This window comes from Oncorhynchus mykiss, chromosome 22, assembly GCF_057628025.1.
Source record: "Oncorhynchus mykiss isolate SJ-2025 chromosome 22, ASM5762802v1, whole genome shotgun sequence".
Classification (NCBI taxonomy): Eukaryota; Metazoa; Chordata; class Actinopteri; order Salmoniformes; family Salmonidae; genus Oncorhynchus; species Oncorhynchus mykiss.
Window position 1 is genome coordinate 18250593 of NC_143043.1, and position 72089 is coordinate 18322681.

Sequence of the window (72089 nt, forward strand, 5' to 3'; positions counted from 1 at the left end):
GAACTGATACGCAAACCAACGCCAGATTCAAGACCTTAAATTATTCTAAGAAAGTATTGCAACCAATAGAATGTTATATGTTATATAGGTGGGTTACAACCATCCCAGCTCTGAATATTTAGCTGTGAAGGGACAGAATTATTAGATCATTTGTTTTGGTACTGTCCATGTAGCTTGTTTTTGGTCTCATGTCCAGGAATGGGTGAAGAAGTGCAACATCTACCTGGAGCTAACTCTGCTGATAGCGCTAATGGGGGTTTGAAAAGTCATTGTCAGTCGACCAATAATAGAATAATACATCCCAGCACAGTTGAAAAATATATGGCAAATATAAATAAAACATGGATGGTGTTGGGGGATAGATAGAAGGGGTTGTGTGGAGCTGAAGGGTGGGATTAAAAACAACAAGACAACGAATGTAAAATATACTGTGTACGTAAAATGTACGTGGTTCGGAACATTTGTGAAACAGCACAGTTAAAATATTTTGCAAAGTAGAAATCAAGCTGGATGGGCTTCAGAGATGGAAGGGAGGGGATGATGGTAGCTGAAGGATGGGCTTCAGAGATGGATGGGAGGGGATGATGGTAGCTGAAGGATGGGCTTCAGAGATGGATGGGAGGGGATGATGGTAGCTGAAGGATGGGATTCAGAGATGGATGGGAGGGGATGATGGTAGCTGAAGGATGGGCTTCAGAGATGGATGGGAGGGGATGATGGTAGCTGAAGGATGGGCTTCAGAGATGGATGGGAGGGGATGATGGTAGCTGAAGGATGGGATTCAGAGATGGATGTGAGGGGATGATGGTAGCTGAAGGATGGGATTCAGAGATGGATGGGAGGGGATGATGGTAGCTGAAGGATCGGCTTCAGAGATGGATGAGAGGGGTTGATGGTAGCTGAAGGATGGGATTCAGAGATGGATGGGAGCGGATGATGGTAGCTGAAGGATGGGCTTCAGAGATGGATGGGAGGGGTTGATGGTAGCTGAAGGATGGGATTCAGAGATGGATGGGAGGGGATGATGGTAGCTGAAGGATGGGATTCAGAGATGGATGGGAGGGGATGATGGTAGCTGAAGGATGGGCTTCAGAGATGGATGGGAGGGGTTGATGGTAGCTGAAGGATGGGATTCAGAGATGGATGGGAGGGGTTGATGGTAGCTGAAGGATGGGATTCAGAGATGGATGGGAGGGGTTGATGGTAGCTGAAGGATGTGATTCAAAACAAACAGAAGATAACTGTTGTAAGGTGCATTGTGCACATTAAATGAATATAATACTTATAAGCTATAAGTAGAATCCTAAGTGTTGTTGTCCATTAGTTTACTCCAATTAGGAGAGGTTGGGTAGGGTTGTGGGAAATGAATAAAGGAACATATATAAAAAATAGAAAAAGAAATACAAATAAAAAGTATTTGATCACGTGTGTTTGTAATTTAACATTTTGTGGTGAGAAGAGACATGTTTCTGAGACACTTCCTCACTGCTACTCAGCGGTAAATATGAGTGAAAAAGTTTTTTCCCATCAAACAAAGATGACTTGCCATTAAGTGCTCATTAAAATTTGCCACATGATAAATGGACACTGTTGAGACTATTGCTAATTATTGTGGTTTGGGTGCAACAACAATAGTCAAAGTCCTAAAGAGTGACTGGAAAAGCTTTATGCCTAATGCTTTTACAATTATGTGGTTAGTCACTTGAGACAGGTCTGGTCCAATCAGTGAACCTAATCTTAGCAAGGAAAAAGTATATTGTTTAGGATGATGAACACAATATCCTGCTACATTTCCTGTTCAAACAGTAATTTAATAGAACACACAATGCAGGAATTAGAAAGCACTTACACAGAATTAAACATAATACAATTTCTCACAAATTATAGTGTGCTAAAGTCAGTCTGTCTCCATGAGGCATCCTTGAATCCTTTAGACACTCTGACAAGGATGTGGGCACACTGACAAATCACCAGTGACTTGGTCAGGATTTAGACACAGATTCAGCCTTTAAAAGGCACAGAGAGGAAGAACTGTTGTAGCAATAGATGTTTTTCAGATTGGATTTGGCAGCAACAGATTGTCCCCTTGTAGATTTAAGTCTGTTGAAATGTTATTCACCGGACAATAGCGCCTGACAATCGTAACATGTTCTGTAAAATAGTGGACAGTTAGGTATTTTTCAATAGAGTGGAAATGTTAATTGAAAAATCACTGACCGAGTCTCATCTCTGGAGTTGAGAGTGAATCTATTGCTTCATACAAATGTAATGTTAATTTGTCCACATTTCCAACCTTGCTATGATGCAGAGAATGATGGTTTCACACTGCCCTCAATCATTAGCTAGTAGCTATACTCCCAGCAGGGCCATGCAAAGCAGTGACTAAGCCTGAGCTGAGTAGCAAACATTAGCTGGCATCAGTGGAGGCTCCTCAGAGGAGGAAGGGGAGGACCAACCTCCTCAGTGAATTTCATAAAAATACAATTGTAAAACATAAAAGTTAACCTTTTTAGATAAACAATACTAAATATATTCACGTCATCAAATAATTGATTAAAACACACTGTTTTGCAAACACACTGTTTTATAGCCTCAACCACACTTTGTAGGGTAGCACCATGGTGTAGCCGGAGGACAGCTAGCTTCCATCCTCCTCTGCGTACATTGACTTCAATACAAAATCTAGGAGGGTCATGGTTCTCACCCCGTTCCATAGACTTCCACAGTAATTATGACGACTTCCGGAGGACTTACTCCAAACTATCAGAGCTCTTGCAGCATGAACTGACATGTTGCCCACCTAATCAAAGGATCAGAGAATTTATCTATTACTGAAAGCATAAGCTACATCTAGCTAGCACTGCATTGCATAAAATGTGGTGAGTAGTTGAATCAAAGAGAGAGAAAGACAATAGTTTAACAGTTTTGAACAAATTCATTTCTTATAAAATGAAGGAGAAGCAAGAGAGAGATAGAATGAGTGATTTTTTTAAACATTCAGTTTCACTTACTTAGCTAGCAAATGCAGTTAGCTAGTTTAGCCTTCTCAAACACCCTGCATAATTGTAGTGGGTTTATTAACGCGTTAGTTCTATTAACTATGTTGCTATGACGTTACTTCAGCTAATATGGTGACGATGATGTAGGCTGTGTGTAGCGGTTATGATATGGTTTGGCTTGGAAAGTTTTTTCACCTGGTCACATACAGTCGATGTGTTGTGCATTGAAGCTCACAAACAAAGGGCAAAAGGTGAAAGGAGGAGCTCATAGATGCGAGAAGGAATACAACGTGGATGCTATGAAAGTGTTTACGCATTTACTGTGTTTACGCTTGATCAGGGGTGTGTTCATTCCGCAAATTCCACAGTGCCTCTTTAACCTCAGGAGGCTGAAGAAATTTGGCTTGGCACCTAAAACCCTCACAATTTTTACAGATGCACAATTGAGAGGATCCTGTCGGGCTGTATCACCGCCTGGTACAGAAACTGCACCTCCCGCAACCACAGGGCTCTCAGGGGCAAACTACCTGCCCTCCAGGACACCTACATCACCCGATGTCACAGGATGGCCAAAAAGATCATCAAGGACAATAACCACCCATGCCTGTTCCCCCCGCTATCATCCAGAAGGCGAGATCAGTACAGGTGCATCAAAGCAGGGACCAAGAGACTGAAAAACAGCTTCTATTTCAAGGCCATCAGACTGTTAAATAGCCATCAATAGGCTGCCCCATATACAGTGCCTTGCGAAAGTATTCGGCCCCCTTGAACTTTGCGACCTTTTGCCACATTTCAGGCTTCAAACATAAAGATATAAAACTGTATTTTTTTGTGAAGAATCAACAACAAGTGGGACACAATCATGAAGTGGAACGACATTTATTGGATATTTCAAACTTTTTTTAACAAATCAAAAACTGAAAAATTGGGCGTGCAAAATTATTCAGCCCCCTTAAGTTAATACTTTGTAGCGTCACCTTTTGCTGCGATTACAGCTGTAAGTCGCTTGGGGTATGTCTCTATCAGTTTTGCACATCGAGAGACATTACATTTTTTCCCATTCCTCCTTGCAAAACAGCTCGAGCTCAGTGAGGTTGGATGGAGAGCATTTGTGAACAGCAGTTTTCAGTTCTTTCCACAGATTCTCGATTGGATTCAGGTCTGGACTTTGACTTGGCCATTCTAACACCTGCATATGTTTATTTTTGAACCATTCCATTGTAGATTTTGCTTTATGTTTTGGATCATTGTCTTGTTGGAAGACAAATCTCCGTCCCAGTCTCAGGTCTTTTGCAGACTCCATCAGGTTTTCTTCCAGAATGGTCCTGTATTTGGCTCCATCCATCTTCCCATCAATTTTAACCATCTTCCCTGTCCCTGCTGAAGAAAAGCAGGCCCAAACCATGATGCTGCCACCACCACGTTTGACAGTGGGGATGGTGTGTTCAGCTGTGTTGCTTTTACGCCAAACATAACGTTTTGCATTGTTGCCAAAAAGTTCAATTTTGGTTTCATCTGACCAGAGCACCTTCTTCCACGTTTGGTGTGTCTCCCAGGTGGCTTGTGGCAAACTTTAAATGACACTTTTTATGGATATCTTTAAGAAATGTCTTTCTTCTTGCCACTCTTCCATAAAGGCCAGATTTGTGCAATATACGACTGATTGTTGTCCTATGGACAGAGTCTCCCACCTCAGCTGTAGATCTCTGCAGTTCATCCAGAGTGATCATGGGCCTCTTGGCTGCATCTCTGATCAGTCTTCTCCTTGTATGAGCTGAAAGTTTAGAGGGACGGCCAGGTCTTGGTAGATTTGCAGTGGTCTGATACTCCTTCCATTTCAATATAATAATAAAGCTTGGGAAATCTTTTTCTATCCAAATCCGGCTTTAAACTTCTTCACAACAGTATCTCGGACCTGCCTGGTGTGTTCCTTGTTCTTCATGATGCTCTCTGCGCTTTTAACGGACCTCTGAGACTATCACAGTGCGGGTGCATTTATACGGAGACTTGATTACACACAGGTGGATTGTATTTATCATCATTAGTCATTTAGGTCAACATTGGATCATTCAGAGATCCTCACTGAACTTCTGGAGAGAGTTTGCTGCACTGAAAGTAAAGGGGCTGAATAATTTTGCACGCCCAATTTTTCAGTTTTTGATTTGTTAAAAAAGTTTGAAATATCCAATAAATGTCGTTCCACTTCATGATTGTGTCCCACTTGTTGTTGATTCTTCACAAAAAAATACAGTTTTATATCTTTATGTTTGAAGCCTGAAATGTGGCAAAAGGTCACAAAGTTCCAGGGGGCCGAATACTTTCGCAAGGCACTGTACATAGACTTGAAATCACTGGCCATTTTAATCATGGTAAACTAGTCACTTTAATAATGTTTACATCTTTTTCTTTACTCATCTCATATGTATTCTATTCTACTGTATTTAGTCTATGCCACTCCGACATTGCTCGTACTAATATTCATATATTCCTTAATTCCATTATTTTACTTTTAGGTTGTGTGTATTGTGTGTATTGTTGTGAATTGTTAGATATTACTGCACTGTTGGAGCTAGAAACACAAGCATTTCGCCACATCTGCAATAACATCTGCTAAACATCTGTATGTGCCCCCGCACCAGGCTGTCTCTCCGTTTTCTGCCTACAGGTGCTCCCGCCTGTCCAGCGCTGCCAGAACCTTCCTCCTGTCCTGAGCCGCCAGAGTCTCCCGACTGTCCTGAGCCGCTAGAGTCTCCCGTCTGTCCTGAGCCGCTAGAGTCTCCCGTCTGTCCTGAGCCGCTAGAGTCACCCGTCTGTCCTGAGCCGCTAGAGTCTCCCATCTGTCCTGAGCCGCTAGTCTCCCGTCTGTCCTGAGCCGCTAGAGCCGCCAGTCTGTCCTGAGCCGTCAGAGCCGCCAGTCTGTCCTGAGCCGTCAGAGCCGCCAGTTTGTCCTGAGCCATCAGTCAGCCAGGAGCTGCCAGAGCCGTCAGTCAGCATGGAGCTGCCAGAGCCGTCAGCCAGCCAGGAGCCGCCAGAGCCGGCAGTCAGCCACGAGCCGCCAGAGCCGGCAGTCAGCCAGGACCTGCCAGAGCCGTCAGCCAGCCAGGACCGGCCAGAGCCGCCAGCCAGCCAGGAGCGGCCAGAGCCGTCAGCCAGCCAGGAGCGGCCAGAGCCGTCAGCCAGCCAGGAGCTGCCAGAGCCGTCAGCCAGCCAGGAGCTGCCAGAGCTGTCAGCCAGCCAGGAGCTGCCAGAACCGTCAGCCAGCCAGGAGCTGCCAGAGCCGTCAGCCAGCCAGGAGCTGCCAGAGCCGTCAGCCAGCCAGGAACTGCCAGAGCCGTCAGCCAACCAGGAGCTGCCAGAGCCGGCTGTCACGCCGGCGATGCTGGAATCTCCCTCCTGTCCGGAGCTGCCAGAGCCGCTCCTCAGTCCAGTAGCGCTCTCTACGATGATCTTCAGTCCGGGGCCCGCTGTGAGGGTGGTATGTATGTTTTTGTCTCATCTAGGGTTTTGTATGTCTAGGTGTGTGTCTAGTCTAGACATTTTGTAGGTCTATGGTGGCCTGGTTTGGTTCCCAATCAGAGGCAGCTGTTTATCATTGTCTCTGATTGGGGAACCTATTTAGGTTGCCATTTTCCAGTTTGGGTTTGTGGGTTATTATCTATGTGATGTTGCATGTTTGCACTCAGTTTTGATAGTGGTCACGTTCGTCTTGTTATTTTGTTTGTTTGTTTAGTGTACTTCGTGTTTTTTCATCTTTCATTAAAAAATATGTATTCACATCACGCTGCGCTTTGGTCTCCTCACTTCGACGATCATGACCGTATGTGACAAATACAATTTGATTTGATTAGGTTGCAGCAACCTCATGATAGGTATAGGGAAAATTTGAGTATCACGTAGTAGCCTAAACCTATTAATGTTACATTGAACTGGGTGAATGGAATATGAATGACAGTCATCCAATATGCTGTAATAGTAATAAGGCCATGCTATTCTTAAACGGCACCAACCGCCACTGGCTGGCATTGACTGTCTCTAGAGACAGAGGCTCAGCTGCCATTCCTACTAGTGTACCTGGTTCCACCACTATTCATTCACCCAAAAGCCTTAAACAGGTTAAACAGGGACAGTCAGCCCTGACCTCTCAGCATAGATGTCAGCTGCTACTGTATCTCTGATGAACTCTCAGGTGTTGAAATATAGCTCTGATTTTGGTAGCAGAGTTGCTGTTGGCCTAAAGCAATTCCCCCTCTCTTGAAACCTGAGTGCATTCAAGACATTTACACCACTTAGGAAAAAAAAGACAAACAAAGATAAAATGTATAACGAAACTGAATCTTGTGAAAAATAACTTTATCATTTTCCATTCAAGAACAGTACATCATAGAGTTGAGGAAGAGTTATGCTATTCAAGGGGAAGAAAATCATACTACTTGATACCCAACAGTAACTTAGAATTTACTAATATCAATTCATATCCAGCATTTTGTTCAATAAAATCTAAGACTGCATTGAACTATGACAGGTACAAGGTATTCACACATCAGCATACAGATAGTCCAACCTGAAAATGTATTCCAGTTGAATATTGTGTTGTGTTCATATTTTGTTTGGAATATATTTGAAATGAAACAGTACGCTGTAAAGCAGTAGTATTCAAACTTTTTTGAGCGGGGACCCCATTTATTTTGCAATAATTTCTGGGGACACCATTTTACTCGCAAGAATTTCTCGCGACCAACCCCACCCCAAATCTAAAGACACAACCTTAAAATCTGTACTTTTTGCTTTTTTTTACAAGAAAAACTCATCTTTAATTCATTACATTTTAGTTTATCAAAATTAATCTTTTACTCAATTTTGTTTTTCTAATTATCTTTCTCAAAAACATTTGTATATAGTCCCATACAATAATCGGTACTCTTAATCTTTTGTTCCAATTTTTTTTATAAAACACTTTTATTTAGTGGCACAGCAGTCTAAGGCACTGCTTGAGGCGTCACTACAGACCCGAGTTCCATCCTAGTGTAACAGTTTAGCTTCCGTCACTCTCCTCGCCCCTACCTGGGCTCGAACCAGGGACCCTCTAGACACATCGACAACAGCCATTCTCGAAGCATCGCTCCACAAAAGCCGTGGCCCTTGCAGAGCAAGGGGAACAACTACTTCAAGGTCTTAGAGCGAGTGACGTCACCGATTGAAACGCTATTAGCACACACCCCACTAACTAGCTAGCCATTTCACATTGGTTACACTAGTCTGTATCACAACAGGCCGTGATTGGGAGTCCCATAGGGCGGCGCACCACTGGCCCAGCGTCGTCCGGGTTAGGGTATTGTTTGGCCCAGGGGGAGATTTTCTTGGCTCATCGCATTCTAGCGACTACTTGTAGCCTGCAGGCTGACCTCTGTCGTCAGTTGAGCAGTGTTTCCTGGGACACACTGGTGTGGCTGGCTTCCGGGTTAAGTGGGCGGGTGTTAAGAAGCGCGATTTGGTGGGTCATGTTTCGGAGGACGCATGACTCGACCTTCGCCTCCCTAGCCCGGGGAGTTGGGGAGTTGCAGCTATGAGACAAGATCGAAATTGGGGAGAAAAGGGGGTAAAAAAATAAAACAATAAAATAAATGTTAGTTATTTTTGGCTGTCCGCACTGCAGTTCTCCCAAGACCTCACTAGGGGAAGAAACCAGACTTTGAACTGTAAAGCGTATTAAGAGGCACCTAAAATTCCTGTGTAAATACAGCAATGTGGATTGTAAATAGCTAAAAAATGTTGCTGAAACGCTGCCGATGGAAGGTAACAAACGATAGACAAACACATTTCTCCTCTGAAGTACACAGGGGGGAAAAAGAGGAATAGAGTACAAAACAAAATGAAATAATGAACTAAAGATGCCCTACATACAGTGGGGCAAAAAAGTATTTAGTCAGCCACCAATTGTGCAAGTTCTCCCACTTAAAAAGATGAGAGAGGCCTGTAATTTTCATCATAGGTACACTTCAACTATGACAGACAAAATCCAGAAAATCACATTGTAGGATTTTTTTAAATGTATTTGCAAAATATGGTAGAAAATAAGTATTTGGTCACCTACAAACAAGCAAGATTTCTGGCTCTCACAGACCTGTAACTTCTTCTTTAAGAGGCTCCTCTGTCCTCCACTCGTTACCTGTATTAATGGCACCTGTTTGAACTTGGTATCAGTATAAAAGACACCTGTCCACAACCTCAAACAGTCACACTCCAAACTCCACTATGGCCAAGACCAAAGAGCTGTCAAAGGACACCAGAAACAAAATTGTAGACCTGCACCAGGCTGGGAAGACTGAATCTGCAATAGGTAAGCAGCTTGGTTTGAAGAAATCAACTGTGGGAGCAATTATTAGGAAATGGAAGACATACAAGACCACTGATAATCTCCCTCGATCTGGGGCTCCATGCAAGATCTCACCCTGTGGGGTCAAAATGATCACAAGAATGGTGAGCAAAAATCCCAGAACCACACGGGGGGACCTAGTGAATGACCTGCAGAGAGCTGGGACCAAAGTAACAAAGCCTACCATCAGTAACACACTACGCCGCCAGGGACTCAAATCCTGCAGTGCCAGATGTATCCCCCTGATAAAGCCAGTACATGTCCAGGCCCGTCTGAAGTTTGCTAGAGAGCATTTGGATGATCCAGAAGAAGATTGGGAGAATGTCATATGATCAGATGAAACCAAAATATAACTTTTTGGTAAAAACTCAACTCGTCGTGTTTGGAGGACAAAGAATGCTGAGTTGCATCCAAAGAACACCATACCTACTGTGAAGCATGGGGGTGGAAACATCATGCTTTGGGGCTGTTTTTCTGCAAAGGGACCAGGACGACTGATCCGTGTAAAGGAAACAATGAATGGTGCCATGTATCGTGAGATGTTGAGTGAAAATCTCCTTCCATCAGCAAGGTCATTGAAGATGAAACGTGGCTGGGTCTTTCAGCATGACAATGATCCCAAACATACCGCCCAGGCAACGAAGGAGTGGCTTCGTAAGAAGCATTTCAAGATCCTGGAGTGGCCTAGCTAGTCTCCAGATCTCAACCCCATAGAAAATCTTTGGAGGGAGTTGAATGTCCGTGTTGCCCAGCAACAGCCCCAAAACATCACTGCTCTAGAGGAGATCTGCATGGAGGAATGGGCCAAAATGCCAGCAACAGTGTGTGAAAACCTTGTGAAGACTTACAGAAAACGTTTGACCTCTGTCATTGCCAACAATGGTTATATAACAAAGTATTGAGATAAACTTTTGTTATTGACCAAATACTTATTTTCCACCATAATTTGCAAATAAATTAATTACAAATCCTACAATGTGATTTTCTGGATTTTTTTTCTCATTTTGTCTGTCATAGTTGAAGTGTACCTATGATGAAAATTACAGGCCTCTCTCATATTTTTAAGTGGGAGAACTTGCACAATTGGTGGCTGACTAAATACTTTTTTGCCCCACTGTATATGAATGATCGTGCTTACTCATATCGATCATTCAGAGCTTTGGGATTTAGGTTCAGCTCTCAATCCTCCTACTAAAGTGCATACAATACAGTAGTACCATTTTTTATGCATACTGTAATACTGTACATGCATTTACATTTCTTGGGTTAGTCATGTCAGGAGTAGATTCAGTAATCATGTGCCTTTGGTGACATTAATGAGGAGTGGTAACAGCACATGGTTCAGCAACATCCACAGCAATTGCCAATGCATGCAGATGGAAGGTGATTGTGAGAGATAGCTGATGGTTGTTATAGCTCTTGTTCTATATAATAGATGGCTGGATTGGCATTGTGTAATTGTCTTGGTAGTCCACGTACTGTAATTCATTCCAATGCACATGTTATGTCCAGTGAAATCAAGCCATGATTAAAGTGGCACTCCGGTCTCCTTTTCACCTCATTCTAACACCTGATTTATTTAGCAAAAGTCATTATCTCAATAACGTTAGGTGGTCCAGGTACTGTAAAGGCATGCTTTACAGCTGAAACAGTTCGGTAGAGTTTCTGTATATGTGATGTTTTTGTACGTTTTGGACTTCGTTGAAGACTGTTTTGGCTGTTCAGCCACACACAAAAAAAATCTGAAGGCAAGCCGAAGTTCAGAGCCGAAGTCTACCCCCCTTTGTCGGTGATTGGTCAACAATAGGGATTCTTCAATAAAGTTTTTGTTGTCATTCAACGAGACGACAAATTTTCATGCTATTTTTATATTGAAAAATACTGCACTAAACATCTTAGATATCAAATTGTAGGACTAAGATCTCTTCAGCAAAAAAAGTCTCAATTAATGACAGATTTCTTAAGTCATCTTAGATTAATTCTGACTATTTTGAGGAAGTGTATACTGTCTACGGCATCTCAAAATGGACAAACAGTAGTATTGCTGCTATTTTCTCATTTTTCAAACGAAGGTCTTTTAACGGTAGTATGTGAGCACCCTCGTTCAGTTCGGCTAACTGGGTTTGGCTAGGCCAGCCGAACTGAAGCATGCTAGCGCCTTAAGTCATATCATAGCACAAGTAAAGGGGAAGATTGATGACATCACATCAGACCATCAGACCAACTCCTTGAATTGTCTACAACAACAAAACATTTATTTTTATTTTTTTTACCCTTGAGTGTATGTACATTATTGTATTACTGTATTTAAACTTGGGATATTGTTTCTCAACAGGATAAGTCATTTGTTTTAAATCTTTACTATATTATGACGTACTGTATTTAGTGTTGTGAAATGCAGTGTAATGGTCAGGATATACTGAATACAAATTCTTTAAAAAAAACATGTAAGACTTCCGTTTAGCGACATGTGAGGCTTTACTTCTGGAACACCATAGGCAACTACATATTAGCATGATGTATTTATAGTGTTTACTGGTCAGGTCACATAATCAAGAGAAAAGTGTTCCCTGACACGGGAAAAACTCCAGGGCCTTGGAAGAATTCATTTAACTCACTGGCCACTGCTTTGAAAACATTTGTTTAGTGTGCAAAACCACACTGGTAACTGGGATAATAATGTATGTATAGAGTATGTTGATGTCATGTATCGATGCCGTCTGCTAGATGACTAAAATGTAAATGGATGGCAGTGTTGTAAATTAGTAGTCGTAAATACGTGCAATGGAATAAATTCATATTTTACAGATATGCATTCTTTCTTTATTCATTTAGCTTTTCAATGGGATGGGTGATAGCAATATCTTGCATGCAGTTTACTCATTCACTACAAGCATTATGCATGTAAAAGACGGGATGTATTAACTGTTATGTAATCAAAACATGAATTGTGTATAAATGTATTATATTATGAATGTTTTCTATTACATGCGAAATATACTCCTATAAATGTATACTTTATAGCATTTTAATTACAGATACTTGTGACATATTATACAGAGTGAACAGCTGGCAAAAGTAACATCCTGAAGAATTGAATAACTACACAAATGTAAACAAACGCAGGAAACAATCGAAGACGTGTGCAGTCACACTAGCCTTGAGACAATCACATTCAGAATTCCCTGAACCTGACGTTCCATCTTAGATATTTATTATGATAAAGCATGTGAGGTAAGCTGTGACCACAGTTTACAAATGACACATGATAAAAAAAAAAATGGCAAGAATCAAAACGAGAAGTCCACTTCCCCTTCACGAGATCACACAGAATGAAAAAGTGCAGTGAAGCTGAAATAACTAAAGTGGCTATGGTGCAGACAGTGTAGCCATATTGTGTAGCAAAATTATTTACAAAGGGGTTATATAGTACAAAGAAAAAGTATTATATTACAGTATTTATATAGACATTGAGTGAAATCTAAACACAATCTCCTCACAGCCTCAGCAGGATGCATCATACTCTGGTCTGTCTGCCATATAGAGCAGAGAATGCAGAATGTAATATATACATTTATATGTACTAAATAACACTAACAACTTCATATATTCCATTATACATGAAAACTACCACCTAATATATAAAATATGTTTGTATATTTCATATATTATAGAATGTGTACATACAGATACATCAATAACAATGGAAAACTATTTGGGAAGTGAGGAAGGAAAGGTGCACACAAATGAATTTGGTTTTGGTAAAAAGACAAGGACGTTTTCTAGCACTGACCAGTGATGTTGCAGTGGCAAAAACGCAGAGTCATGACGCTAGAATGTGATGAGCACATGTGTTACAGAATACAGTGTTTCTCTTGTCAGAGGCTTGGCGACTAAATGAGGTGACTTACACCCGACTGACACAACTATACTGTGCAGGGGACATTGGCTCGTTTTAGCATCCACCACTGTGAAGACAAAAGGCAAGATAGACATGTATTTGAAGCCATTGAGGTACAAGCTGGACAGAAGAGATGGATAATGAATACTATGGGTATCAACTCTGTGAACCAGCTGTAAAGATTCATGTATTCTGTATAGTACGGTAGATTCTGATGAATGAATGCCGGGAAAACTAAGTATGTGTTACTAGATAGCGTTTGGCATTATAGCCCATGTTATTGTTCTGAAACTGATGGTAGATGATCATTGGTGGTAATGGTATTTGGACTGTATGCTCTGGAGACCTATGTTCTTGTTGATTTATAATAGTGTGAGTAAACATGTAATAATGTTGCCGATTCATCAGAGTATGAAAGACATTTTAGTGCCTTCATGCAGGTCTACATTTACAAGACTACCTGAACAAGACTACCTTTAAAGCAATAAATGAAACCCCTCTTTTTGCAGGAAAAAAAAACAGTCACACAATCAACCTATGATTAAAAACAAGATTCTGTAAGAAAAATAAGTCAGTAAATCATATGGCAGCTATAATGCAAGACACTGGATGCAGTCTTGGAAGTACCGGCTGCAAGGGAAGTTACAGGGCACAACATAACTAAATGTTTCCCATCGGAACAACACCCATAACACATTTTTCTACCTGTCGGCGGGCAGCTATTTGTTTTTGTCCCCACATAAATATTTATCTGAACAATGGGTCACCTGACAGCCTAAGAATGTGAGTCACTACCTAATTAAAGACGCCAACCTTACATTTAGACTCAAGTAAGCGTTGTCAGTTTGGCATAGGTATCCACGCCAAAGAAGAAGGTCCACTTGACACATTAGTCACCTTCAAAAGGCTGTAAACAATTTGTCACAAAATGAAACGTCTACGTTGCATCTTCCCAACATCCATTCACTTCTTTTTCTTCTTCACCTCCTTCTCTCTCTTGACTTTTTCATATTTGTTTTTCTCTGGTTTTGTGACACTGTCATATGATGGGGGAGAGCCTGTGGAGTATGTCATGTCAGTTCTGTCTGAAGTAGAGATCTCGTTAAATTTGTCTATGACGAGAACCTCTTTATCAAGGAGCATCTTCTCTTTGTACATGGCAGAGGCCCGTTTAACAATACGTCTGAGCAGATATCGTCTGAAAGCTCTCTGAATTATCAGGGCAGACATGTCTTCTTGTTTACGGCGTAGCGTGGTGGTGATGGGTTCGTAGGACACCTTGGAGGGGTTGGAGGCCATAAAGCGCTCCTCCATTTGACCACGGAGGATGTCCAAGCCTTCGCCCTCACCCAGGACGCGCTTGGTGAAGGCAAACAGGATGTCCAGGCAGTGGATGCGCTCCCCACTCACCATGGGCAAATCCATGTAGATCAACTGGATCTTGTTGGGCTTAGAAATGCGTAGCGGGGGGTCCAAGGCATCAGCGAAGTCAGACAGCTTCTCATACTCCATGAACTGGGTGGCCCGTGCATCAAACTTCTCCCAGACCTCGTAGAACATCTCAAAGTCATCCTCGCTCAGGGGCTCAGCGCTCTCCTCAGTGGCCACACTGAAGTTCTCCAGGATGACAGCAATGTACATGTTGACCACAATGAGAAAACAGATTATGATGTAGCTCACAAAGAAGATAATGGCTACAGGGGGATTCCCACAGTCTCCCCCCTTGTACTTGCTGCCTGGGTGCTCTTTACGGCTGTCACAGTCTGGCTCTCTCTTGTTTAGGATGGGTGCCAGCAGGCCGTCCCAGCCAGCTGACGTGGTGATCTGGAACAGGCAAATCATGCTGTTGCCAAATGTCTCAAAGTTGAACATGTCATCAATCCCAGACTCCTTCCTGACATATGCAAAGTTCGACATGCCAAAGATGGCATAGATAAACATCACTAAGAAGAGCAGGAGACCAATATTGAACAAGGCAGGAAGTGACATCATCAAAGCAAACAAGAGTGTACGGATTCCTTTGGCACTCTTGATGAGGCGAAGGATGCGACCAATCCGGGCCAGTCGAATGACTCGGAATAAGGTTGGTGAAACAAAGTACTTCTCTATCAGTTCAGACAGAAACATACCTGTTAGGACAGAGAAGAATTACATGTAATAATCCCCAAAGCAGACTGTCAAATTGCAGTATTACAACTATGGAAATAGGTGACAAATCTTACCAATTATCGACAGGATAACAACAATAAAGTCAAATACATTCCACCCAATGGTGAAGTAGTATTGGCGGAGTGAGAACATCTTCAGAATACACTCTCCGGTAAACATGACAATAAACACCAGGTTGATCTTATAGAGAATTCCATCCATGTCGTCCGTCTGGTCGTCCGTCTCCACCATCATGGTGACCATATTAAGGCATATGAGAATCATGATGACAATGTCGAAGGCTTGCTTTGTAATGAAATCAAAGACATATCCTTGAAACTTGTTCTGGAGGAAACATAAGAAAGAAACATTCTGAAAAACCAGGAAGTAGAGGTTCACGAAACAATGAACAAGTTAAAGAGTGGTACGACCCAACCTGTTCTCAGGGCAGTTCATCGGATTTGGATTTGGTGTTCATTTGTTCCCTCCAATTGGTATGATATATTATGTTATTTTAGCTTACATAATTAATGGAAAAGTGGTCGTACAATATCATACAAATTATAGGACGCATAGTATCATACGTCTTACCCGGTCGTACAATAGCATACTAATTGAATGAACTTATTAATCACTTGGAGGACTTATAGCATTATACATCTTTCTCTGAAAACCAGGTTTACTTGTTGCATTGTAACAACAAAGGAGCATTTCGGGGAGAATTTACATTGGTGGTTGGTGTCACGCCTTGATCTGTTTCACCTGTCCTTGTCTTCACCCCCCTCCATCTTCTCCATTATCCCCTGGGTACTTATACCTGTGTTCTTTGTTTGTCTGTTGCCAATTTGTCTTGTTTATCAAGTCAACCAGCGTTTTGTCTCAGCTCCTGCTTTTCCCCAGTCTCGCTTTTCTCACTCACCTGGTTTTGACCTTTGCCTGTCCTGTCTCTGAGCCCGCCTGCCTGACCACACTGCCTGCCAATGACCCTGCTTGCCGTCCTGTGCCTTTGCCCCTACTCTGGATTACCGACCTCTGCCTGACCTGACCATGACTGCCATCCTGTGCCTTTGCCCCTACTCTGGATTACCTACCTCTGCCTGAAGCTGACCCTGAGCATGCCTGCCGTCCTGTGGCTTTGCCACTACTCTGGATTATCGACCCCTGCCTGCCTTGACCTGTCGTTTGCCTGCCCCCGTTGCTGTAATAATCATAGTTACTTCAACACAGTCTGCATTTGGGTTTTACCTGAAACGTGATAGTTGGAAGAACTAACGACAAATGTTAGGATAATTTATGTAAAAGTTTACGAGAACTAAAACAACAAAGATTAGGAGAAAAATGTAAAAGGTTAGAAAACTGTGATTAAGCTTAGGGAAAGGGTTAGGGGAATGGGAAGCTAAAATGCTACACTTGTCCCTGATGCAACTTGAACATGCAACCTTTGGCTTGCCAGATGGTATACTACCACCAACCTACCATCTTTAGTTTCTGTCTAAAGTAACTAGACCATTAGTACATACCATACGTCTTAGAGTTGCAGAAAAATACGTATTGTATATTCGTATGGCTTTGAGACCAGGCTGCATGACCTTACCGCTGGCCTTGGGATAGGCTTTTGGGGTTTCTTTGAGCCAAGCTTCTTCATAGCATTGTAGTATTTCTTCTGTTCCTCTGTCATGAAGATGTCTTGACCTCCAAAGTAAAGAGGCAAGACAAACCTAGTTAAACTCCTGCAGCTCTTATACATTTCTAGTCCAGTATTGAGGGGAGAAAATCATCAATACCTTAAATACCTTAAATAGAAAATGTATGCACGTATCATTGCCTGATTACTACAACACGAAATACTTATCTTTTTCTTTTGCTGATTGAAGTTGTCTATAATGACACCAATGAAGAGGTTGAGTGTAAAGAAGGATCCAAATATGATGAATACCACAAAGTACATATACATGTACAGATTAACTTCATAGTCGGGTTGATCTTCCAACTGTAATAGAATAGCATAGTATTACCATACATTATAGAACGGGTGGGTCTAATCCATAATGCTGATTGGTTAAAACCGTAATCCAACCGGTGTCTATTCCCCAAGTTACCACTGGTTAAATCCATGATGTTAAAATGCCTATTTACTCTGTTCCATCTGACTGCACCGTCCCATCAGCCCAGCCAGGAACTTTATAAACTTGATCTCCACTATAAAAAGCATCTAGACATTATCTCACATTTCTTTTACACTAACATTTTGTTTTCAACAGCAGAGATTTGTATAAACCTTGTTGTCTGTCTCTCCGACATTTGCAACATTGTTTCAATATTCAAATTCTATCCCCAGCTCTCCCATAGTAATGAACGTGATGGGAGCGGGGACGAGACAGACAGACAAGCAGACAGCGTTTCTCAGCCAGTCGAAATCATGAATCAGCTGGTATCATTTTTATGAATAAATACAGTGCATTCAGAAAGTATTCAGACCACTTTACCTTTTCCACATTTTGTTATGTTACAGCCTTCTTCTAAAATTGATTAAATAAAACAAATCCTCATTAATCTACACACAATAACCCATAATGACAAAGTGAAAACAGGTTTTTAGAAATCTTTGCAAGTTTATTAAAAATAAAAAACAGAAATACCTTATTTACATAAGCATTCAGAATCTTTGCTATATGATTCAAAATTAAGCTCAGCTGCATCCTGTTTCCATTGATCATCATTGAGATATTTCTACAACTTGATTGGAGTCCACCTGTGGTAAATTCAATTGATTGGACATGATTTGGAAAGGCACACACCTGTATATATAAGGTCCCGCATTGGTCTAGCAAAAACCAAGCCATGAGGTCAAAGGAATTGTCCGTAGAGCTCCAAGACAGGATTTTGTTAAGGCACAGATCAGGAGAAGGGTACCAACAACATTTCTGTAGCATTGAAGGTCCCCAAGAACCTTCAATGCATTCTTAAATTGAAGTTTGGTACCTCCTTGATGAACACCTGCTCCAGAGCGCTCAGGACCTCAGACTGGGGTGAAGGTTCACCTTCTAACAGGACAACGCCCCTAAGCACAAAGCCAAGACAACGCAGGAGTGGCTTCGGGACAAGTCTCTGAATGTCCTTGAGTGGCCCAGTCAGAGCCCAGATGAACCTGATCAAACATCTCTGGAGAGACCTGAAAATAGCTGTGCAGCAACGCTTCCCATCCAAGCTTGTAGCATCATATCCAAGAAGACTTGAGGCTTCAATCGCTGCCAAAGGTGCTTCAACAAATTACTGAGTAAAGGGCCTGAATACTTATATAAATGTTATATTCCAGATGTCATTTTTTTTTTTCAATTTGAAAGAATTTATAAAAAAACATTTTTGCTTTGTCATTATGGGGTATTGTGTGTAGATTGATGAGGGAAAAACAAAACAATTGTATACATTTTAGAACAAGGCTGTAACGTAACAAAATGTGGAAAAAGTCAAGAGGTCTGAATACTTTCCGAATGCAGTGTACAAAGACATGTCAATTGAAAAAAGGTCAAACAAAACTAATCGCAACTGGTCTTTCCAGCTTCAGTTTGAAGTGATTGTGTTAGCTGTGTTGTTGGCGAGCTCCTCTGAACAACAGTGTCCTGACGAGTGAGAATATTTTCTATGCCATGGGAAATTAGATCATTGTTATGGCTGTATCCAAATAAATGTCTCTAGAAAACAGCTTAATCAAATGCAAATGCAGCTACTTTGTTGTTATTCTGGCTGCAATTTTTGAAGTGACTGTAAGTTAGCCGTAGTTGGCTAGCTAGCAAGCAAGGGATAAGAACGTTGCCAGCCAATATGGAACATTTAGAACGAACAACTGGGTCGCGTCTCTAGCAACAGAACCGATAGAACGAACGAACGACCAGCTGGTTTGGATAGCAACCCTAGATTTGTGTTGGGACAATATTTTGTGGAAGGATTCAATTGTTTGAATAAATTTATCAAAATAACGATTTTTTTAAATGAAATTATGTCAATCATTATTTGAATATGTTGGTAACCCGTTGTATAAAAGTGATAATGCCCTCGAAGCCGGTGTTTGATATTGGCATGGTTTGCCGGTACTCGACTTCATCCCGTGCCTAACAACACCGTGCCAATATATCATTCAAACAGCAACTTCTCAGGTATTGTCACCTAATTAACAATATCATACAAACAACAACACTATGATATATAAATTGAAAATGTGCAAACACAATCAGCCATTAGCCTGAAATACCTTGTGAAAGGTATTCCTGAAAATACTTACATTGCGAGAGTCCACAGCTGCATACATGATGTCCATCCAGCCTTTGAATGTAGCCTCAGAGAAAGTAAGGAAAATGTTATTACTTAGTAGTTAAGACACTAGTTCAGAAGTACATCGCCCTCACACAACTCACCTGCCCACACGGAATTGGTACAACACCTTTGACGTAGGTCCAGTCTCTATCAATAAAATATTTCTGGTGATATGAGAGAGAGCAGCTCACCACTTGTAACAGTGCCAGATAGCCCGCTCCCACGTTATCAAAGTTGATCTTGACATTCTTCCAGTAGGCACCTTCCAAAGCCAAACATTCTGTCTTGTTAGCTACGTCTCTAACTTTGAAGCGCTCCTGTGTGGTGATGTTGACACAATGGTAGTATTTCCCTGCAAACAGGTTAACGCCCATGATGCTGAAGATGAGCCAGAAGATGAGGCAGACCAGCAGCACATTGAAGATGGAGGGGATGGCTCCGAGCAGAGCGTTGACCACCACCTGTAAGGATTCACACACGGCCTCAGTCTCAGATGTAGGAGCATAGACGATATCTCATTGGGTAAGGATGCTCATTTTCAGAACTGACAAGAAATACTGTGGGCTACTTGTTGACTTTGGTGATGGTGAAAATAGGAAAACACACGAGTAAAGTGTTTAAATGGCAGTGTACACATCAGTCAAAACTCAACACAAGAATCACTAACACCACAGCTTATTAACAACAATGACAACAGCAAGGTGAGACGCAAAGGAAAGAACAAGGAGAAGAGGGGGAATGTATCTGTAAAGGAGATACTATAGGCTATGTTTACGTTTTAGTGAATCATTTAGGCTACAGTGGGGAAAAAACGAAACAGAAAAAACCTTGTAGAGGCAGGATGAAGTCACATAATTTGTTTACTGTAAATAAAAATACAAACACACAAGTAGTGTTCACATTAAAGGCAGTCCCCCGCAGCAAGACACATCCAAACACAGTACCGTTTCAGAGAACATCAATATAGAGCCAGCGAAGCAATGAGAAGTCAGTCATACAGATGGGAGAATTCAGTGACAACCACGTGAGGAGAGACCGTCGTCACAGTACTGGTGGAAATCTAGCCAACCACTACATGAGAGAATCTGATCGATAAGAGCTACATTGATTATAGCAGTCGACACCCATCCTGCACATATGACATAAGCATCCAAACCCCTGGCTAGAGCTTGTATTGCACCGTAAAATATACATTCCAGTGAGAGTACCACACATTTTGGTTAAGTGCAGTAGCCTCCAAGACTTCAGTTTGTTCACATTTTGTTTAAGTAAAGTGAATGCGTTTTTCCGCGTCTTATTGATTCGTTTTCAATAACGCTGACATCCTCTGATGAGTGCACATGGCCTGCCAGTGGGACTGACGGAAACTCTCATCCTGAAAACCAGGGTTGGGGTCGATTCCAGTCAATCAGTAAGTACACTGAAATTCCAATTCTCTTCAATGCTTTTTAAATTAGACAAATTTGGAATTGGAGTTTGGTTAACTTTCTGAATTGACTGGAATTCAAATGGAATTGACCACAACCCTGCTGAAAACACATATAGCTGGAAAATGAGGAATAGGAGAGGAAAGGTAACTCTAAATATACATGCATGGAGTGAGTGAACTTTACATTCTCCAGCTGTTGGGTTGCAGTGGACCTTAGTTTGACTACAGAGCTCTGTGCCCATGCAGGGCGCTGATGTCACGCTGGTAAAAGGCTGTGATGATATGCACGGTGAAGCAACGGGACAGGGCTCTGGTCTGATGACTCTTACCCTCATTCCCTCGAAGCGGGACAGCGCTCTCAGGGGCCTCAGTGCTCGTAGAGTCCTCAGGGACTTGATGGCACTCAGCTCAGCGTAGCCCAGGGCGTTGGCCACAAGGCTGACAAGAGACACCTGTAAACACAATGACTCCATGAGAAGAGACGAAGGACTGGCTGGCACAGGCTTTCTCCTGGGCCTCAAGTAATAGTTTTAAACCAGGAAATAGGTCACTCCATCACCTTAGCTACACGGCAGTAGCATTTCTACATTGAAACGTCAAGGCAATGTCTCAAAACAAGCTAATTGTGAACATTGCCAGACTACATATATTTTGTGCAAGTGAAAAGGTCGTTTCAAAAGAAGACCTACGTCGACAATGAGGAAGTCCAGCCAGCACCAAGCGTTGGTGAAGTATTTGGCGAATCCATAGGCCACCCACTTCAGCAACATCTCCAGGATGAAGATGTGGGTGAAGACTTTGTCTGCAAACTCCAACACCGTCTTAATCGTCTTCCTCTTCTCGATGTAGATGTCCTCAAATGCCTTGATGTAAACACACTCAAATCAGATGATCCCGTCCTATACACCACAGTAATCTCACACTCTAGGGTAGTAGCTGCAGCCTCGTCAGATCTGTTGCCAGTTATTTCTGTGTCAAGCGATCACAGAATTGTCAATTACACAATACTGAGCCCGTTGAACAACAGAGCAGCTGCATGTGGTACTGCATTTCTACTCCTTTGTAGTTTTTCATAAGGGTCAGACAATGGAGGAGAATTTGCTGTCATTCGCTGAATTTGCTGTGAGCTGCTGTCAGAGCAGCTCACAGATCACTGCACCTGTACATAGCCCATCTGTAAATAGCCCGTCCAATCCACCTCATCCCCATACTGTATATATTTATTTGTCTTGATCCTTTGCTCCCAAGTATCTCAACTTGCACATTCATCCCTTGCACATCCTACCATTCCAGTGTTTAATTGCTATATTATAATTACTTTGCCACCATGGCCTATTTATTGCCTTTACCTCTCTTATCCTACCTCATTTGCACATGCTGTACATAGAGTTTGCTACTGTATTATTGATTGTATGTTTGTTTATTCCATGTGTAACTCTGTGTTGTTGTATGTGTCGAACTGCTTTGCTTTATCTTGGCCAGGTCGCAGTTGCAAATGAGAACTTGTTCTCAACTGGCCTACCTGGTTAAATAAAGGTGAAATCAAATGTAAAAAAAAAAATACTTTGCCAGCCCCCTCTGCAATACTCTCAGATCCTTCCCCCGAATCCTTACTTCCCCACTTACCAGCGCTCCACTGCTGAGCAGGATCATGAAGATGATAAAGCTCTCAAACCAGTTGTGCTCCACTATCCTGAAACAAGTTTTTCTCAACGTCCACCACATCTTCCACTTGGCCTCATCAACGTTCACTTGGCAGCATTGGAATCTGCGGACACATCCTGAAAGCAGACAGCATGTAGGTTCATTGGAACAGATGTTACAATTCAACTTATTTTCTCCCCCAAAGAATGTGTGTCTTGTGTTTCTAGTTTCTGATCTTATCCATTCTATTTCTGGGTTCCAGCTTGTTATGCCTGAAGTTGTTATGCAAAAGACGATACCCACATCCTGAGACCTAGATTATTGTATCTCTCACCATCAGTGAAGCAGCCTTCAGGTTCCATGGACTCCTCAGGCTCCATGCCCACCGAGCCCTCTCCCTCTCCTGGGGGCCTAATGTCCACTGTACTGCCCTCTGAGGAGCTCAGCGGATGGTCTTCAGATAGCTGCTGCAAAGGGAGCCAAGCCAGAGCAACATTAGCACAGCACACCCATGACAGGGCCTGGGACACTAGCATCTGCCCGGGAGCTGACATACTGAGCCTCATTACAATGGGTCACCCAGTGATGCAAGGGTACTGCCATATGTAAGCTCACAGGGTCTGTCTCTTTGTCTAGAGTTGTATATCATTTCATGCAGAATCAATCAAAATTACCTACAGACTTAGAAGATGAGACACGTATAGTTTGGAAAGTCAAATTGCAGGCTAACACATGCATAAGCGCTGTTGAAATATATTTTTGTATCTTAATAAAGGTCTGTAGGTAAAAATGATTTCACTTTAGTCATTATGGCATGCGTTCTCTAAAAGTGTATGCTTGAACCAAGCCTGTGATCTAAATTATAGAACATGTGTGCTCCAGTATTTTCATGTCCAGGACTTTTTTCCCCTTCACATTTTCCTCATTGACATGAAAACACATATGTCCAGTTGCTAAGCAGTAGACAAGCCGTAGTCATTTCAAGAAGAGGGCAGCCTGCATTAGCTTAACAGCAGATATAACAGTGTTGTGCACTTTAACCAAGACAGGCATTAAGGAGTCCGCATTCCAGGCTCGTGTCAGATTAGAACCACCGGATCACGCATTAAACACCCGAGACAAGGTAACTTGAGAGAGTAATGTGATCATACTGGGGAAACAATTAATAGAAAATATAATAGAAAACTGAGCGCTTAGAACATTTCCAAATACAGTGTAAGAACTAGAGGACTAACATCTGCCAACCATGTGGATGTGACCAATAAAATGTGGTTTGATTTGGAAAGCTGATTTTAGGAGATGTGTGCTGGATTAGGAATAGCAGCCTCCCCATGCAATGATGTCAAGCATCTAATACTGTTGACAATGTTCAAAGATGTTCCAGTTTTTCCAATAATTAAGCTTATTCAGCGTCTCTCCTCGAGCACTTTGTATCTTTCTACTAGGTGTGTCTTCCAACCGCCTTGAACTGAGAGCAGCCTTGCGTTAATGCCTTTCTGGGGAGTACAGTAGCACTGAGCTGTCATGGGACCCAGCTAATGCAGAATGGTGAATGATGTAAGCATGCTACGACGATATATGCGCTGGGAATATTCCGTTTGACTACGCTACCGCAATCACACAGGTGTTTGACCTTCAATTAGGGTACTATTGTAGGCACTACGATATCTTCTCATTTCCACATACAGTATACTCTACTATCTGTTGGTAGCTCAAGAAGTTGCACCTCTTTTGGACTTGAACTTATCCAGGTACCGAAGTCAAATATAATTAGTCGCTACTATATACAGTAAGTACACGCTTTGAAAAATGCTATCTAGAACCTAAAAGGGTTCTTCCGCTGTCCCCATAGGAGAACCCTTTGAAGAACCCTTTTTGGTTCCAGGTAGAACCCTTTTGGTATACCTGGAACCAAAAAGGGTTCTCCTATGGGGACAGCCAAAAAACCCTTTTGTAACTATTTTTTCCCCCTGAGTATAATATGTCCTGCATTCTTACCTGCACTATCATTAATAACGGTATGCCTACTAGCAACAACATTCATTTTGTTAGAAACCCAGCTGATTGAAATAAGGATGGTCCTCTTAAAAACAAGCATTTGTAATCACCTGCTTTCGTCATTCCATTATGGATCATATTTGCCAAATGAAAATGCCATAGTAAATGTTCGGGCTGTGAACCATTCCTCCAATACATTTTTGACCGTCAAAAACCCATTACTCTACAGCATATAAGTCAAATTTTTCACGTTCCAGGTGATCTCTGGCTGCTGAAAAATCCGCCCCCAAAAACTAAACCAAACTAAAGGGACAAAACTAATAACAATCATGGGTTGATCTGTGGATGAAAATGGTGGTTTTGCTCATTCATAAAAAATAAAGCATTGCAAAGAAGCCTTAAAATATTCAGGGTTGGCAGCATCAGAACGGCTGCTGAACGTATATAAAAATGAGGTAGGGAGTAAAGTATGATCAAGCAGAAACAAACATAGATGATCAATCTAACAAAAAGGTTGTTCTTTGTTGGTAAATGGAATAGGCAATCTCCACGGTTAGTGTTATGTACAATAAAGTGGTCTTACAAGTCTCCTCTCATTGAAAACCTTGAGAGCGTCTGTGAAACAGCTGCAATAACAAATGGGGTTAAGTGTGGTAAGTTACTGTGCCACATGCTACCTTGTCTGGGAGAAAAGCAAGTTAGTCACATATTAACATCTCATTTACAAGCGAAGGAAATACAATCTCACCAAATTTCCAACAGTCATTATTGTTCAACGAGAAATAGGAAGTACACTACCATAACAGCACAAACAGCACAGTACAACAACGTCAGCAAAATAAAACTGTAACACAGGGACATTTTATGATTGTCTGACTGCAATGTTACCATAGATACTAATTGACAGTTGGCACTCAGTTTGCACCATGTTCTAGGGGAGAGTGAGAGCCGAAATGGGCCTTTTTACAACTCCATGCAATAAAGCTCCCTAAAGAGGAGGATGTAGCTGCAGAGCACTTCGATTTAAATGGCACATCATGTCATCTGAAGACGAAGATTCCCTTGTCTCTGTGGCCTCTCCTCATTAAAGGGTTGTTGTATAAGGATCCATAATGTCACATGCATCATACTTGGCTTGCCATGTGGCGTGGGTTAAGTGCGCCAGCATGACCACGGCAATGGAACGTTCTACTCATCGGAAACAGCAAATGTATCCGCAGAGGACCACACCACAGACCAACATCTGAATCGGTCTTCATCCATCGCTCATGTTCTATTCGTCTCTGGCTCCGTTCGGCCGGAACGTGAAACCAAAAGCCGTAGAGACATCGGAGGCTCACAGGAACATGTCAAAGTAATCACTAATGGCCCAAGCCTAACATAAGATCTGCGAAATGACCTCGACTCACATGTCTGTCTTTGACATCAATACGGTAAATGATCTCGAACTGTGATAAGGGTCTTGGAGGGACTAAGTGTTTATGTCCCCAGGATTTTTAAAAAAGTGATCATTTCATGCAGTGCAAATCGAGAGATTTAAGACCAGAAAAAAACAAACAGATCTTAACGTTAATGCGGTTGGTAATGGCATGGAAACACAATCTATCTCAAAAGGCTTTTGGCTCGTGAGACTGCTTTGAAATACATCTGCGTCATCAAAGCTTTATTATTAAAAGGTCAAGTTTGGGCGCAGTAAAACAGTGAGCGGACATCACCTTTTTCTTTATCTATGTATTATTGTGTAGGCCTACAATATTTTAGCCAGCTCCAGTTTTGGGCCATATGCCCATCATGCAACGAGAGATCAGATAATGCTGGTGACCCTTGTGTTTATTGTCCGATAACAATTGCTTGTTTTCCATTTCATATGATTGAAAACCAAGCCCTCAATAGGCTACCCTTAACCCAGGCCTATACATTCTTAGAAAAGAAAGTGCTATCTAGAACCTAAAAGAGTTCTTCGGCTGTCCCCATAGAAGAACCCTTTGAAGGACCCTTTTTGGTTCCAGAAATAACCTTTTTGGTTCCAGGTCGAACCCTTTTGGGTTCCATATGCATCCCTTTCCACAGAGGGTTCTACACGGAACCCAAAAAGTGTTCTACCTGGAATCAAAACGGGTTCCCCTATGGGGACAACCTAAAAACCCTTTTGGAAACGTTTTTCCTAAGAGTGTAGGCTATAGCGAAGGCTGGTTCAACATCAATCCATTGTCTTTTTTTATCCTGTCAATTTTATGATATCACGCTTCTGACCCCAAGCTATTTACAACTATTGTTGTTGTTTGAAAAAAAAATGGACATCTTGTTTTCTGTTTAATTTTATTAAAAAACTAATCCGGCTCATGTAACAAATAACAATTTTTAATTCACCATACTGGCTTCATGGTGAACGTCCAGCTCACATGCAATGCAATTTAGGAGCTGTCTGCTATTTCTGGAGAAGTGTGAATGTTTATAAAGCATTATATTTGGGAGCAGCATAACGGTCAGTGGACATTCTCTTAATATTATATGCTGCTTTATATGCTGTTATGCTGCTTTGTCCAGAGTCTGTGGAGAGTTGGATGTGCATAAAAGCCTCCATTGTCTGAGTTGCCTTAATATTATTTGCACACGGGGAGACATTATGGTGCCTGTAACTGTATTTAGACATAACCTACTGTTTTTTAGACATAACCTACAGTATTTAGACATAACTTCCAGTATTTAGACATAACCTACAGTTTTAGACATAACCTACAGTATTTAGACAACCTACAGTATTTAGACATAACCTACAGTATTTAGACATAACCTAAAGTATTTAGACATAACCTACAGTATTTAGACATAACATACAGTATTTAGACATAACCTACAGTATTTAGACAACCTACAGTATTTAGACATAACCTACTGTATTTAGACAACCTACTGTATTTAGACATAACCTACTGTATTTAGACATAACCTACTGTATTTAGACAACCTACTGTATTTAGACATAACCTCCAGTATTTAGACATAACCTACAGTATTTAGACATAACCTACAGTATTTAGACATAACCTCCAGTATTTAGACATAACCTCCAGTATTTAGACATAACCTACTGTATTTAGACATAACCTCCAGCATTTAAAACAAGTTGTTGTTTTGTCTTGATTAGAATTTGATAGAATTGTTGACTCTTTTGAAGCCTTATCAATAGTGAATTTAATATTGTTTCTTTGGAACAGATGTTACAATTACTTTTGGTAATTCCATGGCTCAGACATGGCAGACATAATGCAACTCAACAACATATTTCCATGTTGAAGCCATGTAATTAGGCTTCTTACAACGTCGACTGCAAACATGTAGCAAAGATGGGTTATTTTGTTTCCGTAGGTTATTTAACAAATTAGGCAATAGCAGACTAACATCGGAATTGGAGTTGATGACAACGCAATACATAAAAGACCATAAAAACACATCCTGAAGTAACCACATATTTAGCCATGGAGCACGTTCTGATTGGCCAATTAGGTTTCAAGCCTTGACACACCTACAACTTTTTTTTTCTTCATCAAAACCCAACCCTTTCGCGCCACCGCTAGCTGCTACTAATTCCGGTTGTGAAAACAGCCCAAAATATTTCTGACCCCCCCCCCCCCCCAAACCTATAAAGCCAGCGCAAAGATTCACCATTGCATTAGGTTTGTTAAAATACAGCCCTGAGAGTGTTTATGTTAGCTCCCTGGTACATATGAGTCACTGCAGCTGTTCTACCTCTCTAACCTACAATTGATTAACACCCCAGTGAGTGAACAGTAGGTGGCAGGCCTCTTTATAAGCTCTAATGTGCCAAACAAGCACACTATGATTACATTTGACCATCACCTGGCTCTGGCTGTCACAATTTGCAGCAGAGGAGGCTGGTGAGAGGAGACATAAGAGGATGGGCTCATTGTAATGGCTGTAATGGAATGGAAACCACGTTTGACTTCTTTCCATTTTTTACATTCCAATGAGTCCATCCTCCTATAGTTCCCCCCCCCCACCAGCCTCCTCTGATTTTCAGATACTACATCAGTGCAATAATCTCTAATGAGTCATTCTAATGTACATTTTTTAGATCATGTGTACAAACAACAGAAAACAAGCAGATTTGCATAGCATCACTGTCCTTTTTTTAAAGCTCATAACGTCGCTGTCCATTTTTCAAATCCTTAACCTAGATCATCACTTGATTTCAAACTATGTACAAGAATCTGAGACTGTGAACTACTTCCACATTGTTCCACATAGAATCATGCTCACCTCTTTGCTTTCCTCTATGTCCGAGGAATCGCTGCTGAAGTCCTCAGTGTTGAGGTCCGACTCTCCCAAAGCGATGGGCACTGTGACGGTCAGGCTGGCGTTGTGGATGAACGGCATATAGTCAGTGTTGTCATTCATTATGTACTTCCCTGCTGCATTGCTGCACACCCCCACTCCCAACCCACTGGTGGCGCCATTGCCATCCTTTATGTAATCGGGGTCTTTCATGATCTCCACAGTGGTGTGGTTGGAGTTCCAGTTGGTCCCCATGGTTTTGTGGAGGTCATCCAGGGTCGTGTCCTCGTTCAGGCTCCTCTTCTTCTTCCTCAGACAGATGCTTTGGAAAGAGCGGCGCACCAAGGCCTTGACGAAGGCGACGCCCTGGTGGATGCGGTCTATGGCCACCGTCAGATTGTTCATTTCGCTGTCATCATCCGTGGCCGCCAGGTTATCAGCACTGAACGAGCTCAGCAGCAAGGCCAGGAACAGATTCAGGACCTGCCACACACACACACACGCTCAACTGATGGTTTAAAGTTACTGTGATTGATTTGCGGTGGATTAACAGTGTTGTACGGAGATACAGTAGAGCTGAAAACGTACCACTAGGTTCCCGATGACCATGACCATCAGGAAGACGATGAGACACATGCTCTGACCAGCCACCTCCATACAGTCCCACATGGTCTCGATCCACTCCCCACACAGCACCCGGAACACAATCAGGAAGGAGTGGAAGAAGTCATGCATGTGCCACCGGGGCAGTGTGCAGTCTGTAGAGATCTTACACACACAGTCTCTGTAGCTCTTCCCAAAAAGCTGCATGCCCACCACGGCGAAGATGAAGACAATGATGGCCAGTACGAGGGTGAGATTACCCAAGGCCCCCACTGAGTTACCAATGATCTTGATCAGCTTGTTCAGTGTGGGCCAAGACTTGGCCAGTTTGAATACTCTCAGCTGCATACAAAGAGAAGAATGGGATTAATATTCATTTCTATTCCAATATGTTGACAGTCTACTTTTATACCAGTGATTATTGACTGAAACTGCAGCATTTTGGATGCTGTGCTGGAGTGTCGATGCTCTTACCAATCGGAATGATCTGAGGACAGACATTCCAGACACGTTGGCCAAGCCAAGCTCCATCAAGCTCAAACTGACAATGATACCATCAAATATATTCCAGCCTTCCTGAAAATAAATGTATGGATCCAAAGCAATAATCTTGAAACACATCTCAGCTGTGAAGATACCCGTGAACACCTGAGTAAAACAACACACAAGAACAGTGACAACAGTAATTAACATGTCATGTGCTTAAAATGGCCGATTTTAAAGGGATTATGGCAAAAACAAATGACATGTGACTGCGTACCAGGTTTCCCACATAAAGCATGGTGTTGAACTCCCCAGACATTTGGTAATGCTCCATAGCCATGAACACTGTGTTCATAACAATACATATGGTGATAGCTAGGTCTACAAACGGGTCCATCACGATCATCTTGACTATTTTCTTGATCCTCAGCCACTTCGGACAACAGTCCCAGATGAGGAAGGTGTTGGCAAACTTGTACCAGCAAGGAGGGCACTTCTGTCTCGATTCTTCAAGTTCTGATACATACAGAGGAGAAATAACAGAAAAACATTTGTTTTATGACTGTGCTCTCATTTTGTCTGTTCATGCTATTTGTTCTAGGGGGTGTATGGGGTATGGTATAGTCGTACACACCTTCCATAGTGTTGGTTATAACACTAGCTACACTGAGCGCCCTCTGCCTGGCAACTGGGTCTTCCAGGAAGTCCATAGTGGCCTGGTACGATCCATATCGGGCCTTTCTATACTCTGTCTCCGAAGTGTTTTCCTGGAGTTACATCATTTGGAAGCATTATCAATGTATTAATAAGTCATGGCAAACCAATTGCATCGGCAATATTCTGTATCTCAGCACAATGTAACCACCAAAGATGGCCATGTTCAAGGGCCAATTAATCTCTTAACCAGGAAGTTATTATCTGTTCAACCAAAAAATACTGTATTTCTAATCACATCAATATAAATATTTTAATAGTTTCTTATCTATATGGAATAAATAAAAATCTATATGAAAATCCAAACCTGTTTAATACTGCCTTATATTTATTATTTTTAACTAAATGTAATCTTTAGTGTGTAACTGTATGTAAATATACCATAAGTAATGTTTAGGTAGTCAAGGAGAGAAAGAAGGAAGAGAGAGAAGGAAAGGAACAAGATGCACACTACAAGACCACAGCCGAGCTAGAGTAGAGGCACGGCAGGCAGAAACAGAACAGAACTGGTTTAGAGACAGCAGAACAGAACTGGTTTAGAGACAGCAGAACAGAACTGCTTTAGGCCATCCAGGCTAAACTACACTTTCTTGCATTGTCACCAGTAGAGGCCTTATCTACTGTCACCTCTGGCTGAAGGAGTCCCTCAGGTGACTTGGGGAGTGAAGCCCCGCCCACTAGGGACACCACCCCGTTGCAGTCGACGGAGCTGTGCATCTTCCCATTTGCTGGCAGCACGACGTGTGATGGCATGCTGTTCTGGCTCACGTTGCTGGAGCGCCGGTCGCTCCGCCGAGGGACAAACAGAGAGCCCCGGCGACTGTCGTTGTCCTCGAAAGTGCTGTTCTCATCGTCGGCAAAGTCGTTCTCCGAGCCTATGTCTCGCGCACGGTCCCGGAAGCTGTAGAGGCTAGCCCGGCTGTTCCGTCTGGACGAGAACAGGGGTCCGTGGATACTCAGGAAGGACTGGGAGAAAAATACATTCCTCAGTGCCTGTCACTGGCATAAGCATGGGTTGAGAAGTGGAGTAATTTAAGATGGAAGAATGGGTCCTGCAGAGGGTGATTGTGATGAAGATGATGCAATGATGTTGATTATCTAGAGCAGTGGTTCCCAAACTTTTTATAGTCCCGTACCCCTTCAAACATTCACCCTCCAGCTGCGTACCCCCTCTAGCACCAGGGTCAGCGCACTCTCAAATGTTTTTTTTCTCCATCATTGTAAGCCTGCCACACACACACACACAATACAATACATAAGAATGAGTGGCAGTTTTTGTCACAACCCGGCTCGTGGGAAGTGACAAAGAGCTCTTATAGGACAAGTGCACAAATAAAAAATATAATAATAATCAATAATGTTGCTCGTTATTTAGCCATCTTACATATATAACCTTATTTGTTCATCAAAAATGAGAAGGTTGTGCTTGAAAGGATGCGCGTAACTGCAATGTTGCAATGTTGGGTTGTAATGGAGAGAGTCTCCGTTTTAAATCATTTCCCACACACAGTCTGTGCCTGTATTTAGTTTTCATGCTAGTGAGGGCCGGGAATCTAGTCTCACATAAGTACGTGGTTGCAAAGGACATCAGTGTCATAACAGCGCGATTTGCCAAGGCAAGAAAATCTGAGCGCAGCCCTATCCAGAAATCTGTCAGTGGCTTCTGATTAAAATACATTTTCACAGAACCGCTTGTTGAAATTTCGATGAGGTTCTCTTGTTCAGTTATCGGTAAGTGGACTGGAGGCAGGGCATGAAAGGGATAACGAATCCAGCTGTTTGTGTCATCCGTTTCGGAAAAGTACCTGCGTAATTGCGCACCCAGCTCACTCAGGTGCTTCGCTATATCACATTTGACATTGTCCGTAAGCTTAAGTTCATTTGCACACAAAAAATCATACAATGATGGAAAGACCTGTGTGTTGTCCATGCTAATGCAGACAGAAAAGAGCTCCAACTTCTTAATCATAGCCTCAATTTTGTCCCGCACATTGAATACAGTTGCGGAGAGTCCCTGTAATCCCTGATTCAGATCATTCAGGCGAGAAAAAACATCATCCAGGTAGGCCAGTCGTGTGAGAAACTCGTCATCATGCAAGCGGTCAGACAAGTGAAAATTATGGTCAGTAAAGAAAACTTTAAGCTCATCTCTCAATTCCAAAAAACGTGTCAATACTTTGCCCCTTGATAACCAGCGTACTTCTGTATGTTGTAAAAGCGCTACATTGCATAAGCAGAAAATACACGAGAGTTCAGGGGCCTTGATTAAAAAGGGTCAACCATTTTCACTGTAGTGCCCAAAACATCTTTCAAGCTGTCAGGCATTCCCTTGGCAGCAAGAGCCTCTCGGTGGATGCTGCAGTGTACCCAAGTGGCGTCGGGAGCAACTGCTTGCACGTGCGTTACCACTCCACTATGTCTCCCTGTCATGGCTTTTGCGTCATCAGTACAGATACCAACACATCTTGACCACCAATGTCCATTTAATGTCACAAAGCTGTCCAGTACTTTCAAAATATCCTCTCCTGTTGTCCTGGTTTCCAGTGGTTAGCAGAAGAGGAAGTCTTCCTTAATTGACCCCCCATTAATGTATTAGACATATAGCAGGAGCATGGCCAGGCCCTGTTGACTCATCCAGCTGTAATGCATAGAATTCACTGGCTTGTATGCGAAGCAGAAATAGTTTCAAAACATCTCCTGCCATGTCACTGATACGTCGTTGAAACAGTGGTGTTTAATGGAAGCATTGTCTGTATAGTTTTTTTGGCCTTTCCCCCCAGCATTGTACCAGCCATATCCATGGCAGCAGGAAGAATTAAGTCCTCCACAATAGTATGGGGCCTGCCTGTCCTAGCCACTAAGTAGCTCACCATATAAGACGCTTCTAGCCCATTCTTCTTAATGGTATCTGTTGCTTTTATACGTCTTACTACTCTAAAGATGTTTTTATTCTTGCTTAAAAAAATTCCCGTGGCTTATTTTTCAAATTGTCATGTTTCGTTTCTAAATGTCTGCGCAAGAGTGAAGGTTTCCCGCGAGAGAGTAACGGTTAATGTGATTGGATGTTCATTATTTGACTAGGCTACCTGTATTTGACATTGTGTTGTTATTTCGCTGAACAGTAGATGGTTTAATTTTATTTTTGGCAGTGAAATGAGGGTACTCAGGCGGGAAAAAAAACTCCAAATGTATAGCCCTGTTGGAAAATATAAATGTACTGTTTGAAAATGTGAAGAAGAATTTATTTTTATTTATTTGGCATACCCCCGACGACATTGTGCATACCCCAGTTTGGGAATACCTGATCTAGAAGACGACCTCAGGGATAATATACAAGGAAATGTGCAAGAGCACGATGAAGGGGATAATGATGAAAATGACGACAAGCACAATCCTGTTGCCTCTGCTGAGGAGGATGCTGATGAGGAGGATGCTGATGAGGAGGATAATGATTACGATGATAATACAATTGAAAGATGACGGTGCTGCTGAAAATGGAGATGAGAGGGTAGCGTTGATATTGATAATGCCGAAAATAATAATGATGATGAGATGAATAGATTCACTAAGGAGTGTGTCGCATGCACAACAATTCACCAATACAGCGAACACACATGCTTTTGACAGCCAAAGGTAAAGGTAGGGTAAAGCAGTATGTTAAATTATCCTGACCTGGTATGGTGTTGAACAGCTCATGTCATAGTTGTGCAGGTTAGAGGCATCCATGGAGAAGCGGAAGTGACTCTTTTTCATACTGCTTTCGGACTCAGACCTGTGACACTTGTCATTTTCCTCTCTCTCCTCCTCCTCCCTCTGCTTCCTCTTCTTGCGCCTGTTGCGCCTCTCTTTGGCGCTCTTGGAGCTGAGTTTGGAGGCCTCTGAGGAGGACTCAGTGAGGTCCCCTCTCTCACTGAACTCCCCACTCTCAGCCGCCATCACCGTTGCCGCCGCCTGTAAACCAATCAACACACCTAAGCTATGGCCGTCAGGGGAAACACGTGAGAAATAGACACAATGGGCTATTAAATGCCTTATAAATTTAGATTAAAATACATTTACCTTTGAATACCTTTGAACATTTGTTATCTGAATTCTTTAAAAAATCTTGCCCATTTTCCGTTTAAGATAAATAAGAATATGAAGAGTATATTTCCAAAATGCTATATCCATTATTTTTTCACATTTGTGTTTTTTCACGAGAAATTATTGTTTATGGGTGCCTTCATATGTGTGTAAAACTGCTGAGCATGAAAAACTCAGCAGCGTCGCAGTTCTTGATACAAACCATACCCCGTTCAAAGGCACATACTGTAAATCTTTTGCCTTGCCCATTCACCCTCTGAATGGCACAGATACAAAATCCATGTCTCAATTGTGTCAAGGCTGAAAGATCCTTCTTTAACCGGTCTCCTCCCCTTCATCTACACTGATTGAAGTGGATTTAACAAGTGAAACAAATCAATAAGGGATCATAGCTTTCATCTGTATTTACCTATGTCATGGAAATCATGTTTTGTACACTCAGTGTATATCCATTGTTTAGCTGGAATGGAATGTTCGTATCCTCTATATTTGACTGTAATTTGTGGTTGTTTTACCAAGCTATCTTAAGAGGAATGCATGTATTGTAAGTTGCTCTGGATGTTTGCAACATTTGTTTTAAAATATTAATGTCACAGATGTGTAATTTGTACAGCTCTATTAAAAATGCCATTAGTTGTTACATTTGACTGTGTAAAACCTATCAGTGCTACTTATTTCTCTGAGAATGAGGCAGATATCTAGCATTTTTGCAACAAAAAAAACCTTGATTATTTGTCTCTCTGAAATGAAACCATCAAGCGATAGATTTTAAACAAATACATGTCTGTCACTGAACAATTAGATAGTGGAAAAAACACACCCATCTCTTTCACCATTTCTTTAAAAAACAAAAGGTTGTACCTACATTTCTGATAATGGATATATAGCGTTTAGGAATGAAACTCTTCATACATCACCAGCAATGGAAATGACTATTAAAGGAATTCCATGGTTGTTGTAATTAATGAGTGTGCTGTAATGTTTGGCATATTAGAGTTGAAATGGGGGGATATCCTGTACCTGTGCATCCTCCTGCTGTCTTCTCAGCTGCTCCAGCATGGCCTGGAACTCCTCCTCCTTCTTCTGAGCCTCCTCCATGGTGGCCTGGTTCTGCTCGTCGTACGCCATGGCAACCACCGCCAGGATCAGGTTGATCAGGTAGAAGGAGCCCAGGAAGATGACCAGCACAAAGAAGATCATATACGGCTTCCCAGCAGCCCGCAGGGTCTGGAAGAGGAACAACACCTCTTGTGACACATTTCTTACAACCTCTTCGAACATATCTCCCAAGTAAATCGCCAGTCGTTCGTATTACAGCCCGGATAACATATCTCCATTGAGAGGATGCTAGTGGAACACTAAAAGGACCATGATAAAACATGCATAAAATGTCTGCTCACGTAACAAGCCATTTGGAACATGCACATGAACCCTGTGACATTGCACACCTGATCTGGTGTATTGTTCTGTATTATTTGCTCAGAATGCTTCGCTGATCTCTCTATTCAAGGGACAACAATGCATTCGAAAAGACCTGGTGTCTTTGCTTTAGTCATGATGCGACAGATCTCTGTTTCCTCGAGCAGAAATGCACCTGCCCTCCATTAGGAGGTTGTTTGAACAGGCGACTGGCAATCTTCTTTTTGATTTCTGTTTTGTAATGGGAGAATGTACTCATTTTCATCGCACAGCAAATGATGCCTGTCTTTGTGTTTTCAAGAGAACCTGTACCCATCAAGTTAAACATGTCACAAACTAGGTCCAGGATCTATTTTAACAAACCTAACGCATTGGTAAATCTAAGCACAGATGGTAGTGTTATATGTCCAGGGGTGTGTCAGAAATATTGTTGCTGTTTTCACAGTCGTTATTTTGAGCGCAATTGCTGGCGGTGGTGTAGGTGTGACGAGGGCTTGGGCACTCACTGGCCAATCAAGGTGTTCCACGGCTTATTACTGCATGCTTTTGTCTCAAGTTCTGCAGGTCTTTGTGTTGTTATCAACTCCAATTCGGCTGGGGACACGGAATATTCCGGAATGTTTTTTAAAATAGCATAGGTTACAGTAACAAGGGATAGCAACAGTAAAAAAAAAAAAATTAAACATCCAGTGGTTGCTCAATATGGTTGGTGTTGACGGTCAACATTGTTGTAGTTGACTTCAATGAGTATAGGCCTTTCCGCTCCTGTAAATTGTGTTGTATGTGCGAGGAACGTTCTCAATAAGCAAGATGTAGCCTAGTCATTATGTAGCCTGCCATTATAACAAGGACAAGAGGTTGGTTACGTATCTGGTAACCGGACAAGAGGCTGGTTACGTATCTGGTAACCGGACAAGAGGCTGGTTACGTATCTGGTAACCGGACAAGAGGCTGGTTACGTATCTGGTAACCGGACAAGAGGCTGGTTACGTATCTGGTAACCGGACAAGAGGCTGGTTACGTATCTGGTAACCGGACAAGAGGCTCGTTACGTATCTGGTAACCGGACAAGAGGCTGGTTACGTATCTGGTAACCGAACAAGAGGCTGGTTACGTATCTGGTAACCGGACAAGAGGCTGGTTACGTATCTGGTAACCGGACAAGAGGCTGGTTACGTATCTGGTAACCGGACAAGAGGCTCGTTACGTATCTGGTAACCGGACAAGAGGCTGGTTACGTATCTGGTAACCGGACAAGAGGCTGGTTACGTATCTGGTAACCGGACAAGAGGCTGGTTACTTATCTGGTAACCGGACAAGAGGCTGGTTACGTATCTGGTAACCGGACAAGAGGCTGGTTACGTATCTGGTAACTGGACAAGAGGCTGGTTACGTATCTGGTAACCGGACAACGGGGATGGATACAAGCCGAATGGAGCACTGCAGGTATGCCGATGGGAATTGTGAATAATACAAAAGCCTCGTGACTAGAATCCTTTTATGGATAGGCTGCTCGGGAATTATAAAGACACCAGACGCTTTGCTGTTGAAGCAGCTTTCGTTATAGTATGGTACGCTTTTTTTTTTGTTAACTAAACGGAAAAAAACAACTTAAATGTTTCTAAATATTATCTAAACTTTTCTAAACTTTTGCTCCTTTTGCTCCATGGGCATACAACCTAGATGGAGAGTTTTTTTATGCACTTCCAAAATAATAACAGGAGCCGGCGAAAACAATGTATTAGCCTATATAGATAAAATGTGGATGTCCACTCACTGTTTTGCTGTGAAAGCTTTGGTGATGAAGATTCATTTCAAAGCGGTCTCACGACCCAAACCCTGTGTTTTCACATGTACATTGATTGTTTTTAAAAAATCTGATGCTACACTAAGATAAGATCAGAAACGTACATTTTTCTAAACTAATCCAATCTGTAAGTGGTTGGATTCATAGCAGCTGTTAGTGAGATAGTTGTTCCAGTTTGATGTTGGTAGTCTCCATGCACTGTATTCTCTTCCCTACTCTGACAGGTGTTCTAAATGCAAGTTAGGGGTGATGTAAAAGTGCCGGATATATTCCTCCAAATTGGACCTAACAGAGATTGAATATTATATTGCAAACTACCATAATGTGACACATTAAGAAATATTCAAATAAGGCTTTACACCCTTATTACTTAAAGGAAGTCAACCGAAAGAGAAATGTACTCTGCTGGAGTTGATTGTCAATTCATTTAGTGTTGTGTTAACTCCAGCAATATCAACACCATGATCAGAGTAGTTTTAAGACAAAATGGGGGTTGGACCATATAAACACCAAAATGTTGTTAAATTCGACTCCATATGAGTTGAATTAACTCTTGCAATTTTACTGGGTATGCTTGGTTTTTAATGAAATTAAACTAAATGGGGAAAAAACATTTGTTTTTCACATTTCTAAATACGAGGTTTACAGGCACAAAAAGCTCATCTCACTTGCGCCATGTGCACATGGATAGGCTTTGCTTCCATTGTTAAAATCCATTGTTAAAAGTCCAGTATTCGGTTGGTCTTAAATATCCCAAGCAGCGCATACTGAAATTGGCACTTTGGCCCACGTTTTTAAGGACACACCTTAGATAATGCCAACCCTCCAATCTTAGCACATGCAAGCTAATTTAAGACAAGTAAATGACCAATCCTGGCATATGGTTTGAAAATAGAAGAGTGCCTGGATTTAACAGGTTGAAATTGCAAACAAGCATGCATTTGACAATTGCCAGTTGGTTTAACACCAGACAAAATTAGAGCCCATAGTGTTCCTCACAGGTGCAGTCAGAAGCACAGGAACACAGGGATCTCCACTGAGCACAGAAGCTGGCACAAATGGGTCTGTCCAATGCAATGACAACACTAGCAGTCCTTTTGCCTGTAAAAAAGCCCCCAGTATCACGTCATAATGCAGACAGACCATAGAGTTGGGATAGAGGGCGCACTTGGCCCAAAGCCTTTTTTGGCAAGGGTAGCGCCCCTTGAGGTAGGCTTGAGGAACCAGCCTGATCGCTGGCTTCACAATTCTGTAAGGGATGGCAATCAGGCTGGTTCCACCAGGCTTCCAATGAGAGCTTTCACCATTTTGAAGTAGTCAACATGGTGGACTTGCTATGGGTTAACGATGATACACTCCAGCACAGTAAGTGGTATGCACCTATTCAATCTATGTACAAACTACCAATACACTCATAGAAGTAAACGAGGAAGACATGGACTACTTTAAAATGGAGATAGCCCTCAATGGCACTTGCCAAGCTGTCACAAAAAGCGGCCAATGCAAAGACAGGAGATGAGCTCTCTAGTACATCTCTATGAGACAGACCTGCTGGTAGAGGTTCTCCCAGTAGTCCTGAGTCATCAGTCTGAACAGAGACAGGAAGGCCCAGCTGAACGTGTCAAAGCTGGTGTAGCCGAAGTCTGGGTTCCGGCCCGCTTTGACGCACCAGAATCCCTCTGGACACAGCCTACAACAAACAACAAGCCTGGGAAACTCAAACAGAATCAGAATCACCATCACTGCATTCCCAATATCCTGTGAAGTCTATTTTGATGTTAACGCACAAAGACATGCACGACCGCACGCAGGTACGCACACGCACACACACAAACAAACGCAAGCACAATCAATAGTGCATCCTGACAATCAGACACAAAGGTAGTAATGTGGGCTCAATCTTACCCAGCACCACTGCCATTTCCACAAAGCAAAGCATCCCTTTTACCTGGGAGGAAGTAATAATTATCTACAGGAAAAAGAGACAAATCAATCTTTCGTCAACTGCAAAAAAGAGAAATGATTTTCATTCTCACCTCCATCATCACAGCATTGTAACTAGTGAACAGTTCAAAGATTTAGTCCTGAAAAGCCCTTTCCTTTTCTCTTATCTATTGTCTCCCCTTTGACCCCATGGCTGCCCAGGTTCTAGTGTCATGGCCATCCAGGTGCCATTTTCCCCATTTGGGAGGTGACTCAAAGCGCTCCGTGTTGACAAGCTAAACATGCCACTAGTATCATCCACAAACCGGCAGTGTTATGATGAACAGCCACACTACTTCCCACCAGAAGCTCTTACAAACCACTCTCAGCCATTCCTGTCATTTTACATTACGCTCTTCAGCCGGGGCTGCTTGTTTGGCTATTAGCAATGAGCTGTGACTCACTCACTGTGGTCAGGGGGTTACTAGCATGGCGTTCACCCTCCAATGACTGTCTAAAGCCAAAGAAACATGCTTACCAGGATTATTAGTGTAATTGGTCCAGTTGAACGGGACGGTCTCGTTAAAGTCCCCATCATTATACTCCTTCCCATTAAAGTCCAACGTATCATTCAAGAGGTTGGTTGAGTTAGGACGGATCCTTAAACATTTGTTTCTCAAATTGCCCATAAACAGCTGCAGCCCTACTAGGGCAAAGACACTTAGGCAGAATACAGTGAGGATCATCACGTCTGACAGTTTCTTCACTGACTGGATCAGCGCTCCCACAATGGTCTTGAGGCCTGCAGGACACGACAGAACCTCACTGTTATTCGCATAGGAGTCTTATACAGTGTATGCAAAGAAGAAGTGTCATTTGTATACAATGTGAACATCACAGCATGAAACGTCATCTCCGTTGCTCATATGTTTAAAAACAAACCGTGTGGAGGTGTCCAAAAGAGTTTATTTCCAAAACGCAAAATCCACACATTTTTCATTTTGTGTTTTTTTTCTCACTAGAAATGATTGCTTAATATGTGTGTAAAATATGACTGTTCTCAGATTTTTTTTATTCATAGATTTCTAGATGTGTGTTAAAATGTGTTTTATTTTTTCCTAAACGCTATATTTCCGTTGTTTAGCTGGAATGGAACGTTTGTATACAGTGTATTTGACTGTATGCGGTAGTGTCACCTAGCTATCTTAAGATCAATTACCTAAGTGTGAGTCTCTCTGGATAAATAGCTAAAATATTACATGTCAATGATTTACATGCAGATGTTGTATGACTGTTTTGATTTGTCTTATATTGATGTCACAAATGTATCACTTGTACAGTCCTTCATTTAAAAAACATGTTATTTGTTACTTTGGACTGTGTAAAAACCCTAGCAGTTCTACTTGTTTCTCTGAGAGGGAGGCGGACATACACTGAGTGTACAAAACATTAAGGACACCTTCTTAATATTGAGTTGCACCCCCTCTCTCCCTTTTTGCCCTCAGAACAGCCTCAATTCGTCGGGGCATGGACTCTACAAGGTGTCAAAAGCGTTCCACAGGGATGCTGGCCCTTGTTGACTCCATTGCTTCCCAAAGTTGTGTCAAGTTGGCTGGATGTCCCTTGGGCGGTGGAGCATTGTTGATATACACAGGAAACTGTTGAGCGTGAAAAACGCAGCAGCTTTGCAGTTCTTGACACAAATCGGTGCACCTGGCACCTACTACCATACTCTGTTCAAAGGCACTTAAATCTTGTGCCTTGCCCATTCACCCTCTGAATGGCACCCATACACAATCCATGTCTCAATTGTTTCAAGGCTTAAAAATCCTTCTTTAACCTGTCTCCTCCCCTTCATCTACACTGATTGAAGTGGATTTAACAAGAGACATCAATAAGGGATCATAGCTTTCACTTGGGTTCACCTGGTCAGTCTATGTCATGGAAAGAGCAGGTGTCCTTAATGTTTTTTACACTCAGTGTATAGCGTTTTGCAAAAAAACATGATTATTTGTCTCTCTAAAATGAAATCATCAAGCGATAGATTTAAAAAAAAAAAATACATGTCTGTCATCGAACAACCCCATGCCATGATTAGATAGTGAAAAAAACACACCAACCTCTGTCATACGTTCTTAATAAAAGCACATTTACCAACAAAATGGATATATAGCGTTTTTGAAAGAAGCTCCTCAATTGTCAAAGAATGGTACGCTGGCAGTGCAGTGACACATTCTACTGTCTCAATTGGTGGTCTTACACCATAAGAATGTTTAATCTGTTATATAACGTTATTTTCTCCACTAGAATTATATGAGCCATGATAAGCACATCATATTTTCTGACTAAGATCCAAATCCCGGTAATATGTTTATAGCACACAATGTTGCTTCAAATTAAGTCCCTGGTTGCTGTACGGTTGATTAAGTAAACAAATACGCTGAGGAGCATAGTTGTTCTAATGGCCAGGCAGTTCTGGCCACAAATTGACATTTGTTGTAGTAGATATTATACCTGTGTGTTATACACCCTACCAAGAGTTTGGATCAGAAAATGTGTCGTAGAGTATAATAACAAAAGCATGCATGTCTGTGAGGAAGGGGCATATGTCACAATCAGCTCTGACATATGACCCACCCTTACCAGACCAAAACACAGTCTGTCTTCACTGAACAGGAACAGTTGAATGAAGACAAACACCAGTCAGGGAGAACACTGACAAGCAACCATCCCAAACAGCGAAGGAAGGAGAGAAGAGCTGGACAGCACCACAAACACAACAAAGTCTCATGCAAACAAAATCGACTAGACACCCAAGGCTGTTCAATAAAAATGAACAAATCAATAAATAAAATAGTCTAAAAGCAAGAAATCCTTTTCCATTTTAAATGAACTGCTTCAGATTTCTGTTTTTACTGGCAGCATGAGAGGCAAACCTAAAGAAAAGAGTAAAGGTGTAGTAACCCTTTGGCCCCGAAACCTTGTCCCTTAACCTGGCTCTCACCTGGGATGACCGATATCGTTTTCAGTGCTCGGAGAACCCTGAACGTTCTCAGTGCTGACACGTTGCCCAGGTCCACAAACGATGTGACATATCTGTAATAAAAGGGAAGTCGCACACAGACGCCATGACAGGACAACAAAGAGCAGTCGGAGGAAACATCACACAAGGAAGGGGCTGGCTGACAGCTGGCAGCAGGCACTCCTTACCTGGGATAACTGAAATAGTTTTCAAAACTCTCAGTACTCTGAAAGTGCGAAGAGTTGAAACATTGCCTAGTTTTTACAAACTCTGTTACATACCTGCAGGAAAATTCACAATTACAATAGAGCTTGTGTAGTTCAGGAGAAAATACATTCATGTCACGTGGCAACGTCCCTAAACCCCTCAAACACCATTACATGGTGGGATAGACAATAGGTGTGAGGAGTCTGAGGAAGGACACTAGCCAAGCTAAGGTTAGACTGAGAAGTGCCTCGATATTCCTCATGTCTGCATGGTATTTGTACTTACAAAGACGTGCAACCATTCCAAAACAGTATTGCAAAACAACTGTTGTCTCCAACAATTAATACACTAGCAACACAAAGAATAAACTAAGGGGACTTGTTGCCCCTGAACAACAAACAGAATCAATGTACTAAACTACATGGTCAGTTACCCAATACTTGTAACTCCTCTGCCTCAAGCAGCAAAAACAAATGGTAGTGAAGTCAGGTAGCTGTTAGTAGAAATAGGCAAAATGACTTGTAGTGTAGAAGTGGGTTTGTCGTGAGAACTTTACAGACTGAACATTAGTGCATAGTGTTGCCACTAGTTACATCATACAGCTAGGCATGCAGGATACAGTCTCCTGTTTCAGCTCATAACAGGAAAGCGTGTGAATACTTACGCCATGACAATGACACAGAAATCCAACCAGTTCCATGGGTCTCGTAGAAAGGTGAACTTCCCGACACAGAAGCCCCTTGCCAATATTTTTATAAGAGACTCAAATGTATAAATTCCAGTGAATGTGTACCTGTTGGAAACAAAAGGGGACTGGTTAGTCGACATAGATCATTGTGGATGTGTATTGTGGATGCATGTCGATTTTTGGGGGTAAGAGGATGACTTACTCTATATTCTTTGCCCAGTCCGGGGGCTGACTCAGGGTCATAAACGCACAGTTGGTAAGGATGGTGAACATGATTACCATGCTGAACAATGTGGAGGCAGTTGTCAAGGAAACTGAACTGTCCAGACGGGTTAATTCAATGTTGCTTACACATGACATACGATACAACGCCTGACATCGGCCATAGAACGTATCAGGTGACCACATATCAGTACACAAATCACTATATTGCACTAATTACTAGGATAAAGACATGGGATATAGGATATAGATTTAATTTGACCTATAAAAAAAAAAAGAGAAAAAAAATGGCAATGAAAGGATATGAGTGAACCAAAACCTTAATTGATATTCTTCTAAGAGGGTTGAAGGGGCTTAAGACATACAAGGCAGGAGTGGCGTTGAAGCGGAAGATGGCCTTCCCTCGGTTCAATACTATAAAGGTCTGTGTGAGAGAGCAAGAGAGAGAGAGAGAGAGAGAGAGAGAGAGAGAGACCCCATGAGACTGTTAACACATATTCCTGGTCAGTTAGGAGTGATGGAAATGAACTATTCACTAAACAAAAATATGTGAATTATACATTTTTCTCTTTGAGAAGTGATACTCTGTGGTAGAGAGCACAGTGATACTCTGTGGTAGAGAGCACAGTGATACTCTGTGGTAGAGAGCACAGTGATACTCTGTGGTAGAGAGGACAGTGATACTCTGTGGTAGAGAGCACAGTGATACTCTGTGGTAGAGAGCACAGTGATACTCTGTGGTAGAGAGCACAGTGATACTCTGTGGTAGAGAGCACAGTGATACTCTGTGGTAGAGAGCACAGTGATACTCTGTGGTAGAGAGCACAGTGATACTCTGTGGTAGGCCTGGGCGATATGTATATATATATATATATATATATATCGATATATAAACGTCTATCGTTTCATATTATGCTCTATCATTTATTTAATTGGGTCGCAAATCACACTCTTTACGGCAATATTTTCCGTTAACTGGACGTCGCTTTGCATTCTTCCACACGTGCCACGTGGAAGGAAATTTACAACACAAACAAACATGGAGGAGAACGTGACACAGAGCACGGAGACTGTACCTAAAAGAGGGGTTATGTCGGTCGCATGGACGTGGTTTGGGTATGAAAAGTCTGACACAGACCAGAAAACCTCCCTCTGCAAAATATACCAGAAAAAAAGCCCTCTGCAAAATATGCCGCAGGCCGGTCACGAAAAGAGGCTCAAACACCACTAACCTCTTTTACCACCTACGCAAGAATCATGTGAAACAGTATGGAGAGTGTCTACGGATGAGACCCCAAAAAGTAGTTGAGTGCTCAAAACAAACCCCCGACTCAGACGTTGCAAGAGGCTTTGCCCTCGGCACACCACATGGCAAAGAATCAGGAAGATGGAAGGAGAGAACAGCTGCCGTTACAACTTACATCTGCAAAGACATGGCCCCAAGTTATACGGTTGGGAAACGGGGGTTTCGTGAGTTGGTGCTAACACTCGACCCAAGGTACCAAATGCAAATACTTTTTAATTGTTGAGTATAATTCAAAATGTAATAATAAATAGGCCTGTACATGTGGTCATTTTATATAAACTATTTATTCATTGAATTTACAGAAAATGTGTATATCGTGATATGTATCGTTATCGGGATATGAAAAGACCTATATCGGGACATGATATTTTGGCCATATTGCCCTACTCTGTGGTGTGGTAAAATGTCTTCCCTGAAATTGTCAGATGGTATCCCTATCGATCCTTGCTTTCCTGTCACCTTGAATACAAATCCTCTGGTTGGATGACAGCGTGCTCCATCACCTGACCTACACAATAACAACTGAACCTGGATCTGAAAACAGAGAAAGCCTGTGCTACGACAACTCTGGGTGTCACAGCATCACAGTGCCCGACCCAGAGATCTCTCACAGCACTGTACACTGTACACATGACTGGATAGACAGGAGTATGCATCAACATAAACCCTCTGCTCAAAATATTATGCAGATCCAAAGTTGAGGAATACGGTATCCAAAAAACATAAGCTACTACATCCGTTATGCAACATTACAGACAACTGTGTGTCTATGCTTTCCAAGACTGCCATAACCCTTCACAACTCCTTCAAACACCCCCTTCCTTGGTTTCAAAGCCCAGCTCTTTGTGAAGACCGATCCAACTCACTTTCTGGTTGCTGTAGAAGGTGTCCAGGTCCTCCAGTGGTGTGGACACCAATCCTTTGGGAATGTCCCCGTATATGAGTGGCAGTGATTTGCCTGCCTCCAGGTCACTGCTGGGCTTGGGTCCGTTGTCGCCATCGTCATTGGGCTTCCCCTTGGGTTTCTTGGCGTTCTCCTCAGCGATCCGCCTCTCGATGGCATCAAGGGACTCACGACAAAACAGCCGGAAGCTGTCTGGTCCTGGAGGTACAAGCAGCTGTGCCATCTTTTCATCCTGCACATTCAGAGTGACCGGCTAGCCTCCTTCAATAGAAAGGACTGGAGAAACAAGAGGGAGAAGCTCCAGTTAGAGGCAAGTGTAGTGAGTCTGTATCAACTCCTGAGGCATGGATATCCAAAAAACTACATAAAACCTCCAAAACATTTCTACTGAAGGAAATGTGCAACCTGTATGAGTGCAGAACACAGTGACTTGGACAATATTCTTCCAATATAATTTTACACTCACAATCATCCAATGTCACACGGATACCAGTGACAAAGGGAAACAGAAATGCTTTCCATACCGCATCTCTTTGGCAGTATAACAATCAATACGAGGTACTTTACAGTCTATTCTTCACACCTATTACTTTACTTAAAACAAGCCCATGAGTGGAGGGAGATCTGCCTGTGGATCCCACAGAGGACAAGTAGCAATCCATTATCAGCCTAGGGAGACCTGACTTCGCTCTTTAATCCACAGCAACTACCTGGCAATAATGAAATCAGACTTGCCATATAATACAGGCTTCTAGTTTAACCCATTACTCTCTGCTCCAGAGCCAATCCTACCGACAACAGCTAAAAGGCATGGTTTCGTTCCGAGCCCAGAGTTTCCACCTTAAAATGAGTAAAGAAATTACATAGGGAGAGGCAGATGTTCCAAATAGGCTCAGAGAGTAGTAAGATGATGCACAGGGACACTGCAAGGGCAATATCGAGAATCCCTTTTACTAGGGCTCCCCTCTGCATCTGTCCCGCTGTGGAGAGGCCTCAGCTTTATCTTCTATGTCATAGGCTTTATAGTGCAATAGTGTCATAAAATAAGTCCATTGTTTGTCTTGACAGATCCAAGAAATCAATCACTAACACATTGGTCAATGCTGGATTGGATTGAATATAAATCACATCAATATGTCAACATGGTAAAACCCCATTGAGGAATTTAGTGAAACGGATGTAGTCGTTGTAACCTCTGTTTGAGGTATACTTGTGCTCTGCTATGGCATTAGGTTATATCACCCCATATTTAGGTTGTGGGTTGTGAATATGAATGATTTGTTACATGTAACAGAATAGCAAATCCTGCCTAAGGCAGCATAATACACTATAATATAAATACCTTAATAGCACATCTGTGGTTGACTAGTTTGACTTTTCAGCCAGCTACACACAAATGCTAATTCATATGAACCTGAATTCGGAACGTTCTCATAAGTGCGTGTCATCAGCATTAGTACTCTATACTACTCACACATCTTCTATTCCCTTTAATGGCTAGAAGCCACATCTAATTTCCCTTCATTAAATGGAAGAAGTCATTAGGAAATGGCTTAGTTTATCTGTACAGAATTGGCCAGTTGGAGCTGTGTATCAAATTCAGCTACAGTAGCTTATCTAGAATTCCTCCTTAATGCATCTGACATGTTGACTCCGAAGACAAAAGGCAACCTTTATAGTTGCCTTTACAGGTATGAGTGCATGCACGGAAGGAGCAGAGCACATACACAAGTAGAAGCAGTCATGGAAAGAGTACAATGAAGAGCTGACACCTGCATTCTGAATAATAGAACAAATTATTCAGAATGAAATATTTTATACTGTTGGCTATAAACATATAAATGTCACGTTAAAACACGGATGAATGACTCATCTATGTAGTATAGCCAATATTTTCTATTAGTTTAGAGTCTTTTTATGTTAAGTGTCTTTAAACTTTTAGAGTTTTCCCACTGGGCCCAGACATCAGTTGAACGTCTAGTTTTGATTTGTCTTTGATTGAGTTGTCAATTAACATGACTTCAACGTAAAGATCAACACACACCTTCACCATGTAATTGGTTTTAGGTTCAAAGTTGGGTGGGGAAAAAAAGACAAACATTCCTGAAATCTTTTTTTACGTTGATCACTTTTTTACAAATCCAATCAGTTTTCCACGTTGATTCAATGTCATCACATTGAATGTTTTGGTTGAAATGATGTGGAAACAACGTTGATTCAATGTCATCACATTGAATGTTTTGGTTGAAATGATGTGGAAACAACGTTGAGTCAATGTCATCACATTGAATGTTTTGGTTGAAATGATGTGGAAACAACGTTGATTCAATGTCATCACATTGAATGTTTTGGTTGAAATGATGTGGAAACAACGTTGATTCAACTAGTTTTTGGCCCAGTGGGTACCTTGCTCGACAAACAAAATCCACCAAAATTGATTTAAAGATGAATGTAAATGTCTGTATGAATCATTTGATCTTTTATACGTGCACCACTTCCCAAAAGGTATATAGGTGAGAATGCTCCGTGATGTAAAAAAAAAAACACTTCCTGGCTTCAATGGTATCTGGGAGCAATCCCCACCTTCCAACGTAATCACTGAGGTACCAGGTTGGAGTCATGCTATAATCCTGGTACTAACCTTTCTCTAGGCTCAGGGAGGTAGGCCTCTCCATCAGACCTACTACAAGCTATTTAGCCTTCCATTTATTTTTAGATTGCTTCTACCAGAGAATACAGGTAAACGTTTGGTCACAATCCAACTACAAGACAACAACAAAAAAAACGGGCACAATCATTCATACTGTACGCTACAGTATCTCCATATAACACGACAACTCATTCAACACAATATAACGTAAGGTCATTATTCCTATAACCTTGGTACATCAAACTCAATGTGCATTAAGATAATAAACAGATAATAGACTTGATACAAGATGTCAACTAGAAGGGATTCAGTCAAACGTATCTTACAGTCAGATGTGACCGCAGGTGTGTGGCCAAACTGTATCCAGCGAAAACATGGTGACTGTTGGCAGTGGTTGAAGAATTTCTGTTGGGTAGGCTATGTCCTGGGTTAACTCCTCGAATCTATGTTCATTGACATACTGTAAATACTGACTAGTGATTAGACTTAATATGTGAGCCAAAATAAATACTGAAGCGACTGGCAACCAAACATAGGCAGCATAAACAGATGGCCACCATCATTCGAGTTCCCAAGAACGATAAGGCTTCATGCCACAATGTCTACCGCTCTGTAGCACTCACATCTGTAATCATGAAGTGTTTTGAGAGGCTGGTTATGGCACACATCAACTCCATAGGCAACATCATCTCCGCCGTTCTGACCCTCAACACGGGGGCCCCACAGAGGTGTGTGCTTTGTCCTCTCCTGTACTCCCTGTTCACCCATGACTACGTGGCCACGCACGACTCCAACACCATCCTCAAGTAGGGCTCCCGAGTGGTGCAGATGTCTAATGTACTGCATCTCAGTGCTAGAGGCATCACTACAAACCCTGGTTTGATTCCAGGCTGTATCACAACCGGCCGTGATTGGGTGTCCCATAGGGCGGAACACAAATGACCCAGCATCTTCCGGGTTAGGGTTTGGCTGGGGTAGGCTGTCATTGTAAATAATAAGTTGTTCTTAACTGACTTGCCTAGTTAAATAAAGGTTAAATAAAAAAGGTTAAAAGTTTGCTGACAACGCGACGGTGATAGGCCTGATCACCGGCGATGATGAGACAGCCTACAGGGAGGAGGTCAGTGACCTGGCAATGTGGTGCTAGGACAACAACCTCTCCCTCAACGTCAGTAAGACAAAGGAGCTGGTAATGGTCTACAGGATAGCACCTCCCTAGATTGCATGGCACTACAGATGGTGATGCAGACAGCCCAGGACATCAGGGGCCGTGGTCCCTGCTATCAGCTAATTGGGATTCTAATAAAATACCAAATATCAAAATCCAGCACCTCCAAATCAGGCAGTGTGAAAAGAAGGCCCGGAAAGTCAATAAAGACTCCAGCCACCCAACCCATAGACTCTGCTTCCGTATGGCAAGCGGTACCGGTGCATCAAGTCTGACACCAAAAGGTTACTGAACAGCTTCTAACCCCAAGCCATAAAACTGCTAAATAGCTAACAAAATGGCTACACAGACTCTCTGAGTTGATCCTTGTATTTTATTTGTATTTTTGCAGTCTATGTACACTCACAGGGCCCAATACACTCATGCACACTGACACTCTAACTCACACAAACACTCACTCCATCATTTGCTCACATACACATAACATGCACGTACATTTATACTGACTCTACACACACGCACTCACATACAATCAACATATACACTGCTGCTACTCTGTTTATCATTTAGTCTAGTCACCTTACCCCTTACCCCTACAGTTGAAGTTGGAAGTTTACATACACATAGGTTGGAGTCATTAAAACTTGTTTTTTAACCACTCCACACATTTCTTGTTAACAAATTATAGTTTTGGAAAGTCGGGTTAGGACATCTACTTATGCATAACACAAGTAATGTTTCCAACAATTGTTTACAGACAGTGGGTCAGAGGTATACATACACTAAGTTGACTGTGCCTTTAAACAGCTTGTTTTTCAAGGCCTACCTTCAAACTCAGTGCCTCTTTGCCTGACATCATGGGAAAATCAAAATAAATCTGCCAAGACCCCAGAAGAAATTGTAGACCTCCACAAGTCTGGTTCATCCTTGGGAGCAATTTCCAAACACCTGAAGGTACCACATTTATCTGTACAAACAATAGTATGCAAGTATAAACACCACGGGACCACGTAACTGTCATACCGCTCAGAAAGGAGACGCATTCGGTCTCCTACAGATTAAAGTACTTTGGTGCGAAAAGTGCAAATCAATCACAGAACAACAGCAAAGCACCTTGTGAAGATGCTGGAGGAAACAGGTACAAAAGTATCTATATCCACAGTAAAACGAGTCCTATATCGACATAACCTGAAAGGTCCCTCCAAAACCGCCATAAAAATACCAGACTACGGTTTGCAATTGCACATGGGGACAAAGGTCGTACTTTTTGGAGAAATGCCTTCTGGTCTGATGAAATAAAAATAGAACTGTTTGCCCATAATAACTAATGTTATTTTTTGTGGAAAAAGGTGAGGCTTGCAAGCCAAAGAACACCATTCCAACCGTGAAGCATGGGGGTGGCAGCATCATGTTGTGGGGGTGTTTTGCTGCAGGAGGGACTGGTGCACTTCACAAAATAGATGGCTTCATGAGGAAGGAAAATTATGTGGATATATTGAAGCAACATCTCAGACTAAGACATCAGTTAAAGCTTGGTGGCAAATGGGTCTTCCAAATGGACAATGACCCCAAGCATACTTCCAAAGTTGGCATACTTCCAATGGCTTAAGGACAACAAAGTCAAGGTATTGGAGTGGCCATCACAAAGCCCTGACTTCAATCACATAGAAGATTTGTGGGCAGATCTGAAAAAGCATGTGCGAGCAAGGTGGCCGACAAACCTGACTCAGTTACACCAGCTCTGTCAGGAGGAATGGGCCAAAATTCACCCAACTTATTTGTGGGAAGTTTGAGGAAGGCTATCCAAAATGTTTGACTCAAGTTAAATAATTTAAAGGCAATGCTACCAAATACTAATTGAGTGAATGTAAACTTCTGACCCACTGGGAATGTGATGAAAGAAATAAAAGCTGAAATAAATAATTCTCTCTACTATTATTCTGACATTTCAGGTTCTTAAAATAAAGTGGTGATCCTAATTGACCTAAGACAGGGAATGTTTACTAGGATTAAATGTCAGGAATTGTGAAAAACTGAGTTTAAATGTATTTGGCTACGGTGTATGTAAACTTCTGACTTCAGCTGTACATATCTACCTCTATCACTCCACTATCCCTGCCCATTGTAAATATGCTACTGGAACTGACTGACCATGTATATAGTATGCTTACTTACTTTATTGTGTTCTTATTTCTTGTGTGTTTTTGTTCTACCTTATGTTATTTGTTATATTACATTGCTATTGATTACTGCACTGCTGGCTTTAGAGCTGACAAGAAAGGCATTTCACTGGACTTGTGCCTGTGACATTAAAACTTAGAACTTGAAACCAGTGTTTCATGTAGGCCTCTAGTATCTATTCCATACAACTATGAGCGGCTAACGTGCTTCAGATATTTTTCTTCATCTGCAAGCTGTTGCCTTGACATCAAGACCACGAGGAGGCCAGCAAAAATGGCAACTCATTTGTCTCCTTTATCGTTCACTGACCTCAAATGACACCCCTTTTGTTTTCTCTATCTTTCACCATGCATATTAGCCCTGTCCTGTTCATCAACAAAAACTAAGGAGGGGCCTTGACCTCAGTGACCTACACCCCCAGCCTTCCCCTCCATGTTTCATTAATTCAATCAGGTTATCCTCTTTCACATGGAGTTGACAGAAACCCCATGGTAAGCTACTGGTCTCAATGTGCTTTTTTAGCCTAAGTGCTGGTATGTTTTTTCTCTCTTGTCAACACATTATGGAATTATCATGGACAATTGTCATTGCTGATAAGGAGTTAGCAAGAGACGGGCACTCAGGCTAAAGTGTTTTAGTCTTCTTACTTGAAAAATGTACTGTGACCTCCAGGGAGGGAAGTAGCCCACGGCTATAGACATGATATAGCATAGATTATTTCAAACATAATTCCCATGCATTATGACGTTTTAGTAGCTTGTTGTGTAGGCAAAAACATTTAGGTATTTCATAGCATCTGCATATTTCCTACTGTAGCCGATCATAAACCACATTGAAAGTCCAATTTGAGTAGCTCAGTCTGTTATCAAAATATACAATCCCAAATCAGTCTAACAGAGCAACTAAGGCTACTTGCTCGATCTCTCTTTCGTGGACGAGTGCTGTTGATTGACGGATTCTACCGGGTAGTCCTACTTTTCGCGCATGTGCTGCTGTCCATGGTGCTCAAAGGTTAACCGCACTAGACTAAACGCAGAAATACCAGTGGGTCTATCAGAAATGCGTGATATCCTCCCTCCAGAGTGTCTACTCGTGTGAATGGCACTGATTTATCCTCCATTATTTCAAAAGAGATATGCCCAAGAGGGAGAAATCTAACGTTTATGGCATTACTCACATAAGAGTGTCCATAATTATGCAGTCTAACTAACTATTCAAATCATACTTGCCTTAGGGGTATATCACTTAGCCAACTTTAAATCATGTTAAATTTCATGACAAAATATGCATGTTGACCTGGGTTACTCACGCAGGCAAATGTATGATATGATTTAGGAAAGTTGAGATAGGACTTTAAAAGCGCTAGGAATTGTTGTTTTGCCGACTACCCCAACGAAATGGTACAAAAGCAACGTTCTATATCAGCTCCAAACAGCAAGCAACACTAAGTGATTGAGGTAAAATAGCTTACATATATGTTAACTTAACCAATCAAACAGATGAGTATTGAGAATGTATGACCAATATCGTATTTATACCGGCAGCCAATAATTGACACATTTATTACATCTGCTTGACTATTGCCACAACCTTGACACGCATCTAGCGGACTGACTTCTGTATGTTTATGCATTTCTGCGTCTCGTCCATAAGAAGGTCGGATTCGAAAATGAATGACTTGATTAGGCTAATATGTTGGATATGAATATGAATATGGCCACATGCGATGATACAGGAGGGCATCAAACAAGTTACCTTATCAATGGTAGATATGACGTACGAAGGGGGTTCAACTGCTGTCGCCATATTGGAGGCTTCAATTACTTCCATGGAGAAGGCGCTCTCATAGCAAATTCTCCGCCCTGCCCAGCGAGTCTGGTAGAACCAACACCCTCAAGCCACCCTTCCCATTCACATACACGACAGTAGGCTATAGCCAAGCGCCCACAACCACTGCTTGCCTCACGCCTCGATTTTTCTGAAGAAAAAAAATGGGCTAAATTGTAGAATGATTAGAGAAGTGTGACACATTTAGCGCGTCGGCGACACTATAAATAATGTAGACCTACCTATACATTATGATGACTTTAAACAGACTGATTAGATGTATAGCCTATAAATATATGTATATGGAAGAGTTATGACAGGCCTATGTCGCAGATTAATGCATGCAAACATGTTTTGCTCGTGGGATAAAGTAAAATCGTTCTTTACTGGTATATGTTCAATTCGCATAGTCTTTATATGGCAATAATCATATTACAGCCTATCTAGTCCCAGGTGATGAAGTGTTGGCTACAGTAGGCTATTTGTCCGTCTGTTCCAACGTCGCTAGCCTTATTGCCACTCTGTTGACATTAATCTAACAGGTTGGAATACCTGGAAGTGGCACCCAATTATAAACACTATTGATGGGTCAGCTGAAACAATACTGCAGCAGCAGACGGGACACTATTATGATCACAGTGATCAATAACATTCGATTCATATATCCGCTCTAACAAGGTTAAACTAGGCTACAGTAGGGCGCATTATATTTTGTGTTGAACTATATTCTCTATGGGAGATTGGACATGCCGAAAGAACAATGTTTTCAGAGGTTAGAGGGGTTGGGTTAAATGCGGAAAGACACATTTCAGCTGAATACATTCAGTAGGACAACTGACTAGGTATCCCCTTTCCCTTTCCCCTTATATCTCATGCCTGATCCAGGGTTTGATCCATTGACATTATAAGAATAAGGTTTGATCACACAAATCTGTAATAACTAGCAGGATCATAGTATTATCTGCTAAAGAGCTTATTTCACCCAACAATAATTACCTTTAAAACCTGTTTTTTTAAGATTAATAAAATACAGATCTGTAAAATCTGGTAATCCCCTGTCAAAATGACAAAATGCCCATAGTACGGATTAGCCTAAACTACATTATCTGAGTATATAATAAGGCCTATCATAATTATTTGAATAGGTCAGCTATAGGTTACACATCATGGAATATTATGTTACCAATAACGGATCATTATTGTATCAGGGCCCTCCAGGCATCTTCTTTACCCATATTTTTCCATCAGCCTTGCAATGCTTTTCTTTTGAAAAACAGAGACAGCCCCCACTCCGTTTTCACCTGAGACATTCACGATGGTAGAAATACATATTTTTGAGAGATTTATTTAAATTACGCAATCATTTCCCAACTTTGGGAAGCCCTAGAGCATCCTTTCCCATCCCCTATACTTACCATTCGTTTTTCATCCAAGGCAGGTAAAGACAATAATCGCTAGGCACGCCTTGATGTTGCTTTCTCCCGAGTAAGGTGATTGAAGGACACATGTGTATACTTGACTAAGTCAAATGTGTTTTCTTCTTTCGATTTAGTATTTCCCAGAGATGGACAAAAAAAAATCACAGGAGAGCGTGATTAACTTGTTGCCACAGTCGTCTTGTTCAGAGCATTCTGTTGCGCTTCCGGTTGTTACCGGGTACTAATGACAGCAGAGAGTCGGGGTTGTGTGCGTGATCAAAAATAATGTCTGTCTGTGGTCGTGGATATCGGGAAGAGATAATGGACAGCCTACAGTTTAGTATCACTGAAATTGTGATTATTTGTAGGCATACCTACTGTAACACATTGAAGAACATTCAAAAAGTGTTAGTCGTCTTTGGATGTTGGTGAAGTTTGGGGGTAGTTTCTGATACACACAGTGCGTGACTGTGGTAATATGATGTCAGAGTGTGTTTTTCTCATTATGAAAATGCTGAAGGCTTCACAACACATACACATTGTCACTACAATGTGTGCATCAATTAAAAAAACACATTGTGGCACTAGAGACAGTTTCATATCATATTAGTATAAAATACCAGCTTTCTGTGTGATTTCTTAGTATTTTAAAACATTTTTATTAGAGGAAATCTGTGACAAATAAGAAGGCAGAGAAATGCACTTATTAACAAGTGTGAATATTGCCCTCTGTCGTTCTAGCCCCAAAATAACCCCAGACTATATGCTTTCAAGTGTTCTGATGGCACCTGGTGGCTGCAGGCAGCATTGTCCAGGGATCTAATCCACTGCACTGCTCTTTGTACAGTGCCTTGCGAAAGTATTCGGCCCCCTTGAACTTTGCGACCTTTTGCCACATTTCAGGCTTTAAACATAAAGATATAAAACTTTTTTTTTTGTGAAGAATCAACAACAAGTGGGACACAATCATGAAGTGGAACGACATTTATTGGATATTTCAAACTTTTTTAACAAAATTGGGCGTGCAAAATTATTCAGCCCCCTTAAGTTAATATTTTGTAGCGCCACCTTTTGCTGCGATTACAGGTGTAAGTCACTTGGGGTATGTCTCTATCAGTTTTGCACATCGAGAGACTGATTTTTTTTCCCATTCCTCCTTGCAAAACAGCTCGAGCTCAGTGAGGTTGGATGGAGAGCATTTGTGAACAGCAGTTTTCAGTTCTTTCCACAGATTCTCGATTGGATTCAGGTCTGGACTTTGACTTGGCCATTCTAACACCTGGATATGTTTATTTTTGAACCATTCCATTGTAGATTTTGCTTTATGTTTTGGATCATTGTCTTGTTGGAAGACAAATCTCCGTCCCAGTCTCAGGTCTTTTGCAGACTCCATCAGGTTTTCTTCCAGAATGGTCCTGTATTTGGCTCCATCCATCTTCCCATCAATTTTAACCATCTTCCCTGTCCCTGCTGAAGAAAAGCAGGCCCAAACCATGATGCTGCCACCACTATGTTTGACAGTGGGGATGGTGTGTTGCTTTTACGCCAAACATAACGTTTTGCATTGTTGCCAAAAAGTTCAATTTTGGTTTCATCTGACCAGAGCACCTTCTGCCACATGTTTGGTGTGTCTCCCAGGTGGCTTGTGGCAAACTTTAAACGACACTTTTTATGGATATCTTTAAGAAATGGCTTTCTTCTTGCCACTCTTCCATAAAGGCCAGATTTGTGCAATAAACGACTGATTGTTGTCCTATGGACAGAGTCTCCCACCTCAGCTGTAGATCTCTGCAGTTCATCCAGAGTGATCATGGGCCTCTTGGCTGCATCTCTGATCAGTCTTCTCCTTGTCTGAGCTGAAGGTTTAGAGGGACGGCCAGGTCTTGGTAGATTTGCAGTGGTCTGATATTCCTTCCATTTCAATATTATCACGTGCACAGTGCTCCTTGGGATGTTTAAAGCTTGGGAAATCTTTTTGTATCCAAATCCGGCTTTAAACTTCTTCACAACAGTATCTCGGACATGCCTGGTGTGTTCCTTGTTCTTCATGATGCTCTCTGCGCTCTTAACGGACCTCTGAGACTATCACAGTGCAGGTGCATTTATACGGAGACATGATTACACACAGGTGGATTGTATTTATCATCATTAGTCATTTAGGTCAACATTGGATCATTCAGAGATCCTCACTGAACTTCTGGAGAGAGTTTGCTGCACTGAAAGTAAAGGGGCTGAATAATTTTGCACGCCCAATTTTTCAGTTTTTGATTTGTTAAAAAAGTTTGAAATATCCAATAAATGTCGTTCCACTTCATGATTGTGTCCCACTTGTTGTTGATTCTTCACAAAAAAATACAGTTTTATATCTTTATGTTTGAAGCCTGGAATGTGGCAAAAGGTCGCAAAGTTCAAAGGGGCCGAATACTTTCGCAAGGCACTGTACATATCATTCATGTGCTGAAATACAGCAACCATCAATTCTGTGTTTCCAGAAAAAAAACTGCTTTATTTTATTGAACGTCTTTGTAGTTTTCCATTCAACATGAGAGGATCTCTTTAGTCTGATCCTGACTAGAGGTGTGTGAGTGAAGGGAGTACATATAGATTGGTGTTACAATGGGGGAAAATGTGTTGTTTAACCTCTAATTTGGGTCAATTCCAATGAGACTACTTTTTAATGAACTTAATTTAGATGAATCTCTACAGGTTTTGTTTTCTGGGTAAATTCAGTGTTGCCAAATGGGCCCACGCTGATGTATGACTAACAAACCGCTGTGGGACATTTACAGACTTCCCTGTTAAATGTTTTTCCCTGGAGCCTTTTTTTCATTTCGGCACATTGCTGGGTTCATGTTGCTATAGCACGGTTGGCCAGTGTGTGAGTTTCCACCCTAACCCACTTCTGTGAATCGTAATTAACTACACTGACGGGTTCAGTAATTTCTAGAACATCAGTGCTCAAAGACAGGGATCCTAATGGATGGTGCCCTAGTGAGCCAGCGTTTGTCTGAGTGCCAGATAGCCAGACAATGGGTGCGTTCCCCTGACTAGCAATTGCTGACGAATACCCAGATTTTACAATACCTGGACAAGTATTTTACTTATCAGCTAACCGCATCATATGTTACAGCAACATGTCAGTTGGTGACACAGTCTATGATGTGGCACGCAACCATTGGTTGATGCATGCAACATCTGAGCAGGGGGACATGACCAATGTGGCCCGGACTGAGCTAATACAACCCTGCGCAGCACAGCATACATCATGGGAAAGCAAGTGTGTGATGGGACACTTTGAAACGTGCAGTGAGGTGTGTGTTTTTAACTGCTTTAAATGTTCCAAATCATTTAACTGATTCACACTCTTAAAAATAAAGGTGCAAGTTGGAACCAAAAAGGGTTCTTGAGAGCGATGCCAAAGGGAACCATTTTTGGGTCTCCAAAGAACCATGAATGGGATGTTCCTTTAAAGAACCCTACCAACATTTTAAAAAACACAATATGAATATCAAGAGCTCCAAATAACCATTATTGGTTACACAAGGATCCAGCATAAAAAGTTCTACAAATATCCATTATTGGTTCTACAAAGAACCCTAGCCCTAATCCAACCTTTTGTAGCAAAGCATTGATGGTTCTTTGTGGATCTCTAAACGTTTCTGTATATAATCTAAATCAAATGTTTCTTTAAGATATGGTGGTTCTTCAGCAGTTTTGTTAAAATACATTGATCCTTTCAAATGTGTTGAAATAATAATCAATAATGACTAAACAAATGTCAAATGTACCAATAGTTTATTATACAACCAAGAAGTACAAAACAAAGTCGAATCTACAATTTCAAACAAAGTACCATTTAATTTCAAACTCAAAGTACAATTTCCAACAAAGTACCATTTAATTTCAAACTCAAAGTACAATTTCCAACAAAGTACCATTTCCATTCATTTCAAAGTACAATTTAAAACAATGTAATTGTTCAATGATAGAGGTACAGTATAATCTAAGAACATGAGCCCATCCAGTATGTGACAGGACATGGTAGTAAAGAGGAAAGGGCCATCACTTTCACATCGTTAAACCTTTGTAATTTAAGAACATGACCTTCCAATCCATTATCGTTACATTTCTCTCGTCAGACATTCTGTTGACTTTACGTTCCTGACAGATTAGGATAAATCATTGGAGTCTACAATCATTTGACAGCAGACTACACACAGACACAATACAGAGAAAAACAAGTGAGCGAGTAAAGAGTGAGTGACCCATGAGAATAAATATCCCAAGGGACTGTACAGACATGTGTGCTTTTGAGTACATCCATATGGGCTTATCGAGGTGCCTTTGCTGGGTGGGTGAATAGAATAGTTTTTCAATTCGAGAACCTAAGTGTAGAGCCCTGCACTAAATGGCTCTAAAAAAGTAATGAGCGTTCCAAAATGTTGTGACGACAATTCTTATTTCACTTACCTCATCGACCACAAACAACTGTGCTGGATCATCTTTGAGGAGAAATGGCAGCAGGAACATGGTTCCGCTGACCATCTGGCCTAATTCATCGCATCTCCGATATTATTATTGAACATTTGTCACGTTCTGACCTCTATTTCCTTTGTTTTGTATGTAGTTTGTATGGTCAGGGTGTGAGTTGGGTGGGCAGTCTATGTTTGTTTTTCTATGATTTGGGTATTTCTATGTTTCGGCCTAGTATGGTTCTCAATCAGAGGCAGGTGTCATTAGTTGTCTCTGATTGAGAATCATACTTAGGTAGCCTGGGTGTCACTGTGTGTTTGTGGGTGATTGTTCCTGTCACTGTGTTTGTTGTCACAGGATAGGCTGTATAGGTTTTCACGTTCCGTTTGTTGTTTTGTAGATTTGAGTTATTTCATGTATCGTTCAGTTTTCCATTAAAGAACATGAATAACCACCACGCTGCTTTTTGGTCCGCTTCTCCTCCTACAGACGAACGTCGTTACAACATTGTTTTAATTATCTCTGCTCAAGCTTGAATTAGCATCCCCTTTTGCGCCACCTAGGTTGGCCACCACCCAATTACTGTATCATAGACAAATCAGTGGACCCCTAGCAGCTGCCCACTTCAGGCTGAACTTCAAGAGTAATACTGTCACGAATCCCGCCAAAGGTGGTTCCTCTTCCTGTTCGGGCGGCGCTCGGCGGTCGTTGTCGCCGGCCTACTAGCTGCCACCAATCCCCTTTTCTGTTTCAGTTTGTTTTGTCTGATTAGTCTCACCTGTTTTTTGTTTGGGTTTTGATTTGGGCTATTTAAACCAGGTATGTCCGCCTGATTTTGTGCGGGCTTGTTTTTCCTGTTCATGTGTGTGTGGATTCTCGTGGACTCTTTGGTCCTGCTTTTGGGATGGTTTAAGTGATGCACCTTAGTGTTTGACGTTACCGTTACTTGTTGTTCTGGAATAAACGACCACGATTGAACAACCTCTGCTCTCTGCTCCTGACTCCTCCACGCACTACTCCTTCGAAGCCGTGACAAATACAGTTTTTCTCAATTGCTCTCGACCCAAAACCTGCCCCTCTGCCTGCCCTGACAGAAGCTGGGGCCGCAGTGTGTGGGGCCATTTAAAGTCCTGAGGAGGATAAACAAAGTGTGTTATAGATTACAACTCCCCTCTTACTATCGTATTAACCCCTCGTTTCATGTGTCTCTCCTCAGGCCGGTGGTAGCTGGTCCCCTACAAGAAGGTGAGGTGCCGGAGGTCCCTCCGCCCCCTCTGGACATCCAGGGATCCCTGGCGTACACGGTACGAGCTGTTCTGGACTCGAGACAACGGGTGAGGGGCCTGCAGTACCTCGTGGACTGGGAGGGGTATGGTCCGGAGGAGAGGTGCTGGGTACCGGTGGGGGACATTTTGGATCCATCACTACTAAAGGAGCTCCATTGCCTCCATCCAGATCGCCCTGCGCCTCGCCCTCGAGGCCGGGGACGGCGCGCTGCGGAGCCGCGCGTCAGGAGGGGGGTACTGTCACGAATCCCGCCGAAGGTGGTCCCTCTTCCTGTCTGGGCGGCGCTCGGCGGTCGTTGTCGCCGGCCTACTAGCTGCCACCGATCCCCTTTTCTGTATCAGTTTGTTTTGTCTGATTAGTCTCACCTGTTTCTTGTTTGGGTTTTGATTTGGGCTATTTAAACCAGGTATGTCTGCCTGCTTTTGTGTGGGCTTGTTTTTCTGTTCATGTGTGTGTGGATTCTCGTGGACTCTTGTCTCCGGAAAGTTTGGTCCTGCTTTTGGGCTGGTTTAAGTGATGCGCCTTAGTGTTTGACGTTACCGTTACTTGTTGTTCTGGAATAAACGACCACGATTGAACAACCTCTGCTCTCTGCTCCTGACTCCTCCACCCACTACTCCTAGAAGCCGTGACAAATACAGTTTTTCTCAATTGCTAAAACACTAAAACCCATTGGCTGAACAAAGTTCTCAGTTGCCTGGACTCATTTAGCTAATTATGCAGTCTGTCAATACCTTAAAACATTTCACATGGTAAAACACAATTTGCAGATCTCACTTAGACTTTTCAGCAAAACTCAACACATTTTCATTCTCAAAACACATTCTGCACTCTAATGCACATGTCATCCATACTGGTAAACACAAGTGTCAACAATAAAATACAAATAGAGAAGACATGTCATTGATTGAACACAACCACTCAAAATTGATTTAACCTGTTTCAAATGATGCGACACAACCAATATACAGTGGGGCAAAAAAGTATTTAGTCAGCCACCAATTGTGCAAGTTCTCCCGCTTAAAAAGATGAGAGGCCTGTAATTTTCATCATAGGTCCACTTCAACTATGACAGACAAAATGAGGAAAAAAAATCCAGGAAATCACATTGTAGGATTTTTAATGAATTTATTTGCATATTATGGTGGAAAATAAGTATTTGGTCAATAACAAAAGTTTATCTCAATACTTTGTTATATACCCTTTGTTGGCAATGACAGAGCTCAAACGTTTTCTGTAAGTCTTCACAAGGTTTTCCCACACTGTTGCTGGTATTTTGGCCCAGATCTCTAGAGCAGTGATGTTTTGGGGCTGTTGCTGGGCAACACGGACATTCAACTCCCTCCAAAGATTTTCTATGGGGTTGAGATCTGGAGACTGGCTAGGCCACTCCAGGACCTTGAAATGCTTCTTATGAAGGCACTCCTTCGTTGCCCGGGCGGTGTGTTTGGGATCATTGTCATGCTGAAAGACCCATCCACGTTTCATCTTCAATGCCCTTGCTGATGGAAGGAGGTTTTCACTCAAAATCTCACGATACATGGCCCCATTCATTCTTTCCTTTACACGGATCAGTCGTCCTGGTCCCTTTGCAGAAAAACAGCCCCAAAGCATGATGTTTCCACCCCCATGCTTCACAGTAGGTATGGTGTTCTTTGGATGCAACTCAGCATTCTTTGTCCTCCAAACACGACGAGTTGAGTTTTTACCAAAAAGTTATATTTTGGTTTCATCTGACCATATGACATTCTCCCAATCTTCTTCTGGATCATCCAAATGCTCTCTAGCAAACTTCAGACGGGCCTGGACATGTACTGGCTTAAGCAGGGGGACACGTCTGGCACTGCAGGATTTGAGTCCCTGGCGGCGTAGTGTGTTACTGATGGTAGGCTTTGTTACTTTGGTCCCAGCTCTCTGCAGGTCATTCACTAGGTCCCCCCGTGTCGTTCTGGGATTTTTGCTCACCGTTCTTGTGACCATTTTGACCCCACGGGGTGAGATCTTGCATGGAGCCCCAGATCGAGGGAGATTATCAGTGGTCTTGTATGTCTTCCATTTCCTAATAATTGCTCCCACAGTTGATTTCTTCAAAGCAGGTTGCTTACCTATTGCAGATTCAGTCTTCCATGCCTGGTACAGGTCTACAATTTTGTTTCTGGTGTCCTTTGACAGCTCTTTGGTCTTGGCCATAGTGGAGTTTGGAGTGTGACTGTTTGAGGTTGTGGACAGGTGTCTTTTATACTGATAACAAGTTCAAACAGGTGCCATTAATACAGGTAACGAGTGGAGGACAGAGGAGCCTCTTAAAGAAGAAGTTACAGGTCTGTGAGAGCCAGAAATCTTGCTTGTTTGTAGGTGACCAAATACTTATTTTCCACCATAATTTGCAAATAAATTCATAAAAAAATCCTACAATGTGATTTTCTGGATTTTTCTCCCTCGTTTTGTCTGTCATAGTTGAAGTGTACCTATGATGAAAATTACAGGCCTCTCTCATATTTTTAAGTGGGAGAACTTGCACAATTGGTGGCTGACTAAATACTTTTTTGCCCCACTGTAAGCCAGTTCAGAGAGGTTGTTGAAGGTGGGTAGGAGAAAGTCAGAGAATGGATAGAAGAAACAATGTGAGAGGACGAGGACGAGTGCGTATGAGAGGTGTGCGACGAGGAGGAAGAGGAGGAGGAGGGCAAGAAAGAGGAAGACGAAGAGGAAGAGGGAGACAAAGAGTGGAAATATCTGATGAAATTTGAGCAACAGTTATAGATCATGTTTTTATCCATGGACTGACAATGAGGGAAGCAGGACTTAGAGTGCAACCCAATTTGAGCCGCTTTTCTGTATCCACCATAGTAAGGACATTCAGAGAAGAGAACAGGTACAATATACTACTGTATTTTTGTAATTGCAAATTTACTGTACTACACTATACGCAGCTGTTTCAATAGACATTTGTAAAGTTAATCACTGTATGTATTGTACTTCATGAATATGTTTTGTAAATGCACAACTACTTTTTGTAGAATTGCAAGGCTGCCACATGTAGGTGGATGTACAGCTATAATCACTCGGGAGCAAGAGGCCGTTATAGTTGGCATGGTCCTTCAAGATAATGCAATACGACTCAGAGAAAACCAGGAACGAGTGATACAAGACAACACACACTTCCAGGGAATCGACAGTGTGAGCATTTCCACAATTGACCGTGCCCTCCATCGTAACAGGATGCGAATGAAACAAGTATACAGAGTACCTTTTGAGCGCAACTCACCAAGGGTGAAAGAACTGTGAGCTCAGTATGTGCAAGTAAGTGTACATTCAGAAACATTTACTGTAATCCAGATTGTCTACAGTACTAACACATAGTATGTGAATGACATTACTCTTCAGTACATACAATGTATGTGAATCAGAAGCCTAATTATACTCTACAGTATAGCACTGTCTCTGTACGACTTACATACATACAGTATATTGTATTTCTACACAGACAATATTTGACTTGGAATCCTTGGACAGACATGAGTTCATCTTTGTCGATGAAGCAGGCTTCAATCTAACAAAGAGGAGAAGGAGAGGCCGAAACATGATTGGACAGCGGGCCATTGTTGAAGTCCCTGGTCAACGAGGTGTCAATGTCACAATCTGTGCTGCTATTCTACATCACCATGTTACACTCGGGCCATATAACACCCAGCACCTTCTAAGATTTATTGCCAATCTAAGATATATTTTATTTGAGCAGCAGGTTCAAGAGCAGCACGATCAACAGCTAAATGAGAATCCCATTCCCACCTATGTGATAGTGTGGGACAATGTCAGTTTCCACCGAGCTGCTCAGGTAAAGGAATGGTTTAACAGCAATGGGCAGTTTATGAACTTGTACCTCCCTCCATACTCGCCTTTCCTGAATCCGATTGAGGAGTTTTTCTCCTCTTGGAGATGGAAAGTGTATGATAGTCAACCCTACACCAGAGTATATCTGCTGCAAGCCATGGATTTAGCCTGTGGTGATATAGGTGAGGAATCATGTCAGAGCTGGATACGGCACACAAGAGGCTTCTTCCCCCGTTGCCTCAAGAGGGACAATATTGCTTGTGATGTCGACAAAGTGCTCTGGCCTGACCCAGCCCAAAGACAAGAAGAAGCACATTGATCACGTTTACTCCTTTGATTTTTGTCCCTTTTAGTATTGTATACTGTACTACAGTGCATTGTAGGCTGTATACTGTACAATGGACAAATTGCATGGCCCTGAACATTGTGCTTTCCATTTATTAACAGTACTGACTGCTCAATAGATTTTGACTGGTTGCAGGTTCATATCAACAAAGAACAAGAATTACAGTATCACAGAGACAAAGGACAAGTTTGTGAGATGCAGGGTACAGTACTGTAAAAATAGGGGTACAAGGAGGAGGAAGAACAAAAAACAAAATTGCAAAGAGCAAATCAGAGTAGTAATTTCTGATCAATTTTGAGCTACTATGATAGAACATGTTTTTGTTCATCAAAAGACAATGACGGAAAAATATGAATGTTTTTTTTAGATTAAAAATGTACTTCTCCCTGAGAATTGTATGTTTTGAACAATGTGTTTTCTATTTTTCAGTGTATTGTTTACTGACTGCTTGAGAGTGTATTTCATTTTGATCACTTTGTTTATGATTTGAGAGCAGTGTTTGATTTTGAACACAGGTAAAACTGTTTTGAGGCGAATGTTTCATTTTGCGAGAGGAGTCAAAGGTTATGTAAATAGTGCTTGAAGATTAGGTTTTGTGTTTAATGTTTTCAGGAAATGGAGCAAGGTTTCAGAAATTGTGTTTTAGCAATTGAGAAAAACTGTAATATTAAACCACTTACCCGCTTCTTCCACCTCTGATCAGGCAGCCATCTAGCAACTGGGCACATGACGTCTTCAGGGGACTCTTGGAGGCCTTCTCAACTATGTTGACTGCCATTTTATTGTACATTTCCGACTTCAACTGTATGCTTCTTCCCCAGCTATGATCAGCTACAACATCATAGCTGGTGACACATTGACCAAAGTATTTCACAGACTACCTGGAGGTATAATATGGCACATTTGACTTTAATGTAATATATCTGAACAATATCAAGCCACAACTTAGAGATGTGCATTGATATGCTAATGCAGTGACAGTCAAAAAATAGGTCAAAGTTTTGCTAAATTAAGCACAAAACACAAAGGCCACATTTGTTATTGTATGTTGCTTATTCATATTTTTCATAAATGCTATTTGCAGTTGGGCCGGGCCACGCACTTGCAGTGAGACATTTTGTCATACATTTAGGTTGGAGTTATTAAAACTAGTTTTTCAACCACTCCACAAATTTATTGTTAACTAACTATAGTTTTGGCAAGTCGGTCAGGACATCTACTTTGTGCATGACACAAGTAATTTTTCCAACAATTGTTTACATACAGATTACTTCACTTATAATTCACTGTATCACAATTTTAGTGGTCAGAAGTTCACATACACTAAGTTGACTGTGCCTTTAAACAGCTTGGAAAATTCCATAAAATTAGGTAATGGCTTTAGAAGCCTCTGATGGGCTAATTGACATCATTTGAGTGAATTGGAGGTGTACCTGTGGATGTATTTCAAGGCCTACCTTTAGACTCAGTGCCTCTTTGCCTGACATCATGGGAAAATCAAAAGAAATCAGCCAAGACCTAAGAAAAAAATTGTAGACCTCCACAAGTCTGGTTCATCCTTGGGAGCAATTTCCAAACGCCTGAAGGTACCACGTTCATCTGTACAAACAATAGTACGCAAATATAAACACCATGGGGCCACGCAGCCATCATACCGCTCAGGAAGGAGACGCGTTCTGTCTCCTAGAGATGAACGTACTTTGGTGCGAAAGTGCAAATCATTCCCAGAACAACAGCAAAAGACCTTGTGAAGATGCTGGAGGAAACAGGTACAAAATTATCTACATCCATAGTGAAATGAGTCCTATATCGACATAACCTGAAAGGCCGCTCAGCAAGGAAGAAGCCACTGCTCCAAATCCTCCATAAAAAAGACAGACTACGGTTTGCAACAGCACATGGGGATGAAGATTGTACTTTTTGGAGAAATGTCCTCTGGTCTGATGAAACAAAAATAGAACTGTTTGGCCATAATGGACATTGTTATGTTTGGAGGAAAAAGGGGGAGGCTTGCAAGCCGAAGAACACCATCCCAACCGTGAAGCACAGGGGTGGCAGCATCATGTTATGGGGGTGCTTTGCTGCAGGAGGGACTGGTGCACTTCACAAAATAGATGGCATCATGAGGAGGAACATTATGTGGATATATTGAAGCAACATCTCTTAAAGCTTGGTCGTAAATGGGTCTTCCAAATGGACAATGATCCCAAACATACTTCCAAAGTTGTGGCAAAATGGCTTATAAGGACAACGAAGTCAAGGTATTGGAGTCGCCATCACAAAGCCCTGACCTCAAGCCTATAGAAAATTTGTGGGCAGAACTGAAAAAGTGGGTGCGAGCAAGGAAGCCTACAAACCTGACTCAGTTACACCAGCTCTGTCAGAAGGAATTGGCCAAAATTCACCAACTTATTGTGGGAAGCTTGTGGAAGGCTACCCAAAACATTTGACCCAAGTTAAACAATTTATAGGCAATGCTACCAAATACTAATTGAGTGTACGTAAACTTCTGACCCACTGGGAATGTGATGAAAGAAATAAAAGCTGATCTAAATCATTCTCTATACTATTATTCTGACATTTCACATTCTTAAAATAAAGTGGTGATCCTAACTGACCTAAGACAGGGGATTTTTACTAGGATTAAATGTCAGGAATTGTGAAAAACTGAGTTTAAATGTATTTGGCTAAGGTGTATGTAAACTTCCGACTTCAACTGTGTTGGCACAGGAAAACATTAAAGCCTGCTTTATGGTGCACTGAAGAAAAAAGGTTATTCAGTCTAGAATATCGTAGCCTTTTTTTCCTTCCATTTTCGCCAAAAATAACATACCCAAATTAAACTGCTTGTAGCTCAGGACCTGAAGCAATGATATGCATATTCTTGATACCATTTGAAAGGAAACACGTTGAAGTTTGTGGAAATGTTAAAATAATGTTGGAGAATATAGCACATTAGATCTGGTAAACGTTAAAACAAACAAATAAACGTGTTTTTTTCATCATCTTTGAGATGCAAGAGAAATGCCATACTTTCAGATAGGAGTCTAGGTGTGATTTAGATTTTGGCCACCAGATGGCAGCAGTGTGTGTGCAAAGTTTCAGACTGATCCAGTGAAGAATTGTATTACTGCAAAATATTTTGTCTCAAGTCTGCCATGAGTTTGCCCAAATGTGCAATTGATACATTTTAAAATACATAACTATAGAGAGCACTCCCGGCAATGCCATTACATGATGGATCATTAGCTTATGCACTAACTTTCACACATCAATAATTTAAGCTTTCTGCCCATATAAGGAATGTCCATATCCCTGAAAGTTGGCTGTTGTATACAACGTCATTCTAGTCACATTAGCACACGTTAGCAACAACCATCCCGGTTTAGGGACTCCCATCCCGTAGAGGTTAAATGGTTCTACATCAGCTCTTAAGGTTCCTTTTAGAACTCTTGACCAATAAAGAACATTTGAGTTAAGTGTGGGGTTCTTAAGGTGGCATTTACAGTTCTTCCGAATTCTAAAAGTTTGAAATGTATGGAAGCCTGCCGATGTGTCCCTTTCATAGCATGACAATAAAATGAAGGCCACTCATAGGTATGTTTGCAAATTGTTGCTATAATAAAATCTGGTGGGTTAGGGCTTGACATTATACGGTGCCTTCAGAAAGTATTCACAACCCTTTACATTTCCCCCATTTTGTTGTGTTACAAAGTGGGATTAAAATGGAGTGTCATTTTTTTAAATCAACGATCTACACAAAATACTCTGTCAATGTAAAAGAAAAAAATCTAACATTTGTAAAAAAAATAATAATAATGAAAAATCACTAAAATATATTGATTAAGTATTCAACCCCCTGAGTCAATACATGTTAGAATCACCTTTGGCAGGGATTACAATTGTGAGGCTCTAAGACTTTTGCACATTTTTTTCCTATTTTTTATTCTACAAGCTCTGTAAAGTTAGTTGTTTATCATTGCTAGACAGCCATTTGCAAAAAAATTCCAAGACAATTTAAGTCAAAACTGTAACTAGGCAACTCAGGCCTAGTAAAAGTAATCTTGCTCAGTCCCCTCCTGCATTCCATGTTCACTCATGACTGCATGGCCAGGCACGACTCCAACACCATCATTAAGTTTGCCGACAACACAACAGGGGTAGGCCTGATCACCAACAACGATAAGACAGCCTACAGGGAGGAGGTCAGAGTCATGTGGTGCCAGGATAACAACCTCTCCCTCAACGTGAGCAAGACAAATGGGATGATTGTGGACTACGGGAAAAGGAGGACCGAGCACGCCCCCATTCTCATCGACGGGGCTGTAATGGGGCAGGTTGAGAGCTTCAAGTACCTTGGTGCCCACATCACCAACAAACTATCATGGTCCAAACACACCAAGACAGTCATGAAGAGGGCACGACATAGCTTATTCCCCCTCGGAAGACTGAAAAGATTTGACATGGGTCCTCAGATCCTCAAAAAGTACTACAGCTGCAGCATCGAGAGCATCCTGACTGGTTGCATCACTGCCTGGTATGGCAACTGCTCGGCCTCCAACCGCAAGGCACTACAGACGGTGGTACGTACGGCCCAGTACTTCACTGGGGCCAAGCTTCCTGCCATCCAGGGCCTCTATACCAGGCGCTGTCAGAGGAAGGCCCTAAAAATTGTCAAAGACTTCAGCCACCCTAGTCATAGATTGTTCTCTCTGCTACCGCACGGCCAGTGGTACCGGAGTGCCAAGTCTAGGTCCAAAAGGCTTCTTAACAGCTTCTACCCCCAAGCCATAAGACTCCTGAACAGCTAATCAAATGGCTACCTAGACTATTTGCGTTGTCCCTAGCCCCTTTAAACACTGCTGCTACTCTCTGTTTATTATCTATGCATTGACACTTTAACTCTACCTACATGTACATATTACCTCAATTACTTTGACTAACCTGTGCCCCCTGCACATTGACTCTGTACCGGTACCCCCTGTATATAGCCTCGCTACTGTTATTTGACTATTGCTCTTTAATGATTTGTTATTTATATTTTCATTTTTCACTTATCTGTTTTTTACTTAACACTTATTTTTCTTAAAACTGAATTGTTGGTTAACGGCTTGTAAGTAAGCATCACTGTAAGGTCTACACCTGTTAGCGACTCCAGTGTATTTGGCCTTGTGTTTTAGGTTATTGTCCTGCTGAAAGGTGAATTTGTCTCCCAGTGTCTGGTGGAAAGCAGACTGAACCAGTTTTTCCTTAAGGATTTAGCCTGTGCTTAGCTCCATTCTGTTTATTTTCATCCTAAAAAAACTGTGTTGTGTCGGATTTGCCACAAACATAACGCTTTGTATTGAGGACATAAAGTTCATTTCTTTGCCAATTTTGTTTTGCAGTTTTACTTTAGTGCCTTACTGCCAACAGGATGCATGTTTTGGAATATTTGTATTCCGTACATGCTTCCTTTTTCCCCCACTGTCAATTGGTTTAGTATTGTGGAGTAACTACAATGTTGTTGATCCATCCTCCGTTTTCACTTATCACAGCCAGTAAACTCTTTAACTGTTTTAAAATCACCATTGGCCTGATGGTGAAATCCCTGAGCAGTTTCCATCCTCTCTGGCAACTGAATTAGGAAGGGTGCCTGTATCTTTGTAGTGACTAGGGCTATTGATACACCAACTAAAGTGTAAATGAATAGCTGCACCATACTCAAAGGGATATTCAATGTCAACTTTTTTTTACCCATCAACCAATAGGTGCCCTTCTTTGTGAGGCATTGGGAAAACCTCCCTGGTCTTTGAGGATGAATCTGTGTTTGAAATTCACTGCTCGGCTGAGGGACCTTACAGATAATTGTACGTGTGGGGGTACAGAGATGAGGTAGTAATTAAGAACACTATTATTGCAGACAGAGTGAGTCCATGCAACTTACTGTATGTGACATATTAAGCAAATCTTTACTCCTGAACGTATATAGGCTTGCCATAACAAAGGAGTTGAATACTTACTGACTCAAGCTATTTCAGCTTTTCATTTGTAATTAATATGTTAAAAAAAGTCTGAAAAACATGATTCCACTTTGACATTTATGGGGTATTGTGTGGAGGCCAGTGACAAAACAATCTAAAAGTAGTTAATTTTATATTCAGGCTGTAACACGACAAAATGTGGACAAAATCAAGGAGTGTGAATACTTTCTGAAGGCACTGTAGATGCATGTAAAGTTAGGATTTCCCCTTGAGACATCCTATTGGATGTTGAATGCCCAGCCAAATTCTCTGACTTACTGATTTCATCTGCCTATACATTCATAATGCTATTCCGAGTCTTAGTGGTTGGGCAACGTAGCAAGTCATCCAAAACATGTCCTGCTTTTTTTTTTTTTAGAAGGCATGACTAAAAACAGTGTATTTATGGTTTATGACCAGCTC

General features: G+C 41.8%; 1 protein-coding gene across 3 annotated transcripts; it reads right to left on the reverse strand.

Moving 5' to 3' along the window:
* Positions 1-12172: 12172 nt before the first annotated feature.
* Positions 12173-44530, reverse strand: LOC110501493 (sodium channel protein type 2 subunit alpha). 3 transcript variants are annotated; one of them, XM_021579092.3, is made up of 24 exons: positions 44251-44340; positions 44025-44153; positions 43136-43227; positions 40670-40933; positions 40114-40177; positions 39757-39898; positions 36003-36209; positions 34572-34850; positions 31527-31865; positions 30820-30952; positions 30463-30701; positions 30177-30350; positions 29688-30044; positions 29085-29582; positions 23140-23272; positions 22788-22942; positions 21851-22024; positions 21491-21613; positions 19924-20193; positions 19701-19754; positions 17274-17411; positions 17016-17120; positions 15496-15766; positions 12390-15402 (listed from the first exon to the last, which is right to left on the reverse strand). In XM_021579092.3, exons 1-24 carry the CDS (start codon positions 44328-44330, stop codon positions 14237-14239), a joined length of 5586 nt encoding a protein of 1861 aa, XP_021434767.3. In that variant the 5' UTR covers positions 44331-44340; the 3' UTR covers positions 12390-14236. The 3 variants fall into 3 exon arrangements, with proteins under 3 accessions (XP_090071749.1, XP_021434767.3, XP_090071750.1); XM_090215624.1 differs by having other exon boundaries at positions 31494-31865; XM_090215623.1 differs by lacking the exon at positions 31527-31865 and having other exon boundaries at positions 12173-15402; positions 44251-44530.
* Between the last annotated feature and the right edge of the window lie 27559 nt (positions 44531-72089).

What these genes read in the sequence shown, in the direction of transcription:
- LOC110501493 (XM_090215624.1), bottom strand. Translation starts at nt 44,330, where the DNA reads ATGGTAATCATGTTCACCATCCTTACCAACTGTGCGTTTATGACCCTG. An exon ending in GGAAATGGCAGTGGTGCTGG is followed by an intron (nt 39,899 to 40,113) that starts GTAAGATTGAGC and finishes TGTTTGTTGTAG; the next exon opens with GCTGTGTCCAGAGGGATTCT. An exon ending in CCCGCTTCGAGGGAATGAGG is followed by an intron (nt 20,194 to 21,490) that starts GTAAGAGTCATC and finishes GAATCCTTACAG; the next exon opens with GTGGTGGTCAACGCTCTGCT.